The sequence below is a fragment of the Tinamus guttatus genome, unplaced genomic scaffold, assembly GCF_059628265.1.
Source record: "Tinamus guttatus ecotype Peru unplaced genomic scaffold, ASM5962826v1 Tinamus_guttatus_pri_ptg000327l, whole genome shotgun sequence".
Classification (NCBI taxonomy): domain Eukaryota; kingdom Metazoa; phylum Chordata; class Aves; order Tinamiformes; family Tinamidae; genus Tinamus; species Tinamus guttatus.
The window spans coordinates 11147574-11219662 of NW_028288861.1; the positions used below are offsets into that span (position 1 = coordinate 11147574).

General features: G+C 43.2%; 1 protein-coding gene across 2 annotated transcripts; it reads right to left on the minus strand.

Moving 5' to 3' along the window:
• Nucleotides 1–5672: 5672 nt before the first annotated feature.
• Nucleotides 5673–55897, minus strand: STON2 (stonin 2). Of its 2 annotated transcripts, XM_088529332.1 has the most exons (6): nucleotides 55667–55897; nucleotides 54936–55190; nucleotides 50131–50328; nucleotides 12580–14415; nucleotides 7035–7237; nucleotides 5673–5898 (listed from the first exon to the last, which is right to left on the minus strand). In XM_088529332.1, the coding sequence occupies exons 1-6, from the start codon at nucleotides 55752–55754 to the stop codon at nucleotides 5815–5817; spliced, it is 2664 nt and encodes an 887-aa protein (XP_088385458.1). In that variant the 5' UTR covers nucleotides 55755–55897; the 3' UTR covers nucleotides 5673–5814. The 2 variants fall into 2 exon arrangements, with proteins under 2 accessions (XP_088385458.1, XP_088385459.1); XM_088529333.1 differs by lacking the exons at nucleotides 50131–50328; nucleotides 54936–55190; nucleotides 55667–55897 and adding an exon at nucleotides 33654–33911 and having other exon boundaries at nucleotides 5677–5898.
• Nucleotides 55898–72089: the final 16192 nt, after the last annotated feature.

Here is a 72089-nt window from a genome sequence, read left to right on the forward strand (position 1 = left end):
ATTTTCCCCTTTCACTCCTGTTCAATACAAGTGCTCTCTGGGTCAATAAGGTTTCTGAACCGGCTGTGCCCTGACAAGCTTCTCTGCTTCCACACAGAAAAGCAGATGTTTCCTCTGCCGTTCTGCTTCTGGGAAAGCTTTTACAAAGGCATTCTCACCTCAGCAACGTTGAGCTGTGCTCGTGCTGCACTCAGCCTCTGCCTGCAGCAGCTCGCGGAGCGGGGCCGACGCTCCCCGTGTATCCGCAGCCCCCGGGGCAGCTGCAGCCGGGAGCCGAGTGCAGCGGGGCAGGAAGGGCTGCCCCAGCCCCGAGCGCCCGCTCCGCTCCGCTCTGCAGGGGTACCCCCTCCGCCAGGCTTTGCTCTTCCGCTGTTCAGAGCCCAGGAAAGCACTTTTTCTGCAGTTTGTCTTTACAGTATCACTCCAAACACTTTGCTTATACATGGCAGCTGGTGTTAGGCTTGTAACGCTGTGCCTGCAAGGGCAGTATTTTGGGGATCGGTGTGCTTGGCAATTGCACCTGTGGGGCAGCGAGGCTACAGCTGGGCTGCGGCACGCGGCTCCTCCGTCCTGCTGCTCGTCCTCAGCTGACCCTCCAGCAGTTCCTGTCCTGCTTATAAATTTACAGCAGAGCTGAATTAGGTGGCAAAGCAAATGGCAGCCGAGAGCACTGGAAGAAAGCTGTGGTGCTGTTTCACCCCAGACTCCGCTATCTCGCTCTAGTGGCGCCTTTTGTTTGGGTACACGTTGCACTGGCGCTCTGGTGTGTCCCTCTCTTGTAGGGCCCTACTTTGGCTTGTCCTGAAGGACAGTGCTACCGCCAAGGAACTTTCCACTGCTTGGTTTCATTTTTTTTTTCTATAACACACCTTTTATTAAACTTTTTTTATTTTATTTTATTATAAAGCTATCATGGTCAGTTCAATCCTAACCACTTTGATACTCTCAAATATAGTAAATAAACAGATCTTGATAGCAGGCACTGAACCTTCCTTTCTTTCCTATGGCGGTCTAGATTTACTGTTTGAGTAATGAATCAGGAGGATCCTTCTGTACTTTAGCTTTCCTATACTGTGAAACAATTGATTTAATAACTGTAGGTATTGCTGAGGCAAAGTGGGGAGCACACGCCGAGCTCTCAGCACGCCTCTGAGCCGCTCTGCCGGGTATGAGATTTGCTTTGGGTAACGGGATTATCCAGCTCCTCAGGCTGACACAGGGAGGGCTTCTGGAGAGAAAAGGGGACTGCACCGGGCCTCAGCGGCATCAGGAGAGGTGGGAAGGTGCGTGAGATGATCTGTGGCTTCATCGAGTTTGAAAACATACAAATAATCATGCCCCAGGCCTCTGAAAATAGTTTAGACCTCACCCAGAGCCTCAAATACTCTGAGTATCTCCCCTGAGCTTCCGTTCCTGCTTTGCAGAAGAGCAGATGTTCTGATCACAGGAAGACGCTGCCCTCTCTCTCTCTCACGGATTCATGACCTTAGTGGTTAGAAGACAGATGAGGTCCATAGAGTAGGAAATAACAGCTGCTAAACTAGGGAGTAAAATGTCAGTTCTCGAGTACTTTTTTCAGTATGGCTGAGTGTAGGATTCTGTTTGCATTATATCAGCACTGCTCCGTATGACTGTTATCTGGCTCTTCTTCACCTCCTTTGCAGATCATATTTGAGTCTGGATGATGAGATGAAATAATCTTCTGTATAATCCCATTACCTCTAATTTCTGTCCTTCCTTGTACCATTCAAAGCAGTTCCTTTTCCTCCTTTGAATTGCGGGGGGTTAGTACCGAGATGGGGATATACAGCACATACTACACACAGCTTCAATTTCACAGTGAGAACGTGGACATTCTATTCCATCTTAACATTTATTTAAATTTTCCCACAGTTCAAAAGAAAAAAAAGAGACATCCTATTTCAACAGCTGAAATAAAATGAACTAAAAAATAAAGCACTTCCACAAAGTTACCCAGTGTATAGACTTTCTTATTTTACAAAACAAATAAGGAGGAACATGTTACAAAATAATAATCAAACCAATCAATGTCAATAGTGCAAAGAATGAACTGCAAGTAAGGATAATGCAGGTTTGATGTAAGTGGCAGGAGAGGTCAAGTTCTTGCAGTGAGCAGTTCCACAGGTGAGTACAGTTATAAACGAGAGCTAATAAAGTCACAGAAAAGAATTCTGGAACCTTGGAAAAAAAGATGATCAAACCAGCTTGGATGTCTTGCCAAGTAAATGTCAGTCAGCAACACATCAGAAAAAGCAAAATATTTCTGCAATTTCTTATGGAACTTATGTTCATGTACAATGAAGAACCTAAAATCTCTCTCTCCTTCATGGGATGATTATTTTTGATTCTAAATAAGTAACTTTAAAGGACACATATCATCAGTCTGATACAGTACTTCTCAGCTAATTTTGCCCTTTTTTCCTGCTATCAGGGTATCTACAATAAATAAATGTAAGAGGAGTTTGCTCAAATAAGCTCAGCTGCTCAGAGATTATGTTCATTTTTCCCCTTGTAAACATACTGTTTAGTTTTTTTCTATGCAAAATTCCTGGCAAGAGCTCAAGTACAAAAATGAAATAAATCCATAATGCAAAATAAAGGAAGGTTTAAAGTGGGAACAGCTTCAGGGAATAAATGTGTGCTTGCTTTGAAGGCACATTTCCTGCATGGAGCATTTGAATACTACAAAGTTTTCAAATAAACTAAAGAACAGTAATTATATCTTTCCCAAAAGGAGAGTTAAACAACAAGTTAACGAGATGCTTCCCCAAGATGAAATCATCCCTACTACAGGCACATCTTTTTCTTTTATCTAAATCCTTTCTGCTACTCTAAAACTGACAAAAGGCTCATCCCCATCAACAATCTGTCCAAATTATTACCTATGGATGAAGAGTGTGTGGTTCGAGCACATACAGCTCATACAGTGACAGACAACAACTCACGCTGAGAATTTGGCACTGTCTAATCAAACAAGAACATTGGGACCCTCTACAAAGGCACTGAGATGCCAGAGTTCAAATTCTCTGTGCTCAGAATGGGCTGGACAGTCACACCTGGTGGTATCAACAGGAGATTTTCTATAGCATTTGGTGCATAGTGTGAAAAAAATCTAACCACTTTTTCTAGTGCCTCAATGGGAAGTAAGACCTTTTGAAAAATCTGGCCAAGGTGAATCATACTAAATATTGAAAATTCAATGGCAGGAATATTGGACAGATATTCTCCAAAGGCCAAAATGGATTAAAACAACTTTTGCTGTTGTTGCTGTTTATTATAATAAGCCATGGCAGCCTTCCAGTTTCTCCTGCACGGGTCCGGTAACCTTGGAAGAGATACTTCTGTTTTACAACTAGGTAAGAGAGATTGGAGTCACTCCTATTTTACTTTATGTTCATCTTTCAATTTGCTTGTCATAAAGAATTCTGTGGGTGGAGTACGATAGAGACTGGAGAGTTTAGAATTCAACAGAGATGGGAAATGATTTTGAGTTTTCTCCTCACCTTAAGGAGTACAATATATTTTAGCTATTATTTGTGTTTACAAGGGCTGGAGAAAAATGAGCCAACTCCTTTGGGTCTGCAGATCAGAGCTGGAAATCTCCTTAATGGTTTCTTTCACAAAGCTCAAACTTCATCATCAATACCTCAGAACACATTCAAGTCTGTTTTGTTCACTTTCTTGCTGGTCCTTCCCAGAAACTGTACTCTAAAAGCAGAAGAGAAACACAGGAAGAATATCCAGAAGTTTTTTGAATAACTCTGAACTGCAAACAATTAGTGAAAAGAAAGAAGAGTGAGAAAAAAAGTGAATTTTGTACAGAGGAGTTTCCATGAAATTCATCATAGTCAGCCTGTAACAGAGAACATGAATTTAGACCTGTGCTGTTATTTAAACTATCAATTAATAAATAATAATTACTGGCACTTTATCAGTAGTTTGCATCCATTGAATTTAAACTGCTTCATAAAAATCAGTTCCATTCTCCCATTTACAGGGTGACATTGCAAATAACTGGCAAGGCCAGAAAAGCTCTCAGGGCTTCAGTGGGACTATCATCTGCAACACAGCAGCACTGTGGGCTCATGAGGGATGGAGGCTTTCACTAATTTACAGCAGTGAGATTTTGCTGGTGGATGTTTGGGTAGATACATATATATATATATATATATGGGTTGATCTAGGCCTGAAATGTAGGTGCCTATGGAAAGGCATTCAGAATTTCCCTATAATTTGCTTTAAAGTCAACCACTATAGGTGTTTGACTCAGTGTAATTAACCTCATGTTTTATCTGGGACCTTGACTACTACAGTGATTTTCATGGTGAAAAATAAAACAGCAAAAGCAGTGATGAATCAGAAATGAACATCAATTTTCTGTTTTGTGAAATGTAAAATACTTTTATAACTTTTATAAAAAGTTTCAATTTTAATTCATTATGATGCTAAATTACATTTTCAGGGCCTTCCAAATATATGATTTTAAAGCCAGCAGTAACCATTTAAAAGATAGTTGGTTTAATAAATTACTTTTTTATATCTAAAGTTACTTGGAGACAAATATTATGCAAGTCATGAAAACAACTACAAAAAAATTAAGTATTTTGATCACGGTTTTATCTGTGCTATAATATACATCAGTAAGTGACTATTTTGCCTCTTGTGTTTTTTAAGGAATATTTAAGACCTGCTGTTACTTTTGGCTAAGTGGAGATAAAAAATCACCCCAATGGAAGCCTGCAGTTCTAGTGCTGGAAAAAGAGAGAAAAAAAAATTGAGTGCAGGCTAAGTTAGGGTATTTTATAAAGATAGTTGTGCAGAAATTATTTGTATTGTAGGTTCAAAACAGAACATGAAAACAATATTACGTTGCAAGGACAGACTGTACATGTACTGTTATTTTTCATCAGTTGCCAGCCATATTACCCACAACCCAAGAAAACATTAATAAAAAGGTATGTGTTTTCCTTAAGCATCTTTTTACTAATGTCCCTTCTATATATCAAATTATTATAGCAAATCCTCTGTTCCTAGCAGCTATAACCATGTTCAGTCAAGATAACAGACCAGCCCAGACTAAAGAATGAAGATTTTAAGAACTGGAAAAGCTTTCTTGTAGCTTGTCCAGACCCCAAATGAACATGTGCCCTGTGACGTGCTACAGGCCAGAGGACAAGGCGAAGAGCAGATCAGCTGGATGATCAGCTGCTCTGGCGGTTGTTCGTCTGCTTGACGCTGACTGTGCTTAAGATGCAGAGTTCACTGATTCTCTGGAATGATGGTTGGGATTTTCGCTCTGTTGACATCTTCAGCAATGAGACACACTCACTCTTTTACTCAATGCTCGCTGGATTTTATTAGGCAGCTTGGAAGGAAATGAACCTGCTGATGACCAAAGCAGGTTGGCAAATGCTTAACATAGGAGGGCAAGTTGCAGGTGAGATGAAGGCTGCTCCGGTCTGGCTGGGGTGGGAGCCACAGCATGGCTCAGTGCAGAGACTACACGGCGCCGAGGCAGTGAAGGCAAGCTCGACTGCAATACGAGTCACTTTGTCTATAAACCAGCTGCACTTAAATCCCCCCAGCAAAAGCCCATGGGTCCACTTCAAACAAACCACCGGTGAGCTTCTTCGAAGTATGGATCATCATGAGCAAATATACTCAAAACTCTGTGGAGCTTCATTCTGAAAGTAACAATCCATACTTTTTTAAGGACAATACAGAAATTTATTCTTCTGGGGCTGTTAATTCCTCCTCCAGGGCTCTTCTCAGGACTTGCAGGCTGATCTGCTTTCACTGTGTGGCACATTCATTGATATTTTCAGCATCTTCTCCCTTCAGATCCTCATTCAAGTTTTTTTTCTGCTCTATCTCTACCTGTTAGGAGAAAAAAATAAAAATAAAGAGGGAGAACATCTATTATGAGAATGGAGGGAAAAAAGGAATCAGAAGTCTTCCTTAATGCCAGTTTGTGTCCTGCTTAGACAAATAAACTCTCGGTAAACTGAAAACCTTGTAGAGAGAACTCAAGGAAGGAGGGCTGGATTTGGTTTACTGTAAGATTTTTCAGTTCAATCCAAACAGGTTTATGATTCAGCGATGTCATGGAGTCATTTCCAAACAGCATTATGAAGAGAAGAGGGCTCACATGAGTTTATATTCACTGCTGTCCACAGCTGAATCCAACCTAGTCCAAACCCAAATCAGAACCAAACTTACAGAGGATTAGGTGACTTCCTAAAGGGCAACAAATGTCTCAGTTTTAAACTCTGCCAAGACTGGCATGAAGCAAAGAGATTCATTTACTTATCTTATGCTTATCTGCATTTGTGTTCAAAATTTCAACACTTCCAAAAATTCAGAATTAATCTAGTATTTAATTCTTAAAAGGATACTTACAAAGACCAAATACTGTCTCCAGGGAATTTAAGAGCTACTAAAAATGTAATTGCAACTACTATTAAAATAATTTCCATGGGAATCTTTTCAGTAGGTCTTGTCATTGCTCTTAGAGAAGACAGGTAGAAAGCCAGTTTCTCCCCTGAGTGATCAGCTAACAAGCAGATTTTGGCATACTGAGATTCTTGGCAGGTATTACACAAGTGCATTTTCCCATCTGCTCCTCTCCTCAGGACAGGCAGGAAAAAGAAATATTTATGCACAGAAACAGTGCAATCCTTTTGTTTGCTGTAGCCCTCCTATTGCAGCTACTAGCAAGATCAGCAAAACTCTCTGTTGAGCCTCACAGTTTATCAGCTCCTCCCCAGGACCTTTCTGTACCTATGTTCTTCCTCCAAAGTAACTGTGAGCAGGTTTATTCCATCTTCACTAAGGGATGATCCACAGCCTATTTGTCATAAGTCAAGAAGTTGTACATGGGTAGCTACTTGCACAGAGCCTGGCGTGCAGCAAATTCGTACCTCACCTGCTCACGTTATTGTACTTTTCTGCCCACTCTGCAAGAAAATGAAGCATGCAAAGTAAGCGTGGTGATCAGTAGAGGCTCATTTTACCTTGTAACTGTAGTGTGCTGAGTAGTTGACCCACTTCCTCACATCACTCTTGTCCTCAACAGAGATGGACCGAACAGTGGCTTTGGAGGCTGATGTGGTGGGCATGTCAAATTCCACATCCACATGGCGGACAAAACTGGAAGGCACTTCCCGGTCAGAGCCAAGCTCCAGGTGACAGAAGAAGCAGTGAGGATGGCCAGAGGCTGGCAAAGGAGAGCAAGCAGGCATAAAAGTTGTGCTGAAAGGATCAGGAATGACAACATCTAGGAAGCAGCATCTCAAAATCGCCTTTGTGAAATAATTCATAGCAGTTGACAGCAGCTTACCTGCTTCAAGGTCACTGGAGTTTCCAGAGTAATTAACAAAATAACCTGTGACTGTCAGTCAGGCTAATTTGGTTTCAAGGGATGAAAGCACATGATGTAAATAAAGCACCACAGCGCAGAGGAATTTCCACTGTTCTTCTCCCCCCGTTTATGTAACATAAGTATAGTGTGACACATCCTTTTAAAATGTCATGTGTTGATCATAAGTAAAGGTGAGACGAAGCAGATATTTTGCCTTCATTTGAAACTGTCACCACATTTTACTAAAAGAAACTACACTGTGTAAGTTTACATAACTGCTGGATTTGAAGAACAAACCTGTGTGAAGCAAGGAAATAACTGTTAATTCCTTGCTCTAACCCATCATAAGAGGTCTAGTCCTAAGGAGGGCAAGGTGAAAGTCCTCCTGCTTAGTTCCTGCCATCTGCAAGTGATAAGTTTTGGGGCTCTCCCTCCACTTTGCATGCACAGCACTGAGGAGCAGGAGTTAGGGCAGGAACTGCTAGTGAGGCTGAGCTGCTTTAGTTTCTGACAGCTGGCCACTCCCCAAGGCCTGGACATTACGAGTCATTGCAGAACTCGCACGCTGGCACCCAACTCTCCTCTCTTCCTCTCTGTCTCCTCACCCTGTCCCAGTCTCAGCAGTCTCCTCATTGCAATCCATCCTCCTCACCTGCTCTGCTTCAGTTCTTTTCTCTCCTAATTTCTACTGGGTTGCTCCCTCCTTCAGACACCCGGGTCTCAGCAGAGGCCCACGACACTCAAGAGAGGTAACTCCGAGCTCTGGCCCAAGTCACAGCCAGGGCAGCTGATACGGAAAGTTCAGCTCCTACCTCCACGCTCCTGAGCTGGCCTTTGCCTAGTTGCTTTCTGGACAGATCCAAGCGAAGGTAACACACGAAGTGCTTGACTAGGTTTGAGCACACCTAGTGACAGGAGGTTCATTGCTATTAAAGGATTTGAGGTATCAAACTAACTCTTCAAAATTGCAACTAGACACATGCAAAGGGCAATCTTTCAGCTAATGCAGCTAAATACCAGTGGATTTTCACAAGTTCAGATAAAAAAAATAGTACAAGCTCAACAACAAGGACAAATAATATTGCCTGTCTGCTGCAGAACCTGGCAGCCCTTGTTCTGATAACTTTGAATAGGGGCTAAACTGTAGTTTCCCCTAACTTTATTCCCTGACATGACCAAACCATTTGGACCGAAGCTCGGTTAAGGGCATTGCTCGAGGCGGCATTCTGTATGTGACAGCTACACCTGCACAGGTAACGTCCCTCACAGCTGGCAGCGGGACCCTAATGTGCAAAATGTGAGGATCCCTTAGAAAAAGGACATTCATTCTACCTGTCCTCCCTGCATTGCTGGAAAGCCATTCTGGGCAGAAGGTCGTAAGAAAAAGAGGGAGCAACAAAGTTCAGCACCAGGGGCTGGATGCAGAGGTGATTATCCCACAGAACAGATACGGTGGTGCAGGTATTTGATCTAGCAGTTGCTGACTGATTATCCCATGCCATGCATGTAGTCTGACACAGACACAGTCTCTGCTATTAAGATTTTGTTAGCTAATTTTTGTAAACCAACTGTAATTTAAAATTACAAATAACCAGATCTCACAAAATAGTCAGTAATCTTTGCTCTGCTGGTTTAACTTCAATATCAAGGAATGCCTGAATTTATTTTTTCAATTTAAGTACACAATTATTCAGTAACTTAATTTCCTCTAGTAGGTGTACCCACTAACAGAAAGGACCAGACAAAACACTCAAACACATACCAAAGTTGTTTGTCTAAACCAGGTAAGTACAGAAGGCAATCAAGTGAACTGATTCAGAAAGCTGCTCTTGCACCGAATCTGTAACAAAAATACTGGGCGTATCCATGTCTGTTAGCACCACGCATGTGAGGCACACCAAGTACCACTTCCATATACTTCCCGATTATTTATCAGGCTCATTCAGAGGGTTTTCCCTAATGGATAGATATGCTTTTGTAGTAAAAACAAGAGGAAATCAACAGACTGATTTTCCTTTGAGCATCTTTCTGCCTTGAGCTCTAGCATTTCACCCCATCAGTAACGAAGCTGATAATATAATTCACATACATGCTTGGGCTATAATGATTGGAAGCAAACAGTTGCAGGCTACGCTGGTGCCTTAAATACAAATGCTTGTATTTAAGGGTTGAATTTACTCCGCTTCACAAAGTACACTGGGCAGCATGCCTGGGATCCACAGCCAAAGTTCAAACGTCCAGATCCAGCATTCTGCTTAGAGGCTACATCCCCATTTTATTGGAAGAGATTTTTCCCACGACCAAGGCCTGCGCATGGATGTTTTCATAACAAACTGATGGTGGATTAAAAAACACATGTGGAGTCCAGCCAGTTGCAACTGAAGCTCTGCAGACCCTATAAATAAGCCTTCTTTATCAACTGCTGTGATAATATCAATTGTGGATAGGAGAAAAGTAATAAAGTTTACCAAGCTGGTTTGGAAAAGGATTTTAGCAAGGTATTTAGTGAAATCCAGTCCAGAACTGTTTCTTAGGTCAACCCATAGGCAGAGTACACACAGTTCTTTGTTTGTCGTAGGCTTCCGAACTTCTAGTTCATAGCAGGCACCTTGGCTTCAAAATAACACGGACAGCAGTGACAGCAAGTTCCTAACATGAGAGCACCGGGGCCCCATCCGCTTAGAAAGCACCAGGAGAAGACGCCTGCACCAGGCAGGGGGTAACGGAGATGATTCTTAGCAAGCAGGGGCCGGGATGCGCCAGTCTCCACGCCAGCCCTGCCCGGCCCTCGGGGCAGGCAGGGCAGCGGGGCCCAGGCGGGGGGACGTGTTGGCTGCCTTGGGCTATCCCGAGCGCGGCAGCTCGCGGAGCAGGGCCCAGCACAACGGCTGCGCGGGGCTCCCGGGACCCGGGCGCGCGTCTGCGGGACTGCGCGTTGGAGCACAGCCGGGAAGAGCCAAGGCGCCCCGGCACCTGCTCACAGATCTGCTCTTTGCAGATCAGACATCCCCAGAGGGAGCCCAAGAGCTGTCAGAGGGGAGAGGCAGGTGCCGCAGTGAGCGGGCACCAAGTGGGAGCCAGAATAGTAATTCCTGGTCTTAGAGCTTGGGAACAGAGACTTCTGTTAATACGTGGAGATGAGCTACTGTGTAAACGCGGGTAGGGCTGGATCCTGCGAAGCACACACAGAGTTGGGAGCAGCCCACACATCTCTTGCACATGGTCTGTGCGAGGCCAATCTAAGGAGTGGGACTGAACCCCCTAGTAAATCAGTGCATCTGAGTGGCTCCATCCACAGCCTTCTTTGCCTAATTTGTTGTTTGCAATATAGTCAGAGTAAGGAAAACTCCAAGACAGGACAAGCACCATCAAGACACAGAAACAGTCTTTGAAAGACAAGGTCAGATTTAAATTACACTTGGCCTGTCCCCTACTGTGGGATTCCCTCCCCCTCCCATGCCTCCTGTGCCCCCTGGCCAAGTCAGGGCTCGCAAGGCCCTTCCTCCCCCTGAAATTACCCCTGACCTCACTTGAGGGGCGAGCAGAGTCGCTTCCTCTCAGGATGTAAACAGATATTAACTGCCCTGAGCTTTGCATGGTGACACTGATGGCTAGATGCTCTGTGCCAGGGCTCCAACAGCAGCGCCAAGTCTGTCACTCATTTCCTCGCCTATGGGGCAGATAAGGCCTTGACTGGGAGAGGCAAGACCAAGGAAATAGAGGCATGGGCTGACATCTCCCTCCAAGCGGCAGTGCGCAAGGGAACTGCAACTTGTAGCAGGTAACAGAGCCAGGAGCTCTGCTGCTTTTCCTGCTCTGCTACTGGCATGTTCTATAACTGTGTTACAGTCTGTTAAAGTTTTCCCAGCTGTAAAGTCTGTATGTCATACGGAGATCTTTGGAGAGAAGATGCCACAGAAGGCCCAGTTTCACAGCATCTCATATGCTGAACTCGTGCAGATGGCACAGTGAGATTTTCCTCACAAGCAGATTATTGCTCTTATACAGCCTGAGAGTATTTTTTCACTGCAGTACTTCCTCTTCAGTTCCAAAACTCTCATCCTATATCCTGCACCAACAGAAAACATGGAGTCTTCATTTTTGACAGTGATATCCTTTCAAATTTGTATGGTTGTATGGGTTGAAATGTTATCCAAAAGCTTATAAGACTTGGAACAATGATTTGCTGACACAGTAGCTCAACCTCAGGAAAAAATAAATCTTCTTAGAAAATGCCAGATCTGGTACAATGTTGAATTTTCTTTCAGGGAATCCTAACTATGAAAACCCACTCAGTCAGACAGCTGTATTACTACACCATTCATTAGCAAACAAACAAGCAAATAAACTACATTTAGTTTTTAAAAGACTAATCTAGATTAGAGAAATCAGAAAATGGAATTCACTATGAAAAAAATAGACCTGACTATTCTAGCTTTACTGCCCACAGCAAATGAAATGCAGGAAGTGAAAGAAATGGCAAGGATGACCAAAGGGAACAATAGCTTGTTCGTATCATTTGAACATTTAATCATTAACATGACACAAGAAACAAAAAGACTTGTGGGTTTTCTGTTGGTATTTTCTCTTTGGAGCTAAGCTATATTTAGAACCTGCCTGCACTGACTGAAGAAACACTGTCACAAACTGGTGTTGGGAAAATTGTTCGTTCGTTTGCTTGCTTGTTTGTCTGTAATGGTTACACAGTGTCTCGCATCCTCTTGCAGCCCTCATTCCAGGTACCTTATTGGCATCAGCTGCAGCATATGGTTGAAATACACAGCACTGGCCCACTACACTTGGAATAAAAAATTCCTACGTGCTAGAGCTACAGCAATTCATTTGGCCCTGTTAATTCAGACCCATATCTTACATTTATAACTTACCTGAAAAATCTCTGCTTTTCATAACAATGTTAGACATTGTGAGGCATTTGATACAGAAGTCCCATAATGAACTCTTAAAAAGAGACAGGAGGCACAATTTTGTATCTGCTACACCGAAACTGTTTTTCTATCACTAGCACTGTTTAAATGATACATAAAACTACTTCAATGAGGGGTAAGTTAACTGCTTCATGTAACTAATTGAAGTACTTTGGTTTACTACAAATTATGATTTCTTTCTAGCACTCCCCATCTCCCAAAATAAATTCTTACTGTTAGCCTACCCACTCGGAGGTTGTATGTACCACTCACCTGAATTTTTATCAGGCAGTCGGTTTATCCTCCATACGATGGAATTAAAGGCATGCTCATATTTGGCAGTTCCCAAAGTTACTCTCATTACTGGCTCTGAACCAGATACACTGGTTGATCCGAAACTGGCGCCCTTGTTCACCTTGGCTTTCAAAGATTTCTCCCCCAGGACGCTCTCCCTGCGGAAGTTCCTCACCCACTCGTTTGGCACTGGGTAGCGGATCATCACATTTTCACAAGGGACCTGAGTTAGAGGGTCACGGTTGGAGGAGAACCCAGTGGACATCATCAGCCAGCTCTGCAGCTCCACCTCAGCACCGTTGATGCTGGCTGCTGTCCTCAGAGTAAAAGGCAAAGCTTTCTCAGCAAAGACAGTTCTGAATCGCATCAGTTCGAATCGGCAGGCATCCAAGGGGTTGAACAGGATAACACGGGAATTATTAAACATATCCTCATCCACACATGAATGGAACCGACAACTGTATAATTTAATCCACTTAGTGGTAGTAGTGGGCATTATGTCCTGCCTTGCAACTATTTCATTCCCTTTGATCAGGATGTCATTAAGGCCCAGTCTGCATTCTGCCAGGCCAGAAAGGAAGCTGAGAACATAGATATGGGTCAGCACACTGTGCTGGAGAATCACATTGTCTCCTTTGGCCAAGATGCCATGAAACTCGTCCCTGATGTCAACAGTGATTTCTTCTTCTTGGTAGTTCAGTCCTACTGTGCTCAGATCTGTTGATGAGGTGGGTAGATTCATCAGTGCGTCCTGAACAGCACTGATGAAGCTAAGGAAGTCTTCATAGTCTGTAGTCCCCAGCTTGATAACTTGCTCTCTCTCTGCTGTGTGAGCAATAGCTGGTTTAGGCTGATACTTCTTTTTCTCCTTGTAAGTGGTGCGGTCTATCCGCACACTGTGTATTCTTCCATTCTCATCGTAGTTCTGGAGTTTGCGTTCTGAAATCTCATGATTGATTTCCAGTTTGAATTCCCGGAAAGGTTTCTCCAGCCCTTTTTCATAAAAAAGCTGTATGCATCCACTATCAGTCAGCTTGACATATATTGGTCCCCAGTGCCTGGATGACATAATATTCTTCTTTTCTGGGATCCTGAGCATCATTGGCCATCCATCCTTCGGTTGAGCTGGTGCCAGGTTAAATAAAGCAGCATCCAGATCATGCGGCATCATGGGATCATCATCAGGCAAGGTAGGGCTGCTCACACGATCTGGGTCTCCAATCTGGAGTTGCTTGAGCTGCTCTACGGCATCTGTGTGGACTACACTTTTGTTTGACTCAAGGAAGCTGATGGTATCAGGTTCTTGGTGGAGAACAATAAGAGAGTCTCTTTGGCTTTTGCCTGGAGCGCTAGGGACAGAAGAGCTTTGGGAACGCCTGTCTCGCTCCTCAAAGAATGAGCTGAATGGATTGATAGGTGAGGGTTGGACATCTCGCAAAGATTCATCCAAGAAAGGATTAGTAGCGCTCCATGGCGGTGTTTCAACAGAAGGCAACTTGGTTAAGGAGGAAAGATCTAGCTTTTGAATTTTGGAGAGGTCACCCAAGGTGCTTTTAGGCCGTTCTCTTTTCTTAAAGGATGCAGTGAGGTTAAAGTTGACATCTGGAGTCTGTTTTTCCGCAGGTGGGGTGTCTGTTTTCAAGGGAGAAAGGTTCTGTGGTGAAAAACTGACCTCGTTGTCATCAAAAGTCACCCAGCTGGGAAAGCGAGCTGTGGTTGGGGTAGCAGAATGCCCATTCATGGAGGTGTTGTTCAGCTGCCAATTGACAGCCTCCATATCTACCTCTTCATCTTCCTGGAGAGATGAGGAATTGTCTTTAAAAAAAGAGAAAAGAGAAATTTCAGCTAATTATTCTGAAGTTATCTAGTTCTTTTCTCTCAATGAAAAAAACTTGGTACAATACTTTGCATGCTTGAAAAAGATGAGATGCTTTAAGCCTTCACTAAAATGAGAAAAAAAGGAGCAAGTCTTTAGCATTTGCCTGTTTCATGCCCTCTCTTCCTTGTTCTCTTTTATTCCTTTCTGTCTCCATATCGTCTACATCCTCTACTTCCAAGAATAGGCCAGTGGAAAGAAGAAATGAATGCTGAAGAAGGGCACTTCTTCACATGATCTCCATGGAGCTGCCTGCACTTTTGCAGTTATTGCAAAAGTACATAGGGATATGGTAAAAGTCCCCTATAGAAGGTGCCTACATAACATTGATTGCACAAGAGAGGCTCTTTGGCTTAGCCAGTGACAAACACCCACTGCTTGGTAGTCTATGAAAAAAAAGCTAGAAGAAGTTGTGATCTAGGGATGTACATTATGATACAGTAAAAGATATTTCTGACTTGTGTGGTGGAAGCTGCCCTCGCAGTCTGTCAGTACGCATCACCCATGCTAGTCTCAGGCTCTGCCAAGACATTTCCCCAGAAGCCTGCGACATCCTTCGCTATTTTAGGCCCAGCCCTTTCTGGAGAAGATACCTGCAGGCGTTTATGCAGGCATTTTTGTATTTATAATGTAAAATAAGGCATTTCCAAAATGAACATCATTTCTCAGAGTTCAGAGATTACAGAGTTTTCTTCCCATCAGGCTGATAAATCAGAGTGCTTTTCAAAATGGGCAGTCTGCAGGAAATTATAAGCTGAGGCTGCATCACAGGTTTGCTCTGCATAGGATGCAGTGCTAGCTAACTAGCTAGCTAGCATTCAGGCCTTAGGTTCTGATAAACACAGATCACATGTTTTAACAAAGTCAACGATTCTGATAAATATAGATCACATGTTTTAACTAAGTCAACCACTCTTCAGTACAAATAGAAAAGTGACTGCAAAAAGTAGCACTTCGGTATGGCTGTACATGGCTGATTTGAACATATTTTACAGTATTAACAACTATAAAACTATTTAAGTCAGCATTTTAATTGCTACCAGTTCCCAAAAATGATGACCTTGAGTCCCCTTCTGCCTCACACAAACTGTAAGTACCAAGATTTGTCATATTAGTTAGGAATTATGCATGAAGCAGAATGACCTGAATTTGTTTTTCATACCATGACTTTGTGGTGGTGGTGATAATAATAATAATAATAATAAAGCAAGAACAACAGCAGGAACAATGAATGGCTTTTATAAACTATGCAGGCATTTCAGTAGGTTTTCAGAACAAGAGTGGTACCGGTTTTCAGAAAAAAAGTGGAGACCCTGCCCTTTCATTCCAAGGTCGTTACTACCTACCTGTAGTCCCTGCTACCATCTGCACTACTGGGTACAGTGGAGAGTCCCTTATTTATTAAGTTTTGCCACAATCTATAAATAGACCTGTGTAAAAAAAAAAATCCCAATCATTCACAAGGACATCTTGAAGTGAGCTCCAGGAAATGATTAAAGAAAAAGAATCTGGTGCTGTCCTGATCCCCAGATCCCCACCTGCTGCTCTGTTACACACCTTCCCAAGGATCTGCTCAGTTCTTTGAAGCAAAGCAAAAGCAGTGGAAAGATTTGATAGGGAAAATTCTGCTTTTATAGCATTTCTGGGAAAGTATTCCTCATTTCTTTGAAGATTTCTAGTAATCCTGCATTAAGTAAATACTTCAGCATTTCTTATGTCCGTACCTTTTCCCTGTCTGCAATTGTAATTTTCCCTTTTTCCTTACTATTGAATTGCAGAAATGCAATGTGATTCCCAATAGAGCACTGACACTTCTGGAAAGTTTGAGCCAGGCAGAAGAGCAGACATCCTTGGGATTTCAAGTGAAATACACACAGAATTCACCTGTCAACATTTCTCTTCAAATTAAACATTCACAAAGCATTAAAGAACACCTTTCTTTCTCAAGGCAAAAGTAGAAGTACCTTCTGCTGCTTCCAAAGTTTCCATACAGTTGGGTTATATCAAGGCTGTTCTAAAAGATTTTTTTTTTTTTAACTTTGTCTATGAGAATATATGACTAACACCAGGGAAAACAAAATAACAACACGACAATGCAGCTAAGCATCCAAAGAAAGTTCCTAAGAACTAGGTGAAAGAGCCTGTATATTGCAAGAGAAATACTGGAACCTCTGTTACAAAAGCACATATAGCATGATGAGAAATCTTGACACATTACAGGATGGCTCAGATGCTGATCTGAGATTTTTCCCATCTTCACTTTTGAAAAGTTTATGAATACTAATGTTTCAAATTCAAAGGTTTTTCAATCTGGCAACAGTCCTAGGTCCAGGAGAGAGCCGTCAAGTCCCTTAGACAAACAGTTAAACTCATCACTTGACTCCTTTGCCTTCCTCAGTGTTTTAGAAATTCCTTTCTGCAAAATCAAACAAGAAGATGCCTTGCTGACAGACTGCGCCCAGACAGAAAGCGGCTCCTGACCGTGGCAGGTTCATTCTGGAGATATGGTTGAAACAAAGCAGGTAGCACTGCTTTCTTGTCTGTCGCACATTCCTTTACTCAGTACACGACTTTGGTGGGTGCTTCTTGCAAAATTAAAGCGTTTGTGAATGTCTGAACGACCTTGCCAGATTGCAGCCTGGCAGGTAGCTGCAGCCCAGCTGCAAGCCCTGCAGAGGAGGTGATGGGCACGGAGGCTGTGGCTCCTGCCCCGGGGGCACGCGGTGTGCGGCTGTCCACAGAGCCGCGCGGCTCCGCAATCCCTCCCGCTCCGGCCGCTCCTTACCCTATACACACCTGAACATCATTACTTTGCCATTGTATCATTTGGAAACTCAAGTCCCTGGTGAAGAGTGCCAGCTGCATGGCACATTTTTCCTTCCGCAGGTCTCCTAAAGCTTTGCTGTTTTACAAGTGTTCCGTAGAAAAGGGGTTAATTGTTTCAGTAGGACAAACTGAGATATGGTATTACATTTTAATGGACATAGAATATTTCACTGTTATCAGGCTCTTATCACTCACTACAAGGGAGGAAGGCTTTGGAACTCTTTGTTTTTCATCTTTCATTTTTCCATTTAAACGATTCTGACGCAAACCAACATGTTATAATAGCCAGGTAGCTTTGCTTCACTTACGCCCGCCAAAAGGAGGCATCCAACCATTAAAGGGCACTTGCACCTTGCAAACTGTCCAAGCTGCGCCACAGAAGTAGAAAAAACCACAGCATTGGAGCTCTCTCAAAAAGCAAGCCAGATGAGATTATTACTTTGAGAAATGGATCCAAGCAAAAACCTGGATTTCTAAATCTCTAAGTACTTGTCTACTTTGCCGCTTAGCATAATTTAGCTTAGACTTAGCTTCATACCCCGGCTATTTCTGTTACCTGAATAAATACATTTATGTCCAATTCAGAGAGCTCTAATTCACTCCCGTGTGCAGTGGGATCCCTTAACGTTGTCACAGCCCCCAATGGGGCACTTCTTGCCAACAGAGCTGACACAGGACCTCAAACACAGTAGACGCTGCTGATTTCTGTTGGCCTGGCTGAGCCTAGCCTAGGACTTTTGCTGGAAAGCGATCTGCAGAAAGTCTCCGTGACCTCATATACGGACAGGTAGTACTTTAGGCTTGACCTTTGTAGCTCAGCCAGGTCAAGGGAATGCCAGGTTTAAAATTCACACTGTCCCGTATTCCACACTGAAGCAATACGGCCTGACTTGCATTTCCAGCCTTGCCACTGACCTGCTAACACCGGCTGGGAAAGATGCCTCACCATTGCATTCTCCTGGCCCCTGGGTCTCTTCCCACTCGTTGCATTTTTTGACTAATAGGAGTATAAACGTGGAACGGTGATCACTTCTCTACGGCAGTACCTAGCACATGCCTAAGACCTCCCAGTACTCTACAGGGCACGTCATAGTTTGTGATTAGAAGGATGATGGGAAGGAGCCAGAAGGCCTTGAACCCCTGGAGGACCAAAAGCCAGGAGGTTGGAGGGTACCTCTGTGAGCATCCTTGCGCGTTTTGAGCATCTCTGCAAGATCTGACGTGTGAGACAGCGGCTCACGCAGCCCACACGCTCTTCTCCTGCTGCTTAACATACTACATAAAAAATACCGACAATCTTAGCTCTCCTGCTTGTTGAACATGTCTGTATAAAAATTTTGTTTTTAACTTTGTATTTCCCAGCACAGTTAGCAGAGATTTAAAAAACAGCACAGATTAAATAACCGGCAAAAGAGGGTGTGATATGGAAGACTAATGTCATAGCCCTAATCACTAGGGTTCCCTTTCCTATTCCTTCTCCTCCCACCTGACAGGCTTCTCAGATCACGTTGAAAGGTTCCATCCTTAAATAACATTTCAGTTTAACATACTCTGCCATGCTCTGTCACTGCGGCTGTTTGAACTTTAGTATCTAAATTTAGGCCATGTAGATCAGTGGCCTGATTGAACAGGGTGGCGTTTCACCCTGATTCTGCTGGAGGTCTTATCTGAAGCATTAAACAGTCTTTTCCCAGGGGTTAACAATTACTTATAACCATGCTTCCAGCTTTCATAAACTACTGCAAATTCATCACAGTAAGTGCCAGAAGAAGTTAAACCATCATAAGAAGTTAAACTGGCAGAAGTCACAAATAGATTATCACTAGTCAGCTCCTAACTCTATTTAAAACACAATGAACTTCATCCACATTCAATGAATTTAGCCCCATGAATGTGCCTCTAATTTTTATAAGAATTGCTGTATTTCCTTTTTTATTGAAGTCATCAGGCAGATAATGAACTGAAGATGAAATATTAGCAAGTTGACTCAGCCGCCCACAGCTAGACTGTAGCAGCTCTCATATTGCAAAGGAGCTCTTGGAAATTACTGTCTCCCCTGTAACACAAAGAAAATCCCAAAGGACTTTGTGCATTTTAGTTGCTGAGGTCTTGCAATTTTTTCATCATTCTCTATCTACACAAACTTATGGATTTACGGGTAGGTAAGACTACTGCACTTCTTAATGTGCCTTGTTGTCCTGAATTACTTATTTGGCTTGTGTCTCCTGCACTGACACTAATTCTTGGAGAGGCAAGAGAACATCATTCCAAGAGCCTGGCCTAAGCCAGGTGCATAGGAATGACAGTAGATTCAGCTGCACTGCAATCACCTACATACAATGCTACCTAAGTGTCCTTTTCTTGCCTCACCTGTTTTCTTTTTCTCTGTTTATCTTTAATCAACATAAGAAACCAATTAAACAAAGTCAATCACAGCCCCATCATTATTCCTTGAGCAAAGATAATGTTCAAGAAAACAAAAATTAGTTTGCAGCTTAGGACTTTCCTGCATCAGTTAGCGTAATAACCGTTAAATTTTCTTTTTATTGCATCCATTGGTTGGTTAAACTCTGGTGCTTGGAAAAGAAAACATCAGCTTCATATGTGGAATAATTGAAATTATATTTCTGCAGCTCAGAATCAATGTCCAGGTAACTTGCTTTTTGCTTACACAGATCTCTCAATTATGTAGCTTGGTTTTGGCTATAACCACAGGTTTGTAAAAGATTCATAGAGGTTGTTCAGTCAGTTAGGCCATCAGAATAGGCCTGGCTAGTTTTAAACAGAACCAAGCAACTCCTGTAACTACTCCCTCCTAGCATCTAGACTAGTAGTGAAAACAACGTAAATTTGTAAATGATTCATAGCTTGAACATTAGGGATTCATTAGCTGGAGGAAAAAGCCTGAAGTCAGAAGACAAAGATGGCACAACACGTTCAAGAAAATCCTCAGAAACAGCTTACACGGTCACTCCTCCTGGGTGTGTAATTTGAACTGATCACAAGTGAATATCCAACTTCTCTGAAAATGTGTCACTGCTTTCCATTGCTCTTTGCCTCTCTAAGCAAAGTTGCACAGGTAACTGCAGTTACAAAGTAGAGCCTCTCTCCAAAAGATTTAAATTTTTATAACAATCTCATCATATATTAGAAACATTAAATCTTTACGTAGACAGTATCATTATTATTACCACTTATGTTACCAATACATCTGTATCTTTCTTGCATAAAATTCTAAAAACCTGCCTCAACTTCATATCTAAATGTTTTGTTTCCAGATATATACGCAAAATAAACTAAATATTTGAATGAAGACTGTTGAAACTGCTATTGCCACAGCCCCCATACGGTTTATATGTGCCATTGTCAACACTGCAGGACAAACAGAAGGCTAAACATGTAGTGGAAGGGTTTTATTGTATAAGAAAGCTAAATATTTTTGAAAGTTCCTTACACTAAATATTCACTGCGAGATGTGAGCAGTGCAATTAATTTCATTATCATTTAGTTCATCAAGTTTGGTCTAACTATTTGCTATCTCAAAATAGCTAGTGATGATAAGGAATTTAAAAAGGGAACACAATTTTCCTAGTAACAAGTAAAGACATTATGAACTCTGAGCACTTACCACTAAAAAAGCAGTTTTCTTCCATTTTTCGGTAAAGATGCTACTTTGAAGAAAAATTGAATCTAATACCTTTTTATGCTGTAATGCTGTTAAAAAATGTGGTGTTCTCCTCCTTTGTGCAAAATGTAGGGAATCCCAAAAATATCACGGAAAAGAAGGATGCTCAATTAAAACACATTCAAGATTCCTTGATCTACAAAGCACATATTTTCCGTGTTGATCAGTTTGTGTTCTTCCATTAGCTGGCCAGAAGGTGGTACATTAAGACTAATATAATTACACTAAGTCTTCAAGATTTTTGCAAGATTTAGGCGAGACGATGCCTGTCCAAAGAATGTACAATACACATGTGACCTTAAACTCTCATTTTATAATTAGGAATACTTGGAGCCAAGTTATGGACTGAGGTGAAGTGAGTGGTGCAGAGAACATTAAAAACTGCTTGTTTTCCCTTAGAGTTTGTTTTTTTCTCTTTAACACAGCTCATATACACATAAAGTAACTACCTTAAAAAAGGAGTGTAGACATGATTCATAAATTATTACAGAGCAATTTCTTTTCCATTCTTGAGGACGTGTTATAGGATATGCCTGGTATTTTTCACTCGTTCTCAACAAGCAGAGGCTGTCGAGACTGTGACTACCCCTCAGTGCGAGCCGGGGGGCAGCCGAATGGGGCAGCTGAGCTCCCAGCTTGGCTAGGTGAGACAAAGTCTGTATCACAGGGAACAGAGCAGAGCCCAGAAATACAAAGCTGAACCTGTTCCAATAGAGGGATCAACAAAAGACTGAACAAAGAATGAATTTATCTTCTATCCAAAAGGTAAAAAAGGGACAAACATAAACAACAGATGACGCAGGTGTGACATATTTTAAAAGCAGTTCTTTGCAAAGTACATATGTAAAGATAAAGTAAGATGGTTTGTGTCTGAATGTACTTTGGACTTTGCTGCAATCCACAGAGCTCTGCTTCACCCTTGACTTTAATACACAGAGCAGATACTTCAAGAGTGGAGTCGCCACTGAGCTGAAAACATCGGGCTCATGAAGAAACATTCAGAGGATGAACGAGGAAAGAGAAGTGCTACTCCTAGCCCAACAAGTTTCAGGAAGCTCGTGATATTTTGGTAAACACAATAAATCTGTGGCCAATCCTAAGCATGCAAAGACAAGACCACTCTGTCTCGCGGGAGCTCACAGCGAGCACCGAGCAGCTCTTTTCTGCCAGGGCAGGTGGGTACATCTCCTGTGCCCAGACAGTACGGTGCTTCTTTATGCCAGACTTCCGCAAGCAATGTGTGCTGGACGGATAACAACACAGAGAGGCTTGCAGACCTCTCAGGTTTCTTCTTCTGTGCTTGAGACTGCACCACGTGGGGTAAAGCTGACCACTGGAGTGCAAAATACATTATCTCCAAAATATATTATTGCCCAACAATTTTGGCTCCCCACACATTTAAAAATAGCAGCACTGACTTCCTGATTCCTGCACCCAAGGCATTTCCCAGGATCAAGTTTTATATCAAGTCAGCAGCTCTGCTTCAGTTTGCCAGATTTGTCTGCATATTTCGGGTTATCCAAGCAAGAGGCAATCTCATACACTGCCTTTAGTCTGAGAAATCACAACATGATTTACAAATTATGCCACTGCTCAGATACCTCAAAAATCCAGGGACCTGTTTCCCAATTTCTAAAGTAAGACTGCGTAAATTAAACTTCAGGTTCATATTTTAATCAATGAGCTACCTGGTTGACTATAAAGATAGATTTGTTCCATAGACGACACCACTGATACATACTCCACCGCTGCTGTAGTTTATGTCAGTAGTTTTTTTCACCCTGTAACTTATTATGCAAACATTTTTGTTTGTTTGTTTTAAAATGCAGAGAAGCTCATGTAACAATGTAATGGCAGCCAGTTTGGCCAGTCCTTCCTGACCCAATGCAGGACAGAGCATGTGGAGGCTACACTGAAGATGTATCCATTAACACGTGAGGTGCTTTGTGCTAAGGTGAGAGGAGTTGTAGCAAAGCCATGTCTCAGACTTGTTAAATGGATTTTTAGATGCATAACATGAAGGACTGAAGGAGACAAACTGGAAATAGTGCAACAGAAACAAAGACAGTAGCTTGATCTACATGTAATGCTTGAATCCACGTAGGTGGCACTGAAGCTGTGTCTGCCAAAGCAACACCTCCACCCTCAGCAAAAACGATAATCACAGATGCTCGGGAAGCAGCACGATGCAGAGGATATGACATAAGAAAGGACTGAAAAAGGCATAGGTGATCTGAACTGTACTGCTGTCTAACTGACCTTCAGTTAGTAATTCATGTTCTCTGTTCTGCAAGCTTCCTCTCTGTAGCAATGCAAAAGTGCTGATATAATGAAAAGTGTTAATGGTTGCTGTCAAGTGTGTTTGATGGACAGGCAATCATAAAACATATTAAAGCTTGGGGCTTCCCAGGGACCATTCAGGATAAATGGACTAAGCAAGGGAAATCCTTTAGGAAATAAAATGATTCTAGACGGTAGGAGCTAGGCCCTACCTTGCCATCACCTTGTGCACTGCCTGCTTGCAAGGATGTCTGCACAAGAGCAAGCAGAAAGCTAGAGAAACTGCAGCAAGGATAAGGCTTTGCCACCAAACACTGCATGCTCAAGTACAGAGCTGTCTGTGAACTGAAAACATGAGACGTGCCCTACTGTTTGTTCCTCCTCTCTACAGAGAAACTGAGCACTATCCCCACCATTTACAAGCAAGAAGAACTAAACCAAAGTTAAGTTAGAAAGATTTCAAACAACATTTAGAAAAATACTCTCTTCTGAGATCCAGATATGACAAATATTTCAAGAGAGAGAGGCACAGTTCCCTCTGCCAAAAACAGGCTCAGACTGACTTAATATTGTCAGGGGGCAAAAGTGCCCATAGTTGGAAAGAATGACTTCTATCAGCTTTTGGTAGTGACACTTCCAAAACTATAATATGAATGTGTCTGCCTTGCAAAATCTTGGAAGATCAAAAATTACTACCTAGCAGACGTTTTGACAATAAAGAGGTGATTACAGTATCTGTCCTAGTTTGCTAGTATTTCCTGTCTGATTTTGCTTGAAGGAGTCAGCAAGGACTGGGACAAATAAAGGCCTGAGGCACTGAGTGAGATCAAGTGGCAAGGTGAACTGGAAAACATTTACAAAATAGGAAGCAATTGAGTTTTTTTCAGGACGTTCTGATGAACATGGGACTTGCTCCTCACCCTTGGACTATAGGGGCATGGGGTTTCCTTTAAATTGTGCCGCAGAAAGACCTAAATGTCTGTCAGGAAGAAATCGGTTGATAAAACTAAGGCCTATGGGGTTGCTCAGAGATCCCAAATAAGAAAAGTTTTGCATTACATGAAAATACTGAGAAGCCCTAGAGCAAAAAGCTTTACCAGCTCCAAACAGTTACTGAAACCTTGGGAGGCAGACTCTTAATTTAACATATACTGGAATATCCTTGTTATATTCAGATGGGCACCTTTTTTTTCATAAATACTCTTTGTCTTTCAAATCTCTATTGCATCCTTGCTGAAGTGAGGACAGGGTTGAGTCAGCGTTCTGCATGATGATTTTTCACCTATTGAGGACTTTAAAGATGAATTTTATGTCTATCCTGAGTAAGATATTTTATGGACACAGGATATAAGAAGGAATACTTCCACGATCAGTAACCTGACTTTAGCCTTACGTATGGTAACATTTAGGTCTTGTCCTTCCAGGAATATTAAACTCATACTACAAGAGCTGCCTGGGAAAGTATCTTCCATGGCCTAGTTGTATCAGCAGTTACAGTTCCAAAATCTGCCCTGTCAGCCTGGCTAGCACAACCCCACCAAAGACAGTGTCACAACTTCAGCAGCCTCTGCAACTGCTGGAGCTGATCCAGCTCACCTTTCGCTACAGAATGAGAGGGCTCCTGATGGGTGCAGATGGAGAAAGCTTCTGTTCCTCTAAATACACTTTAGTTAACTGCTCCTGCTATTAGGCAGTTTTAGAGTCTTGTCATTCATCTTGTCATTCATCTTAGAGTCTTGTCATTCGTGATACTTTTGGCACCTCATCTCTAATCTCAAGGTAGTTGCCCACAAGTCCAGGAGGCTCTGTCATAAGAGAATTAGTCATTTACGATGTTTTGCTCTGATTGATCTGATTGATCAGGCCGTTCCCCACTTTGCTCCTAGCCTGGGGGTCCCTTCACACGACATTTTCCTTCAGCCCCGGCTCCCATCATGAAAGCCCAGCGGTTGTGCAGCTACTCACAGCTGCAGGAAATCAGCAGAACCAAATGCTGGGCTGTTACCTTATGTCATTTGGAGCTCTGTTTTCCTTTGTGCATGCGTGCATAGCCAGCACAGTGCACAGTTATTCAGGACCACCTCACAGAAGCAGGCAAACAGGAATGCCAGTCATTTCTTCCTCTCTCCCCTGGCCATACCAGGGTGTTTACAAAGAAGAGGCAGGCATGAACCTCCCTGTTAAATAAGAAGGTCTCACCAAAAGAGATTCAAGTACGAAAGCTGGAAAGAAGCAAACCATGACATTTCACAGTGAGAAGTGAAAAGGAAACCCCTGTTTCCTTCCTTTCTGCACAAATTCTAACTTCCTATATTCCCATTTCTAGCAGGCATCTTCTTTCCCAAGATACAGTTCTGCATGGGGGGAAAAACATAGTTTGCAGTGCCCAGATTCTCTCATGCCAGTCCTGTAGAGCTTGTGCTGATTTCTTCTCAAGTCCTCAGCTTCTTCCATCACCACACAGCTGTGTATTCCCTTCTTCCCAAAGGATGCTCTGCATTGTTTGGAGAGGGAGAGCAACCTGCCCAGGCATCTCTTTTTCTTTGCAATATAGAAACAAAGAGCAGAGAACATTAAAATCATCTTGTGCAGAAGTATAGTTCTCAAATATCAGCTATCCCAGTGTGGTGAGAATAAGTGTGAAGTGCAATATTTATATCTAGTCTGAGCATGCATATATATTACAGTATGTGTCTATATATAAATACACATGTATGTATACATATTTCTGTCTGTAAGTATATGAAAGGAATATTGCTGGTTTTAAAGATGATATAGAAAAGGAATCCTGACATTTTCTGTCATGAAATAGCAGTTACCAGGATGGAGGCCGGTACCGAGCCTGGACGGCTGTAATGCAGCCAGGACAATCCCTACACCAAACACACCACAGAAAACGAAGCAGAGAAAAACATTTGCGTTCTCATAATGAGACCTAGCAGGTCTTCAGAGTACAGCACAAGAGGAAAGCCCAGAAATACGGCCAGTGTGACAGCAACCCTTCGTGCCCTTATCAGCTGAAAAGGGAAGCGCTTGGTGGCTGGCAGCGTGAGCTTCCCAAGCTATGGCTAAGAGGGATCCCTATCCGAGGACACGAGGGCCCCGGCAGGAAGCTGCACCCTCTCAGACAATGGGAGGCTCTCTGAAAGCCCTGCCGAGGTTTCGTAGAACCACCGAGAACTGGGGTCTGCCAGAAGGAAATAGCAGTGATTAGAGGAATGAGGACCACAGAATAAGATATTAAGAGAACGGTAACTGCTGAGTTCGAAAAGAAAGGTATACAGGCTACAGAATGAAAAAGATATATCAATGTATTCCTATGGAAACATCAAAAGGACATTCAAGAAAAGACTGGACAACAAACTCTTAACAAGCAATAGAAGTGCCCTAAAGCACTATTTTATTAAGTTTTGCAGCTCACTGTTGCAGGAGGCCTGAGAAGAGTTACCTAAAAGCCCTGCGCTGCTAGGAATGAGAGCGACTGCCTCCCTTCCCAAAGGGAGCCCTGTATCCTCACACTTCAAGAAATAAACACTGCCTGGGAAAGGAGGATTTTTTTCTTCATGAAATAATGTTGCACAATTGTTTTTCTATGTTATGGAAATGGGTTTTGGGGACATTTTTTGCCCACTGGTTTACTGATACCTTAGTTTGGAGAAAGTGTCAGAAATAGATGCCATATGAAGACTCTACCATTAGGATCATCTCTGCTTCATTCTGCTGGGGTAACACTGCTAGAAAAATAAATGTATCCCTTGGGATTTAGGAACGTGATGACAGCTTTGACCTTTTGAACTGCATCTCCCCAGTGACTGCAGCTTGCAGGTTGATACCACTCACCTGGGTCACACTGAGGCCAAATGCTAGAAATGAAAAGGCCAGCCAAGGGGACAAGGAGTTCCTTTTGGAAAGCCTTCCAGGAAAACGGTATTTCTTGTAGGATTTGCTGAGGAGCACGAGTACAAACATTTTTCACTCATGAGGCAGAACTCTGCCCTTGTTCTGGCTTAATGAAGGTGAAGGTTTCTGCTTAGAACAAGAAAAGAGATTATACTGGAAGGGAGTGTGTTTATTTGAACCAGCATTTTAATATTGCAGGATGGCTGACAGTTTGAAAGACTAAATCCTGTATTTCCTAACTCAGCAGTATCCTCCCCCTACTTTTCCGCATCATCTTTGCACCACACTGTAAGGAGGCAGCCTCAAGAAAAGTAACCTACTTGACATGCAGCTAATTCCATGCTGAAACTCTCTCAGCAGGCTGTGAACAAAACTGCTCCTTAGGATCCCTTCAGCTGATGATTCCTGATACGAAAAATGGTTTCCCCATAGAACAGACTGAAACCCAACCCTTATCACAGGATCTGAGCAGCTATCAGACGGCAGCAGCTTGACTACGCGGGGGGTGAAAGACTGTGCCCATCTTGTGGGCTCGCCAGTCTCCTTGTAAATAGTTTCACAAGGAATCAGGAAGTAATCAGCAAATCCCACCAAAATCTAATTATGCCTCCTTGCCTTCTTCATGAAGTGACATTTCAGAAAGCCAGAATTCTGTTTATCATCTTTCTCTACAGTTAAAATGTAAATTAGGGGAGCTTTTCCTTGAAACTTTTAGTCCTGTTCGGTCCCTTCTTTGTGCCGGGCCTTTTGTCTTCGGGAAGAAGCTGCCTCGCTGGAAGCTCGTGGAAAGACAAGCGGCCTGTGGACAATGAAGCTGTCTGCAAACCAGACGTTTCTGAAAGAGGCAACTATGGCTCAGGCGGATTTTCAACCTGTTGCTATAGCAGCGGGTGAATGCAATTCAGGGCAGCCCACGGCCATGGCGGGGTGGCCTACCCGGAGCTCCCTCCCGGCCTAGCCACAGGCTACACAGCCACCATGAGTAGGAAGGAAAGTTAACCCTTCCTTCTCCTGCTCCTAGCAGAAGGGAAGAAGCAGTATCTCCATACTGGAGATGACTGGGGTGACCTCCTGATGGGAAAGGTAGACAAAAATGAGGCAAGGCGTATATTTAAAGTCCACTGTTAGTGCTGAATTAGTGCAGGCTAGCTTTTACAAAAGGCACCCTGGGCTCATTTGCTTGTTCACCCTTCAAGCTAAACACAGAATTTGAAATAATTAGATCAAAAAAGTCATCATGGTTAAAAACACAGCATGTTTGTAACTGATACCTGCCTGGTTCATCAGAAATAATAACAGAGTGGAGAAATTCACAAAGTTCTTGGCTGTGCTCATTTTCCAGGGAGCCCAGGTTGAGTAGTGGTTCTGCAACTTTTAACGGGCAGCAACAACTAGGCCTGCATGTTTTAGCGCTTTCTCCTGCACAGCATGCTACAGTGTGAACAATTAGCAAGTCATTTAATGAAGGTGGCAGCATTTCCTGAACACAACAAATAAATGTAGCCCGCACTGGTACTACTCTCTGCTGCAAATTCTGGGTAGACTTTAGTAGGAGGAGAGTTAGTGGAATTCTACATGCTTAAGCTCTACATGTCCATGCAGATCTAGGGCATGCAGATTTGCAGATTCTACACCAAAGACTCTCTGTCCAAAGTGAAAACTCTGTCTCCTTTTGCTCCTTTTGTAATGCAGAAGTTTTTAGCTGATCTTTGATAAAAAAAAAAAAAAAGATTTTTTTTTTATCCTCCCATTCCCATTATTATTCATTGTAATGCCTGGGGAAACTGAGGGAACAACCTCCAGCAAGTAATTCCCTTTTCAGCCAAGAGAATTTTGATTCATCTGGAGAAACAAGAATTCCAGTTGTAGCAGTTGTTTACAGTTTAATGGTTTGTAAACTAAATTCATATAAATAAGCTGCCTGGGTGCTTGTACCTCCACTTTTCAGGTAACAATGCAGAATAAAAATGTCTTGAGAAGAGGAGCTTATACAAAATCTCTGCACTTCAGGTTGGGACAGAAAGGCTCCTGGATCAGCATTCCTGACAGCATTTCAGTGCTTCTCAGATGGTCCCAGCTGACACCTGTACATGCTGAGGCAACCACAAAACAGACATGAAACTGAGCGCAACGGAACCCTTTCCAGCTTCTGAACAGCTCCGCAGTTCAGCTTCGGTTTGGGAAGCAGAAAGCTCAGGTTCATTCTTCTGTCTACGTTACTTAATTCACTTCCAAGCACGGGACCACCTGGGAAGTGGACTGCCGTGTTTGCCAGTGCTGGCGAGACGCCAGGCAGGCTGCACCGCTCCGCAGCCGCCTGAGCTCCGTGCGCGCGTCTTGCAGCAGGTGAGACATAAACCAGAGCTCTCCTCTTGGCGAGCAGCAATTCTGCTAGAGACTCAAAGGGGAGCCTTTCGTAGAGGGCAATTTTGCAAATCTCACTTACCATGGTCTAGAAACATATCCTACCATGAACATTATGTATTTATGTTACTGGGGATAAGGGTGCGTGGACTTCACTCAGCTAAGGCAGCTCAGAGACAAGCAGGGCAACATTATGGGACAGATGACACCTATAGAAGTAGTGATTCTGGAAAAGATTTGGGTGATTATCAGCTGAATAATCACCCTTTGGTGCAACAGGAGGCTAAAAGAAAGCATATAATATTAGGAAGAGAAAAACATGGAGTAGAAGGGTCCCATGAAACTGGGGAGGGTTCACAGGATGCACAAGAATATTAAAGGAATAAAAACCCTCCCATAAGACAAAAGCTCAATCTATTCAATCTACTCAGGAACATGCAATCTCCAAGCACCTACACAAAAAATTATAAAAGAAAAGAAAAAAGCCCTTTGATCTAATAAGCAAAATGTGAGAGGTGGAAGGAAGGCAACAGTGGAGAAACTGTGGTTAGAAATAGGATGCAGATTTTCTAACAGCAAGAGCAACTAACTGCTGAACCAATTTACCAAAACATTACTGGAGTGTTTCAAGTAGATTAGGAGTTGTTCTAAAAGATTAATCCAGTTCGCATAGGAATTAAGAAGTTAGGAACATGCTATGGTTTGTGACATGAAGATACCCTGTCTGCATGATCACTTGAAAGCTTTTTGACCTTTTAATCTATGAATTGGCTTGTAAATCTTAAAACAACTCTTTATGTAACTACGTACAGGAAAAACAGAGTAACAGTTATTTAAGTAAAACCAGTTCCACCTCACTCCTTTCTTGCCTGAGAGTTTAAAAATAGCTAAATGAATTTAGTGCTGCCTCTTCCCAGAAAATCACTAATGTAACAAGATTAAGTATGAAGACTTGATGCTGAATTGAACATTTTGGAATTGGTGGTAAGGAACTGAAAGCAGAAGTTATAAATAAAGCCAGGACAGTACTCAGGAGGTCTGATCTGTCCGTATCTGTGGCCATGTCTTCACACATCCTGATCTCCAAGTGCTCAGACGCGCAGATCGTACATGCTCTTACACATAATGAGCCTGCAGTACAAACTACAGTTTAAAAGTAACATAGGAATTAAAAAAGGAGTTCTATCAAATTATTCTTTCTCATAGACCACAGCATCCAGATTTAATCAACCTTGGCTTTTCTTGTTTCAGAATTCAGTTCTAAATGTATGCGTATTTGTAAATCCAGCTGCTTATTCCTGTATTCATGAGGGTAATGGATTTCTTGTGTTTTCAACAAATACTGAAACACTGAAGCCTTCTAACAATGCAGCACTTGACTAATGCGAATTGCTCACTCACCCACTGAAATTCTATACAGAACAGCTCAGCGCTGCTAATCTTGCTGCAAAACCTGCTCCCAAACCTTCCCTTTCTCGAACACTTCAGCAGGCACAGACACAGATTTACATTAGCCCTGCAGCAGTATTTGGAGAAAATTAATATAGTTCATTTTGTACGTCTCGGGCTGTCTCTTTGCACCACAGAGAAGCTTTATCAGCAAGGAAACAGCCTGCTTGTCCTCTGTCTGATCAGAAAAGAAATAACCTCCCACAAAAGTTCATGAACCAAACTGCCCTCCTCCCCCACATCCTCCTAGATTTTTGAGCTGAGTGTATTCATACCAGCCCTACCAACACGGCACAGGAGGACGTTGCACGCTGGTTTAATTGTAGAGGTATTATTTACAATGATCACCCTACTAAAAGTTTTCCAACTTCCCAAAGCTTTTCCTTGCCAGAGGACCACGAGTCAGCCCTGTCTGCCTCCTACTAGTCTCACAGCTCCCAACTCTTCTGGTAAACATAAGTTTCCCAAGGCAGGAGCATCGTGTTACAGGTTCCCACAGGCTTCACCAGCTGGACGCTTCTCCCAGTCCTCCCTCTCCTCCGTTCATCCACCAGGTCTACCCGGCCGCCCTCCTTCCCATTGCTTCCCGGTCAGGCCGCTGCCGCACCTTTCTCCCAGAAGGATTCTCGTCCTCCCGCCGTGAGCGCGAGCCCGGCCGCTCCGAGGAAGGGGCTCTGCTGGCTGCAGGTGGCTCCGCGAGTCCCCGTGCGCGCTCGCGCCACGGCAGGGCCCGCTCGCCGCCCGCCAGGCCGCCCCGCCGCCTCGGTGGGCAGGGCAGATATGAAAAATGTGCAGGTTACGCTCGGCTCCGGCACACCCAGAAAAGAGGGCGGCAGGAGGCAGGCAGCGAGCCACCGGCGGCATGGGTGGGAAACTGCACGTTGGACTCTGCCCGGTGAGAAGCTAAGCTTGGGCTTCCTTGGAAAAGCTACCTTGTCTGGCAAAGGAAGCGCCCCAAGGCCCCAGAGCCCAAACTTTTCAGCCTGCCACCTTGCAAGAAGGCAGCAGCCTGCTTCGCGGCAGCAACTGAATCCCTGCGCGGTTAACCCTTCCCTGCCCGCTGCCTTGAGGAACAGAGCTTTTTTCTTTCCCTTCCTCTTAGCTGAACTGGCTGGGTTTATTCCAGATTGGGTAAACATAGAGATAACTTTGAAGTGCAAAGTACTTACCACATTTTAAAGAACTTAGTTAATTAAATTAACTTGATTTCTTAACTTATACTTCTGTACCCCATAAGAAGTATTTTCCTATAACTCTTTCAAACTAAAGGACAGAAAGGAGAAGGAGGTTCCTGATTATCTAAATTTAAGGAAAATCTAATGCAGAAGGAATAGTAAGGGTATAAAACCCCTGCTTTTTAAGGCAAAACATGACAAATTTTTGACAGGCATAACAGGATATATCCATTTGTAAGAGCACAAACCAGGAAGTTCACCCCAGCTATTCCCACAAGAGGCAAATGAAGGAAGGAAATAATAATCCATACAGCCAACAGCCAGATTCATCAAAACAGACTATATGCAGCCTAGGTCTTCTCAAATCTCCCAGTTTAGTTGGTCCCCTTGCCTGTACTTTGCCCCCCAACCCTTCGGCTCCAGGACTCAAAACCACAGGGACGAGCCATGGGCCTGGGGAACAGCCAGTATCCTTCCTCTCTGAGGTGACATTTTTAAGGTTACTCAGGTTTTTCTCATTTCTCCTTGATGGTTACTATGGAGAAGCAGAATGTATTTGGGATTTTGACAGGAAAACAAGCAGATTTGAAGGCAAGGTTATCTGGATAATTTGGAAATCATGCCAGAAAATATTTGGCTCACATATAGCTCACCGATTTGACATTTAATCATTAAAATAATCAGTACAGGAGTTACTTGAAGTACACTTAATTACCTGCAGAAGGTAAATGTCTTTATGGGATGAAAGGCAGAGCTTGGCAGTGCACAGAATCAACAGGGAAAGACCCGGCTACACTGCTTGGGACTTAGTCTAACTAAGAAGTGAATTAAGTGATGAAGGGGGATTAGATAAAGGAATGGAGAGGTGAGCAGGTGCCCTGGGGACAAGTGTGTTATACGAGTCCTTCAGGTGATGCAGAACAGCGTGCAGCAAAGCTGATGCCGACAGCCCCTCGAGAGGGCTGCCGGCCTCCTTGCCGGTGCGGGCAGGTGGAATCGGCGTGTGGAGCCTCTCCCCAGGGAGAAACACCTGCTACACAAACAGTGAGCAGCTACCACCGCCAGCCTCCGCGAGCCCCTTCAGCTAGGCTGGGGAAAATGTGGGTCTACGCTCCTCCTCCTAAAGCAGTGAAGGAAAGAGCTGGGAGGCTGGTTTTCTAATATGCCCAAGCCTGCTTGCCAATCGTGACACCACCCCTTATGCAAGACTCTCGCTGCTCCCTTCCCTCCTGTACCCTGTTGCAATAGCTTTGGACAGCAGACAGGATTTTCTCTATCAGCGTTAAGGCACCTTCTGTTTCACAAAGGCTGAAAATTCCCTGGCTTGTAGCAAGTTCAGGCTAAGGCAAAACAAGATAGAGAATTAGCCCAAGGACAAACTGCTTAAACAGATACTTTTAAAGGTGTATGGCTTAAAAAAACACCCTGCCTGGAAAAAAAAATGAATATTGCAACCTGCTCTTGTGACTTTCCAAGTGAACAATAATCCATTACTCACTTTTATCCTTTCTCTCTTCAGCTGGGGAGAGCACCTTTATGTAGACAGTTTTGTCTGCAGCCTGTGTCTTTCTGTGAGAAACTGTGAAGTAAGACAACCAGGGGATGAAGTCATATTCCCTCAGACTCCCCTCTTTTGTTTCTTGTTCCCAATTAAAGTCCATAATTAATCTGGCCACCAAGCCAGAGCACGGCATGGGGCACTGGGATGTCATGGACATACCACAGAAAACTTGTTTCTTGGGAAACAGGCCTTTTTTTTTTTTTTTTTTTTCCCACACAGCGTTAGTCCCTTAATCTCTAGTCTGTTACAAAATTTTAAAATGTGCACAGATTTCACTATAATTAAAACAGGAATTGAATCAGATTTGTAGAAAGAAAATTCTGCTTCACAAAAAACAAAGATGCAATAAGAGACTGTTATCTCTAAACTGAAAAATGCTAGAACTCTCACCAGCCTTTCTGGAAAATAAGGATAAGACCACTCCAAAATGCCTGATAGGTTGGTGGCTTTTGCTTTGGATGGGGGAAGCCTCTGTTCAACTCTGCATTCTTGTTTACCCAGGGATTCTTGTTTGACTCGAGCAGAAACTTGCACTCCATGTCCTTCATCCTAGAGAAGGGCCCTAGCCCATTACTCTCCCTTCTGGAACTGTTTTCCAGAAGTCCACCTTGGACCTCTACGGAAGTGCTGCCAAACCCAGGACAGCTGTGAAACTTTCTGGGAACAGATATTTTCCAACAAACCGCAGCAGGAAAACTAAAAATAATGATAAGTATTGGGCATCTTCCAAGACTCATTCCAAGACAACATGAGATTAGCTTTCTGATATCTGTCATTTCTATTTTGGATATTTTTGTAAATAACTAATCAGTGGAATTTTTATTTCTACAGCCATAGACCTATCTGACTAATGGATCTCTTTGTAGGAACAAATTGCTGAAGAGGTCGTAAGATTCCCAGGCTACCCATGATCTGTTCTATTTTTCATCATAGTTCATTGGGTGTATTCATATTCATCCTTAGAAAAGGTGAAACCTGGATCAAAGCCTGTTTCATGTGTTTCCCGAGGCACTTAAGAGTATAGATAACAGATAAGGATTTCCTCTGAAGCACTTGTCACTGCTGGTCTGTGTGTGTTCATCTTGCAACAGTTGAGAGAGGAGAGGAGACAATGAACCAAATTCAGCCCATAGATTTCAGTGGAATACAATCCCGTGCCAGCCTTGTTCATTTTCAGTGTTTCCAATTTATTTTGCAACCAATGACGTCTGTACAGGAGCCATCTCGGGATCATTTTCTTGGGAGGAAAAGATCACAAGATTAAAGCTCTGTGGTCTAGAATGCTTTACCCACATACTACCCTGTCAGTACAAGAAGATGGTTTTGGCCAGGATATATTCAAAGCAAAAACCACATGAGGAACAAAGCCTGAAAGGAATTAAAATCATCAAGATACGATGGGAGGGAAGAGTAACGTGAAGCCAGAATGTCCACAGCTATATAACACATAGTTAAATCCAGGCACTAGTTTGAGCAAAATATGACTTTTCATGTCTGAAAATATGAATAGCCAAACCCACTAATATCAGGGAGCTCTTTCAGACATGGTCTGAGATGAGTTTCTGCTTGTAACATGTTGCCATATGCTTCAGACACTGCTTTACCAACAAGCATTTAAAGTCTGTGGGAAGAGCGGAGTATAGAAAGAAGGCCACAACTCTTAGATCAATGCCCAGGATGCCCAGCTCTTCTGCTGGGACACCACCTTCGTTCCCAAGAATGTCCTTTCTAACTGAGGCTGGCATTCACATCCCTGTCACGTTTCCTCTGCTTAGCATGGTTCTCTTCAGACATGTCTCTCCTGTAACATGCAACCAAGCCCTTCTCCGACTCGCGGCAGCAGACTGAAGCTTTCTCCCTCTTAAAGACAAGGCGGGCTGCAGAGAGTCTGAAAACATTCTTTTCCTTGCAGACTGGTTGGATGACACCTAACAGAAAGCTGTGAGCCTGCTGCTGCTGCAATCTGTGCTTTAGACTACGAGACTGAGATCTGCGTGGAGACACAGAGGTGAACAGAGAGTGCACCAGAATGGCAGGCACCGGCTCCAAGTCCTGGTCAGGGCTGGTTGCTTCCATAACCATTCTGGTGGGTTGGGCTGATGTGTGCCCTCTCCTTCCCACGGCAAACGCTGCTTAGATTTTGCATCACACAAGAATCTAAAATTAAATGTGTGTGTAGCCAAATACATATGCACATACACAGACATGTATGCATGCCTACACGCACACACAGAGCCCGGGCTTGGCTGCTGCTGAATCCCACAGCCTTGTGACTCTGAGGCACAGAAAAGGCAAAGGCCTCAGTGCTCCACAAGGCAGTGCCTGGGGGAAGAAACCTGAAATCCTAACTCCTGACTCTAATAAGTAGAAATCATACCACTCCCTCCAGTGCAATAATATTGAAGGGATCAGAGACTTAATTTAAGGAGCAGTGAAACTAGTGCCAAAGTAAATGCATCATCCTCAAGATTTATGCATCATCCTCAAGATTTATGACGAAGAAATACAATTAAAACTCTTTTCATTCTTCTGGAGCAAACTCCAACATGCTCAAGGAGTTACATATTTGTGAAAAAACTCATATGGCCCTTAATGACTATTCTAAAAGGCTATCTATTTTGTTTGGTATTATTTGTGATAACTTCAACTTCAAGTGGAAGATATTTAATCAGGTTTGTGTGTAGCCTGCAAAAACGCATAGAAATTGCACCTCTTGTAATTTATTCCTGATTGAAAAAGAGGTAGCGTGACCTGGTCCACAGTGAACTCAAGTGGGGACAAGCTCAGGCATCCCAGTGAAGGATAGAGTGCACAACTACATTTCTTTACACCAGCAGAAGGAGATTCTGGCCTGTTCTATCTCCTCGTCTCCTAGCAGGTCAAAGGCAGGGAGAGCACAGAGCGATTGTGACAATCGGATGTGCCTGGCTCGCTCCTTGTCTGCCACTCATTTTCAGCTAAATTCACATGCTACTGAATGAGCTGAGGGATCCCCCAAGCGAGTTCCTTTAAGAGCAGTAGTTACACCAGAAGACCTTGCGGCCCTACCTTGCCCAAGCAGAGGAGCTGCAGTGCTACTAATGGTGTTAGGAATGCGGGAAGCTGAACAAAAGCCTTTCCAATCTGCGGCATTACGGTCCATTTGTCCAGGTCACGGTCTGAATGGAGGATGCAGCCAAATAAATTCTCCAGCCTTGCAACAGGGAGTTTAATGAAGGCTTGTTCAGTCTGCCTGATTAGCAAAGAACTCAGTGTCTGAGGAGGAGGGGCTGGGTGGCTTTCAAGGGGACACAAAGGCTGCTAATTTCTAATCTCTGCTCCACTTGAATTCACAGCCAAATTATCAAATCTATCAACAGGCTGAGAAAAATCAGCATGTAATTGTTCAAGGCAATCTTTGTATTCAAACCTCTGCTGCAGAAACTATAGAGAACATTGTGTTAGAGGGTCTCACTGTTCCCACCATCACAGAAATTAAAAATGACTTTATCCTTATATTGCTTGTAATAAAGAAAATTATCACCAGTTCTCCCAATCACCATTGAGGACAGTGAGACAGTAAGGAACATAATGTGCCATCTGCGCCCCCTCTAATTACCTTAACGATGAGAGCAGTTATTTTTTCCTCCTTCATCAGAACTGGCATGTAAATATTAGCCTCCAGGTTCACCATTTTGTACAGATGTTAACTTGAAAATAAACTATACTGGTAGATTTGACATATAGTTTAGAGACGTTCCTAAACATTTTGGTATATCCACCAACATATTTTTCCTTAAATGCTTTCTTTTTGGTTCCACATAGACCATATGGAAACTGACTCCGCTGAACACATCACAAAACCAGCTCTGCTTATATGGAGATAACTTATAAATAAGATATAACTTATTTTACATTATAATTTTGTTCTTTTTTTTGACAAATGCAATCCAGGAAGCTTGCCTGTACTATGCAGCTCTTAAGGGCTTCATGGAGCAGTCTAGGTGATCACACTTTAAAGTGTGTTTTTTCTCCCCGTTCCCTCCAACACAAGTCCCACTAGCTTTAAGTGGGAGTGGAACACCACGAATACAGAAAATACAAATTTATTTTAGTGAAATTGAGTTTTTAATGAGCTTTTAAAAATGAAACTTCAAAAAAATTGAATCTGAAAGATAACACACTTTTCTTATGGAGTAGGAGAAAACCTGGATGAAAGAGTCAGAGTCCCAGCACCTATTGCAGTTTCAGATTTCCTTAAGTGACAAAAAACATCACAGATGAAGTATAGATGACACTGGACGGCGTTTCAGTATAACACGAGCAACTACAAGTGGCATGTATTTTCTCCAAGAGCACCATTACGTCGATGCTTTGCAACAGTTCCATTGTAGTTATCAAATCCATGAATGGAAGTTTTTAAAGTTCTTAAGCAGAATATAAGGGAAGTCTTCTGCATGTTAAGGGATCTTCTGCAAGGGCAGAAGCAGGACCTTTACCCATTCCCCCTATGCTGACAGAGGGGAAGGTGCAGCAGGTGGGAATTCGGGAACCTGGCAGGGAACTTCCCAGCTGGGAGAAGGCTGAGTGCCCTTCTTGAGCACTCCAGTTATTCTAACCTGGAAAGGAATAGAAGCAGAGGAGTACCCAGAAGAAGAAAAACAGAAAGGAAGAAAGAAAAACCTGAGGGGAAGGAAAAGAAACTGTGTGGCCAGAATAACACTCCTTAGGGCTAAGTTGTGGTCATAAAAGGCTTCAGTTAAAGGCTAAGTTTTGATCTCCGCCCAGAATATTTCTGCATGATAAGGGTATAAAAATCATGTAACGTCAAAAGAAAATCTCCTGGACAACACTAAAACTCCAGGCAAAGTTCACAGCTAAAAGTTTTACCCAACTTTGGTGCCATGGTGTTTCAGTGCAGCTCATACAGAGAAGCTCTTGGGCTGTTTGGAAAATGCATTAGAGTGCTTTAAGAAAATCTAGTAGCTCTGTAAAGCTGGCAATTCTGGAGGAAAAGAATGACCTCACTTATGATCTTATCTATATGCAATAAGGCAGCTTCCAACCGAAAGGACCCCAAGGCATTGTGCAGACCTGAACTGAAGTATACACTGCATCCTGACAAGGAGTCGCCTCTGAGATAAAATACAAGATCTTAAAAGTATACAACGATAAGCAAGCAAGCAAAAAAAAGCTTTTTCTCCTTAAAACTGCAAGCACACAGAAGGAGAGAGTATCATTTACAGTTATTGTACCTGAAACAGAGCTGTCTTTGAGTTCCCTCTTCTCTTTGGACAGTACTGGGAGCCTGGAGAGTCACTCTGGAACTTTTCTGTGAGGGACGGGACGGGACGGAAGGTTCAGTACAACATGGCAGGGCTGCTGGGTCAGGTCACAGGCTGCTTTGCTGGGGATCTCTGCTGCCAGGAACCCCCAGGCAGTGAAGGGTTAAGCTCCAGTGCCTTCCCTCTCCCTGCCACTTGATGAGGGATGTGTTGATTCCTCCTGACCTGATCTCTCTTTTATCCAACAGAGGAGGAGCGACTGGCAAAACCCCTCTGCCCTCCCCATCATCCCTTCACACCTGTTTGCTCCATTAGTTCAGCCCTGGGGTTGTTCAGACACGCGAGACAAACTGGTTTTGTTCTGTGGATGCAGCTGCACCGTCAATCTCAGCCCAGCACCGCTAACCCTTTCGCCCCAGCACACCCCGACGCCGGGCGGCGCAGGAGCAGCGTGGCAGGGGCTGGGGGCTGAGCTGGGGCACCAGCCCACATGTGAGGCAGCCCCGACCGCTGGCTTGGGGCTCCCTGCCCGGCGGGAAGCACCGCAGTCAGCGCGTCCGCGGCTCTGTGGCCACAGGGCCTGCAGCGGGATACACCGAAGCAAACGCATGTCTCTTGCTGTCTGGACTGCTTGTTCAAACAAGAATGCACTTAAGTGATGCTGCCCTCGCCCCCCCTCCCTCCCAATAGCCCTCTGCTATCACAGCAGCATTTTAATGGGTAACACTAGCAAGCCTGGCGCTGTTATGGAGATGCCATCTGGTGTTGATGCCTTAATTATTAGAGCACTGACCTGTCTTTGCTAACTTACCTTGTACTCCTTTAGGAGTTCAGGCCCTGTGACATTGCCTGTCTCTGGACATGTGTGTGATTCTAATCAGGAAATAAAAACACTTTTTGCAATGTTTGTGTGTGCTGTGACAATAGGCTGGTGCCTGCAAGTCAGGGACATAAAATAGCTGAAGCAGATGAAGTAAGCAAATTTCTGAGGAAAACCATTCCAAGTCCTGTAACCTCAAATGGAGCAGACAGAGAAAGGGTACCTACAGGGCACGACCACAGCATTGGGTGGTTCACATAATCCTTATTCACATAATTTGGGTAACCTGTATCAGGAAGGTGCAGTGCCGCTGGCTCTGGCAGACTTTGTTCTGATCTCAGCGCAGCCCTGGCTGTGCACCCACAGTGCAAATCCACACCACTGCATCTGTCATTGCTGCTGCGGCCACGCTAAGCCAAGCAGCAAGTTGTTCCTGACTGACAGAAGCCGTATTTACCTGAAGGCCAGACACACTCAGAAAGCCTAAAGTCTGTCATCAGCAGGGACTGTCCTGCATGTGCAGAAGCAGCAAATGCACTGCTGAAATCTTCTCAGCAAACCATAGCAGACCATCTGGTTGCACATACACCTTTGAATTCAGTGCAGCTTGGTGGCTTTAACAAGTGGCATTAGCCCCTCCTCAAAAAAGGTTATACCACTGGTTAGGATGAGGAAGCAAGATGAAGACAACCGTGGATGGAGTTACAGCATCTGCTGAGGAGATAAACCCGCATTCAAAATACAAAAACAACATACATGGCAACTGCATCAACAGAGTGAAATGCCCTTCTGTCCCACCCTGCTTGGATACGAAGAATTCCAAAGGTTTATGGGGAACCCTGCAGGTCTCCCAGGATACACCATAGCTCACAAAAATAGTGTGTTGCTGGAGGCAACGAAGCCTGAACAAACCAACCTACCCAGGGGAAAGAGGAGTGACAGGCTCAGGAAAGCGGAGCCCGCAGTAAAGCACCCCTACTTCTTTTGCAGCAGCTTTCCCACCCAGATGCTAATTCTGCCTGAGCAGCCGCTGAGGACGTTCAGTGAAGCCTCCCGCGGGAGCCCCACGGCCCACTCAGAGCCCTCTGGCTGTGTGGGCCACAGTGCTCTGCCCCGCAGCGCGGCGAGGGAGCTGGTCCCGCCAAGGGGATTAGCGGCCTCCCGGTGTCTGCTCAGCCGCCCGGCCAGCAAACGCGCGGCAGCCTCTGCGCCCCACGTCGCGGCCCGGCCTGCGCGCCGCGAGCCTCAGCACCCTCTGCGCCCTGTGCACCGCGAGCCTCAGCACCCTCTGCGCCCTGCGCCACAGCCTGGCCTGTGCGCCGCAAGCCTCCGCACCCTCTGTGCCCTGTGCTCACCCACAGCCCTCCTGAGGGGTCGCACCTACCACACAGTACACAGATACGGGGTGATTAGGTGGCGGCAAAGTATAACACGCACAACCAGGACGAAATCCCTGGGCTTTTTGCACTGAACAGAAATGACTGTTGGGCTCTTCAGCCCCGCTGAATGTTTTTGGAAGGGCTAAACATTTTCAGAAGAGAAGAATATGCTTATGCAAGATCATGAACTTATTTCACCTCATTCAAAACTGAGGCTCTTTCTTCATATCATATACATATTTATCTACTAAGACCACGTATATCTCAACCACTATTATGCAAGCAAATAAAAAGTTTCCAACCCCAAAAGACGGTTTATTTCTGATTAGGTATATAGTTTAAAAAAAGAAAAGAAAAAATGATATGAGAAATGGACTAAGATCTATCAGATCAGTGAGAACCCAGATTTGGTGCTATCCTGCTCCCTCTAGCCCTGTCGAACCTGCTGTGAACAGCCATCCTCTTCATGTAGTGAGACAGAAGACCAAGATTTTAAATGCTCGTTTCATCATAACTCGGAAGCTGAGAAAGAGGCAAGTTTAAGCTTAAATATCATTTGTATTTCAGATAACAATCAAAACATTTACTGGTGTAGAACATCTACCTCCAAATGTCTGTTTTATGAGTTACCTTTTGGTAGTAACGATTGACCTTCCTCTCATCTTACACTCTATTCCACATTTGATATGGAGCATCAAAGACACCTAGGTTTATCTGCTTTTCGCTTGCTCGTATATTAAATTATTCCATTGGCCAATATCTGCCTTGGGGTGTTTCAGGAAATAGTGCACTTTGCCACTCCTTTACTGTGTGAAAATGATAAAGAAATCTTGACTGGAGCCAATGGGTGCCTAAACAGGCACCTAGTTACTCTAGTGTTATCCATACGGAGATTTCAGTCAGCCAGGGAATTCCTGCAGGCAACTGCCCTGCAGGGGCCACTAACTCACTGTCTTAGCAGGGAGTTGTGCCTCCTCCCTGTGCCAGCATGCATATTTGTGGGTGCCACCTAAAAGCAGAAGTAAATGGCAGCCCAAGGGACTGACCAGATGCATGGCAGATTTCTGGCTACCCTGTGCCAGGAGACAGGAGACTTGGTCTGACTCAAACAGCTCATTCCCACCTCAACAACCCTCTGCTGCTGGTGCACATCCTACGAAGGGTGCTGGCAACTTCCTCTAGTGGCAGCTCCCAAACACCCCCTCCTGCTTCTCTTCTTGTCCTTCACTCCTCAACGCTGGTGCCCTCAGGCAAGGAGGGAAGACATGTGGAGGAAGAGTGAAGAACAAGAGTCCTGAACACATCCACGGCTCCCTGCAGCATGAAATCCTTCATCCTCACTCAATCCTTCCTCCTCACCATCAACATCCCAACCTCACTGTCCTGCTCCTCTCTGTGTTTCACACCCACCACCAACTCCACTCTGTGAAGCCACATTTACGTCTAGAGGCAGCTCTTTGGGTGTATCAGTTAAGAGTAAAAGCAGGTAGAAAGAATCCCAACCACAGTTCACAGAACACTGAAACACAGTTGAGATAATGCACTGATACAGATGGTCAAAATAGACCTGCATTAATACAAATGGTGGAAATACATTTCTCTGTCTCCCATATCTGTTTAGTCGAGCATGTACTAATCGGCCTATAAACCTAGCAGAGAGGGTTTCTTCTAATTCTTCTAATACTCTGCTTCTCAAAGCAAGTTTAACCAATTCACATATCTTTCACGCATCCATATATACCTATGAATAAAATTCTTCTATGGTCTAATGTCATTTAAGTCACTGAAACTAGAAAATTTTTTGTTTGAGTTACAGAGCTGGCTTGTTTCGTCAGCCTCTCCATTTAACTCTCCTCTACAGCTAGAGCTCTTGTTGAAGATAAAAGCTCAGTAAAGCCAGTTCTGGACCAGACTACCTTGAAAGCTGAGTTCTGAGGGGCATTGCCGTTCTTAGAAATCATTCTTGCTGACAATATTACACATTGATCCAAAGGAAGCCATATGAATGTCTATATGAAGAACAAGGAAGTGATAATAATTAGAGATTAAATGCACCTAGACATTGCCCCAAAGCTAATGAATGTTTTGCCACTACTCTTTAATGATGATACAGAATGTAGTGATAAGGACAACAGGAGGCAGGATAGATGATCAAAGGCAGGGAGTGGAAATGGATATTAGCATTACTGAAGTAAGAAAACATTTTTTAGAGGTTACTGTACACAGATCAGGAGGTCTGATAAGTTGCAGCTCTAATTCTGAAAAAAGTGACACACACAATTACACTCCAGTCACATGGATTTTAAAGGAAACAGTAGAGAAAAGGATAAATATGTAGTACCTAAATTTAAAAGGGGTAAAAAGTACTTTAGAAAATAATAAGGCTGGCAGCCTGATTGCAACAGTATGCAAGACTCCTAAGCCCTGTACGAAGGCAAAAGTGAAAAGCAGTAAATAGAAAAAATGGGATGCAACCTATGATTGCTAGTGTTCCTGCTGGATCTAACAGACTTTGATTTTCTGGCAAAAGATAGGTCTGTCTGCATTAGAAAGCGCATTAGAAAGTGTGGTATCACTTGGGAAGCCGTTTTAACATGGAGGCTGATACCAGTATTGCAAAAAGAAAAAAGATCAGGCTAAAAGGAAGGCTGCAGTTTTGCTTTAAGGGAAATATTAAGTTGGATCAGTTACAAGTAGAATTTCGTAAAGACTGTAAGACAAATTTTATCTAATATGTTAATTAATGAGCATGGCACAGAAAGGAACACACTAATAGCATTTACTGAATGCCATTGAAATCCATTAGGAGGCATTGAGTATATAAGGGGAGCTCAGAATGTCACACAGAAAGTGGTTGATCTTGAAGACTGTAGTAACAGAAACAGAATTAAGTGAATAAACACTGCACAGTTTACAATCATGTTTTTAAAGTCTTTTAAGGATATTTGGATAGAAGATCTTTTTAAGAATGCTTTGCTACAATGAAGGAAATTAGAAATTATTTAGGATAGAGAAATTCAAGCTGAATGCAGTGAATGTATACTGATACTTTGGCACAAAAGGAATAACATCTTAGGATGTTACAAGGAAAATTCTCAAAGATGGGGAAATAATAGTATCTTGGTGTGAAGCTGTGGTGACACCTCAGTCTGAGTACAGTTTTGGCCACCTCATCCAAGACAGATTAATTCAAAGTGGAGCAAAACCAAAGAAGGGCTTGCTAGGCTGAAGAGGAGAATGGAGAACCTGCCTTACAAGCGACTACGAAAGAGCCTGTCTTGTTCAGTTTAGTAAAATGAAAGCTGAGAGGGAAACATAATTACATTGTATAAATACATTAAAGTGTTTATACAAGGCAGGGCAAAAAGTTGTTTAAAAGACGATCCTGGCACACGAACAAGTGGATAAGAAATGGTCATGAATAAATTTACTCTGATATCCTGGGAAAAGTGTTCTATCTAATGTCTATGATCATACGTGAGTCATGCTTAAAGCCCTCTTAAATATTTGCAAGTGGAGATAGACCAGCTTCAATAAACTGGTGACTTAAGTTTGCACTTAAATGGTGCAACATTTACTTAAGAAGCCTGTAATGTATGTGAAAACACAAAGCTACAGCCCAGATTAAGAAAATTTGCCATGCCATAGTAACGGCCAGGACCCGAGCATTTTGGAAGCAGTTTCAGGTACTAAACTCCAAGCTGGAATCCTTCACTTTAGGTGTTCACCATTTGGAAACATGGCCTTAAGACTTTAAAAATCATAACCTAATTGTATCCTAAGTGATTAGTTCAAATCCATCTTCAAGAGATTTAATGTAATACTATTAAGTAGTTGATATCAAGTAAACTGAGGTATCTCATTGCAGTGGACAGATATCCTGTCAAGAAATCCAGGACAATAATTCTCACTCTTAGTTAGCAAGCTTACAGTGAACACAGTAGCCTGAAATCTCCTGTTATTCTGGCATAACAAGCACAGGCAAAACACAAATCCCAGTTCATATCTGTTCTGAGATTAAGTAGAGGATTTCAGTCCCATAGCTATCAAATGTTAGTATAATTAAAACCAAACTGCTTCTAACAACAAATGAACAAACTCATTTTACAGGGTTCATGTCACATCTGCTCTCCAACACTATTGGTTAAAATTTCTCATTCTTATTATATAGAAATAGAAATTTCTCATTCTATCTGTACACCTCTGCCAGCTTTTTTACCTGCCACTCGATACTGCCAGCTCTTTGCAGCCCCAATTATTCCAACAAGAAACTCCACACAGGAGTGGGATGGTACATCTCTATAGTGCTGCAATACTACTGTATTGCGATAGCACCATTTTTGCCTTCTGGTTCAAAAGCATCTGTGCGGGGCTGTTCCCCTGCGATAGGGTCTACGTAAAGGGGATCTGCAGTTCAGGCCCATCACCGGGGCTGCAGTTCTGTTCACTTGCCTTTCAGCTGCTCTAGCTACATAAAAGCATCGGTGGGGAGGTGTGGAAAAAGTGAAATTCATGAAGAGCATCACGTAGACTCAGCACTTAGCTGCTTTGTAACATATATAATCCTGCTACAAATCTGCAGTCAGATCTGCATCTACTGTGGTCTGTACTTCAGAGCAGCAATGGAGAAAAAACTCTTGACTCCAAGCATCTAAATGAAGAGATGAAGAAAATTTTAACATTCCTACACAGCAGTGAAAAGGAGACCCAGCTTTTCCACTTTATCTTTTTGCACGTTGCCTCTTCCCTGTCCTAGACCTGGCACTTGCAGGGATGTAGAGAAACAAAGGAGGCTAGACTAATTCACAGGAATAAGCAGGATCAAACCCAGCCTCATAGGAATTCACAGGAGCAGAATCGAGCTCTTTCTTCTACCTCTCCTCCTCTTATAAAAGCCAGGAGGTAACCTTGTTTCCTGTATCCTGACATCCCTCATCATTTCTGTGGAGAAGGCAAGCATCCTTTCATCATATTCCTGCAGTTTCTTTAGCTGCTCTTCCTTGGGAGGCAGGGACATTGAGAAGATAAATATTCAGAGTTATTTTCTAGGGTATAAATGAGGCGGATATTGAACCTCTTGGCATTAGGAAATTAGCTCTAGCCCCAGCTGAGGTCACAAGAATTGGCAGGGCTGAACTGGAATCACTGAGATCTCAACTCTGCTTTAATTATTATCAGTAACATGAGGACAGTATTTAAAAATAAACCATTGAGTTAATCCTAGCATACTGAGGAGCTGGAGACAACTGATGAGGGGCAATTTTTGCTGCAGTTGACATGAATCAAAAATATTATGGAGATATTCACTCGGGATATGCTGTATCTCAAACTGAAGTTATAGGTTTGGTGCAGAAATGACTGGGTGAGGTTCTTTAGCCCGAGATATGCAGGAGGCCAGCCTAGATGACGATCATGATATCGTAAGTCCTCCCTTCTGACTCTAAAGTCTATGAATCAGTCGTCCACAGACCAAGCCTTTTCAGCAATTCTATTGAAGAAATCAAAATAAACTTTTGCTTTTTGCTGTGCCTTTTCTTTCCTCATTCTAACATTTTCCACATTCCCTTGACATCCCCTTATGTCTTTACCTCCTGCCATAAGGAAGAATGAAGACAGCAAAGACAGTTTCTCCTGTTTATTCACTACTTATATCTATAGTCCTGCTTCAGATAGCAAGTCTGCCGTCGGACTGCAAGGCAAACACTAGTCCTATCTCACACACGGCCAGTCTGTGAGCTGCAGTCTCCCGCAGGGCAAAAAGGGATAAGGATTCAAAATTGCTGTGCAGGATATTGGAATACTTTAGCTTTTATTAAAGCACCCATAAGAGTACTAAGGTGGAGGTTAGAATTGATTTCCAGATCCACAGTTCTGATTGGAATCAGAACTTCCCAACTCTTACGAACTATCTAGACCAGGCTTGCCAGTTCTACTCTACATGGGCATTACTCTTCAAGAAGCTAGAAATGTCTTGTCTTGAAAAAAAACATCGGACTAAAACTATTCAAGTAAAAGCCTTTTAAGCAAATAAAGTGATATGAAGCAGAACTGTGAAAAGAAAAATACCCTGGATCCTTCAAGGGTATAAAACACGTAAATTGCTGGTCTGTGGCAGGCATCGGATGGCAGGGAGAATGGCCTCTAGCAGATTTTGACCTGTACAGATTGGAGATGCGTAAGAGCACATTTTGGATACTCTTTGCTCATCATATTGTGGAAATCCTCTCCCCCTTGAACACAGCATAAGCTCCTCCTGTGCGCAGTTCCTCCCGCTGGAAGATGCAGAACTTTTCCTGTGACGGGGAGTCAGACACCTGAACAAGGTGGCCAATAGTCACACAGGTGTAACTGGGGTACAGCCTGAGGCAGCCCAACAGCACACACTATTCTTCCCTATACTCTGATAATTACTGTTTTACTAATATTTTTTCTACTACTACTACTACTAACAATAATAATTACTACAGCCTTCAGAGCTTGTTACAATGCCTGTAGCCTGGTTTTGACATTCAGTGCAAACATATTGCATAGCTGTATAAATTGTTCTTGATTAAAGTTTCTTGATTAAAACCTACAGAACATTATTTTTGCAGTCATCATACCAGGATGTTGTAGCTAGCTGGCTTAACTCAAACAGTATTTGCAACAGAGTTATTGCAGAATAGAAGGAGGGAAAAGGTTTCAAGCTAGTACTTGCTCCACTGCCTTCAAGGAACAGCTGGAACTGAGTTTGTCAGTGTTGTCAACTCCAAGTTTTAAAAACAAAGCAGCAGAACCTCCTCAAACCATGCAATCTATTTCAAAAATAACAAATCTCTGAAAGTTAATTCTGAAAGTTATTTACTTGCTTCCTGGGTTTTGAGCAGTTAGGGGTCACATATGCAACCTTCTATGTCCAAGCATGCAGATGTTTTTAGAAAATAATAACACAGTGATTCCCTCATAATCCCAATAGTCCCAAAGCATTAGGAGAATGCCAAACAGTGCAACTCGTCAGTGAACTATCAACACCAGATATTGTGCAGCAGCAGCTCTCCTAAGATACAAATCAGAACAGAAACAACAGAGCTGACTACTATGCACCAAAAATACATCAGAGAAATTATGTCTGCAAGGCTAACCGGCAGTTTATTTTTCAGTATATGTACATATATCATTATTTGATTTAGCATATTATATAATCTCTATATTTTTATCTATAAATATAAATTATTTTCAAGTTGAACACTGAAATGCAGAAATCTAAGTCAAACCTTGTAAGAGATCACTGTGTTAATGTGCATTTAGCTCTAAGTATGTGTGTGAGACCTCAGGACAGAACTCAGTACTTCCAGATCTGGAATCTTGTTTCTCCCTTGCTCCCCTAACATGTAGATATTCAGCCTTTTTTGATAATGAAAACAGAATTTACTCCAGAATAAATAAATACTTCTGTTGTAACAATGAGATATCCTGCATTATTTATCTTGCAGAGTGCAGCTCGAATGCAAAAAGCTGCTGCTTTTTTTGCGTGCTCACTGGCACAAGTTGAGCAGGAAGCTCTGAGGCAATGGGCCCCTTACTACCACCCAATACAGCTTCAAAAGCACCGTGAGGCCACAACTGTGTGGGGCTGTAAAGTACTTGCTGCTGTAACCATATAAACATACCCGTGTCACATGGGCATTCTGCTATCCCTTGATCCAAACGTAGCAGCCTGAAGCAGACCTTCCTATGACAGAGAGGAGGATAATGTAAGGGGGCTCTTGGAGCTAGAGTTCTGACTAGCCTGGGCAATAAAGTGGCAGCCTGAGCACTCTGGCAGGATTCACCTTCTCTGCTGGGAGCTCCTGTGCCTGCAGGTGAAACCCCCGAGCCCATCCCGACTTCGTCATGAGAGGCTTTCTGCAACAGTGGGGGTAAACGCTGGGCTGGGACTGCTCTGGTCTTCACTACTTATCTCAGATATCTTCCAACGTCGTATCTTAGGCAAACATGCTCTAGGGAAAGATGAAGCCTATGATACTGTTTTGCGCTTAAACCTTGTAAGTTATAGAATTAGTTGAGAATCAGCTTTCCTATCTGCTTTACAGTGAAACACCATTGGACATTCAGATGTGGATTTTCATTGCTCAACTCTCTGTTTAGCTACTGATCAGCATTTTTCACTCTCTTTTTGACAATAGTTTCTTCTCACATGAAACAATATTAAACCTAAGTTAGTCTTATTATTCTCTACTATCACCAAACAGATCAAAATTCAACTTCTCATTTTGTTGACTTTTAGCAGTAAATTGAATCTGTTTTTTGTTCATTTTTTAAAAATCAAGCTTGACTCAGCATCAACATATTGGCTAACAAGAGCTTGTAAATAGGCCAGTGTATACAGATGAAATTAAAGCTTTTTTTATATTTTACTTTTTATTAGTTATAGGTAAGTGGAATGATTTTTTGACTAATGGCTATGAAATATATTGCCATGTGACTCATTGGGAAGGAGGAGTAAGGTTCTGCACAAAACTTCTAATAAAGTATCAATGTCTCTTTTAGCCAGTTATAGCAAATGGTCCCTCAAGTATGCCACTAATCTACAGCATGACATTTGCCTTTCATTTCCTCAAATGATGCAAAGATATAAATACACAGGGCATCCTTAATTTCCCTTGCCCATCTACTCAGATTTTGAATGACAATTTTGATTGACAAATATATTACATCAGTGAAACAGCATTCCTGAGATGAAAACTCAACCTTTATCCTAATGGACATCAGCTCATCATAACAGAATTGATGCTCACACTGGCATCCAAACCCCTGGCAGACAACGCCATCTTGTCTGTGCTGCTTGTGGCTTCACAAATCTGAGGTACAGAGGAGAAGCAAGAAAATCTACAATAAGAACGGGCAGACAGACAAACGGCAACTGAATAACTCAAGGAAGACGGAGAGAATTTCGAAGCCTTCCCTCTTACCAGCTGAATCTGCTGCAGATGTTCCACCACTTGTCAAGTCCTCGGTGTTGATGGACTGCAGGTCTACGTAGGAAGGAGCAATGCTTGGGCTGCTGGTGTCCTCCGAGTTGGTTGTCCAGCTGCTCTCTGAGGCATGAGCTGGTCTCTCAGAAGAGTCAGAGGAGGGGGAAGTCCAGCTGGGTGCTTTTGATGGGGACACTGGACACAGGAAAGAAACAGGCATCAGTGATGGACTCACCAGAGCCATCTGGCAGAGGTGGAAGATCACAGCTACGTGTGCAGGGGCAGGTCGCAACTATTTACGGTAATGGCAGATATGCTCTGTCACAGCACTGAGACCCTGTAAACATAGATTCCACATCCACACAAACATAGTTATTCTAGAAAAAAACCACAGTAATTTAACTACCCTCCGCTGCGTGGAATCAAAACAACCCAGCTGTCTGTCTTGGATCCCACACTGCTGACAGCTCCAAGTTTTCCTGTTATTCAAGTATTTTAGAAGCTGCGGCTTTTCAGAGCAGGAAAATTCCATGCTTCTGCCACTACTAACGAGATCTGAATATCTGTATTGTGCAGCACAGTTGGATTCTTATACCATCATAATTTTTATAAAGTGGCTTTATTATATTTAATTAAGCATTCCCCATCTGTACCACCCACACAAATGCAGTAGTCATTTTAAGACAACTTACCAGCAGTAATAGTATAAGATGAAAGTGACCTACTGATGTGAACTAAAAATGGCTTTTATTTCTGAACTGGTGCAGATGCAGGATAGAGTACCCCTATGAATAAGTTGCATGAAATTTCTGTTCGCTTTAGGTCAAAAAACTTGTTCTACTCACTGGTCAGTGTCGAGTGCCAAAACCCAACTCCTGCCCCAGTCCCACCGTCCAGAGCGATGAAACAATCCTACCCACCCACCCCGCTGAGTTTCTATAGTAGACTCTTTGACCACATCATCGCTTAAATGTCAGGAGCAATGAGTGATTCTAGTAAAGAAGTTAAATAAATGATGTAGGGAGGCTGTGTTGGTAGAGACCAATTCTAATTTGATCTCAGCGTAACAACTCTCTTTTTCAAATGATTACAACCTGCGTTTAGCTTCTAAATCCACCGAGATCTCAGTGCATCTCTTACATTTATGGAATAAACTGTGCTACCGAGGTTCTTTACTCAGCACATAAAACCTAACCAATTCTTATTAGATCAACTGATACTTTGGAAGACAATAGCAGATTAGTGTTAAGGAGGATTTATCTCTATCTACTCATAGTTTAATCGAAACAGTGAGATCGGCCTTCATGTAATTATGGCAACATACCTAGCTTGCTGTTTGCATAGCGGGGCTACACAAACAGTGCTCCCTGCCTTGCCAGTTCAGAAATGTAAATTTATTTTATTTAGCCGTGCTGTTACCCTCAGGTAAGCAGACACTGATTTATTTATATTTGCACAGCTGTGACCACTGTACTGACCTGTTTTTAAGTAGAATCATACCTAAGGATGAGGAAGTTAGGTTAGTTCTCTCCTTAGGTTGACAATTGTTGAGTTAGAGTGATATGACCAAAAACCCACCTATCTCCCCAGTAATTTTGCACTGCATTATGCTTAAGACAGAGTGCCTAAAAAGAAATGATGACAAGTGTGTGATTGTAATCTGCCCAGTTCCTCCCTCAGCACTTTTGTTAAACATACATAAGGCATCTGAAAATCAGCCTTAAACCTTCACCTGAAATTATTTTGACAGCTGAAATGCTTTAACTGGACATAGAAGACAAGCTTAAAAACTGAGCTCCTCATAGGAACCAGTGGCAAGTAAATTTTCCTAAGTGTACTTTGTACTGGTCCCCTAAAGTAAGTCAATATTCTAGGTTCATCAACACTGAAACTCACAATTAGTGAAACTATTTTTACTCCTCCTGTGTTGAATAACTACCACCAATCTCAAAAAAAAAGAAGAAAAAAGAAAAAAAGGCAAGAAAAAAAAGAAAAAAAAGGCAGGAAAAAAAGAAAAAAGGCAAGAAAAAAAGAAAAAGGCAAGAAAAAAAGAAAAAGGCAAGAAAAAAAGAAAAAGGCAAGAAAAAAAGAAAAAGGCAAGAAAAAAGAAAAAAAGAAGAGAAAAAGAAAAAAAAGATGAAAAAAGGAAAAAAGGTGAAGTAAACATCTACACATTTCAAACTCTCCTCAGATATTTCTTGCCACTCTCCAGTCTCTCAAAATTGAAGCAACAGAATTCCTAAATGAAGTAGTTTTTTTCCTTAGGATTTTAGAACTTAATCTCTAATGTTTCTACATGCAAAGTCAAGGCCTTTCAGTTGCAGGAATTCTCAGAAATCTGTGTTGAAAGACCACTGACAAAATCTACTCCAAAATGCAAACCCTGTACTGTACAGGGTATATACAAACCCTGTACATGCTGCAAATCAACTTGCTTCCCAAACTGAAATATACGTTTCTCTCCACTTGCACTTTACTTTGTTTTCTTGGTGTATTTGTTCATGGTACATTGGAGTGTTTTTTAATATGCAGAGTTATCTTTAAGCATTCATTCTTTTGCTGTTTTGGGGACCTCTTCCTTGATCCCTAGTGAATTACAGTCGCCCTTGTTAGCATCAGCATCGTCCTTTCTTGTCACCTAGCACTTCAGATTGCTCCACTTTTAGGACAGCACCACCATTTGCCTAGTTTTCATCTACTGAATTTTTGTGTGGCTTTACCTCCTGTTTTCAGCCAGAACCCCACCGAGCAGTTAAACAGAGATCTGCCTTGCTGTGGGAGAGCCTCCCAAGGGACGTGGTAGGAGTCCAAGTTACTTGAGCCATTTAAAACGAGACAAAGCTCTCGGGAAGGAGGGGGGTGGAACAGATGATGTAATAGATCTTGCCTGGCTCTAATGTTGGTGCTTTGCTGAATACCTCATTGAATTCAAGACCGCAGCTAACAACAGTAGAATGTGAGATCGCTCGCTGAAAGACCATTGTATAACAAATGCAAATGTTATGTCACCTCTTGGTTGCAGTTCTTTAGAGCTTGTGTAACATTTCTGATAGGAACGTTTGGGCAATTCTATTTTTTTTTTTCATTTTTGTAGTATCAATTTAGGCGAGCCTGATAAGAACTATGAAAAAAATACCGATTTTCTTATTTCTCCACCAAAAGGAGAATCAACAAAAGGATATCAGAATGCATAATTTCTGTGACTAAATATATCTGAGGCCTTACTTAAGAGTTATTGATTCCCAGGGAGAAATCCTCATCAGTTAGCAGCTGTCAGTTATCTGCTGATGATCCTGAAAAGGATAAGTATTTGGAAGGAAAGATTTTTGCTAGCATTTATGCTGGCTGGATTTGGTAGAATTAAGGGTTTACAAGTATTTTCTGAACAAAGGTAATTTCTATGAAGCTCAAAATGTGCATCATCTTCCATTTCTACGCCTCATGCTTTAACCTCATTCTCTCCTTCTGAATTCTTTGTTTACACTCTGAGTCCTATCTCTGGCTACCAGTCCCATTGATTTCTGCTTTTTCAATAAGGTCTCCACTTTCCTCAGTGAAACAAAGGCCCAGCATTAGACTTGCTTTTCTTGTAAAAGTATTTCCTATAAGGAAAAAAAATGCATTGGTGCATGGGATTCATTTTTTTAAAGTGCTTATTTTTTAGATTGTAATCATTTGGGGAGAGAGACACTCCTTCCAGTGAATCTGTGCAAAAAGATATGGGTCTGAACAAGACAACGTTTCTCTCTCTCGCGGCCTCTCCAATTTGTCCTTAAGATATTCTGGAAATGCCATTCTGTGAGCCATTTTCAAAATGTGTTTTCAAGCAGCCTGGCCATCACTCTGGGTAACTGTCTAGCCAGCTCTGCAGCTGCTTCAGCGTGGAAGGACACGCAGACGATTTCCCAACAGTGCTGGAGCCCTGACAGGAACCTGGCTGAGGCGCTGAGTCCTCAGGACATTGCTCCTTGCAGCTGCTTGCCCAGAAAAGACCTTTCTCTGCTTCTCACTCCAGTGTGTCTGCTGATACTCAGTATTTTTACCCTGCCCCCATAACTGTCTTCTTGCTATTGTTCTTCTGTGGGCTGTTTGCTACTGGAAATGAATGATGCTGTCACCATAGGCTCTCCACAGAGCGTGTCAGTGATGGTGGCGGTAATAGAAAAGCTCTGGCTTTGTGGCTGCCCACAGAGGAAAGATGTGACCTGCAAATTAATTGAAAACAACAAGGCTGAAGTTTATCCTACTTCTTGCTGTCAAAAGCCCCCCAGGGCAGACGGGCAGACAAAGCCCTGCCATTCACTGTGCTCTGTGACCTGCCCTTTACAGGTTGTCAGCTGCACTTTTTCTAGCAATTTAGAAGATGGGCTCCAGAATAGGCATGAGGTTAGCTCACAAATAAGTCTTTTAAGGAAAATGATATTCACATCGCTTCATTTCAGAAGTCTCCTTAGCTCTACTGCTAACAGAGGGGAAACAGGCTCCTATGCAAGGGTTATAAAGCATAATAAAAGCAAGGCTCCTGGAAAGGAAAGAGACATGCCTTTCTGAAAAGAAAAGACACTGCGTCTCTACTGCTGTTCAATCCACCAACTAGTGTTAGTTCAACTCAGAAATAAGTTATGAACCTGTTCCGAAACTCTCATAAGATTCTGAAACTCCATAAGATTAACTGTGCTAAAATACAACACAAACTAGCCAAATTCGACCTTTGAAAAACAAAGAGCAAGGAAAAAAAAATCCAGGCCCTCACTGTATTCTGTGACATTATCAGAATGGACCTTCTCATGCATGCGCCTCACCTGCTCGTGGTTGTCTTGCTGGAGCACTGGTCCATGGCGCATCTTCAAACTGCACCCAAGCACTGATGGACGATGAGAGATCCGCTCTGGGAGACACATGGTTCCCAAGCACAGTAGAATCCATCTTGGGCTTTTCCACTCCATCATTCAGATTATTGTGGGAGAGATCCTGGAATTCTCCATCCACTTTATGGTACTCTTCTGAGGAGGTGTCTGAGGAAGAAAAACATTTTTCCAGAGGCTCCTCAGTGCTACCTAAAAATAAGGACAGAATAGAGAGATGGGTAGCAATTACCATTACTTAACTTCGTTTTTTACTGAAGTCTCTAAAATTTGCAGTTTAATGTTGGTGCCAAGTTTTCAATCACCTCATGTAGATTTTAATTTTTACAGTGGGCTTAGTTCGCACTTAATAAGTGAGACTTTCTCTATGGTCCTTTAGACATTACCCTTTATAAGCAAGTACAGAGTCAAAGCCTATGCCTATAACGGACCTTTAAAAACAACAACAAAAAAACTTCGCATAAGGATAGCGTTTTACATTTTTCCCCAAATTCTCCCATTACATAGGAGTAGCAGGAGATAATTCAAGCTCTGTTCATATTGCTTCCTCTAATAAATCAGGGTCTGTGATGCTAAATACATGACAGTATTTGGGCTAATTTACATAAAATAAGTTTTAAAAGCTTCAGAAAAAAAACAAACAAAAAAAAACCAAACGAGTGTCTTACCTCGTGGTTTAACAGGGAGGAGCAGGTCATCATTGAAAGACACCCACTCAGATTGGTGGGAAGCAATGACACCAGTCAGAGACGTCATATTCGCAAAAGGCTCCTCATCTTCCCTCAGTGCTTAGGAGGAACGGTCAGCACAGGAGAGGCTTTGGCGAAGACGAGACAGGAGAGGGGAACACCTCCCTTGTGCTATCCTTTCTTCATTGTTCAAATGCTGTTAAGATTAAAAAAAAAAATCAGAAAATTAAACGGAAAAAACGAATGCTGCCATTCCAGGACTACGGACTATTAAAACACTTTCATTACAACAGGCACAGGACTGCCAAAATGCTACTACCTTTGAGACAGGAAGGTTACCTGGTACAGAAGAGGGCTACATCAGAGCAACTCTGAAGATTAGGATGTTTACAGAGCCTTAGATGCTTTCATCAATCACAGAAAACAATGTTTCATTACTAACTCCAAGATCCACATCTCACACAACTCTGGGAGACAGACTCTGAAGGGATTCTCCCAAAACTAGCAAATTTTGATAATGATGTAATTTATTCCAATTCCCAAAATGTCATCATGTCCTCATCCCTCTTGCTATTTAAAATGTCTGATATCTCTTGAGAACCAGCAATAATCTCTGTTCCTCAAAATCAATAAAATGTATGTAGCCAGACCTGAAATTACAAGCAACGTGGTTAGCAGAACCAATACTTTCATCGTACAAATTTACTACCGAAAGCTTTGAATCTCCCCAGCAAAGATGTGCATTTAAAAGGTATTCCTGTCTAACAAAAAAAAATGAAAATAAAAAAATAAAAAAAATCAGAGTATAACCAGAAAATTTACAAGTTAATAACCTGATTAAATTGATTAGCAAGATTAGTGTAACCATGTGAGGAAGGTAAACACAGGAAAGAGCCTTATGCCAAGTAGAGGATCATAATCTAGAAAACAATACCTGAAGGATAGGCTTGTCTAGGACTCCGATTGCAGTCCAAGTATTAAAAGATGCCCTGTCAGCTAGCTGCACTTTGATGCTTGAATAGCATTTCACATTTTAATTTTAAAAATCAGTGCCTTCTTTATATCTTCCATGTAACTGAGTGCGATTTTGCTATTACACAGCAAACATTTTCAAAGAAGTAGCAAGTTTAATTAGGGTGTACTCCAAGAGGATGAACCTCACATAGGCCTGATAATCTGCTGGAATTAGCAAAAGGGTCTGATTGCTGGCCGAGAGCTTGGAAGGCCAGGCCTGGGGAGAGGATGTGTCCTTGGACCAGCATTCAAGACATGTTTGCAGCTCGCTGGAAACTCGCACAAGACGACAGCCTCCTCCCAGGCAAGTGTGTGAATTCTCTCCCTAATTATCTGCAATACTGAAGCTCTTGTTGCCATGGTATCTAAGTACTTGAAAATACTAACAAGCTCAGACTTGGCTATTTTAATGATGTATAAGTGGCATCTCTTGGCCGACTACATCTCACCTAATTTAATGTTTGTCTGGTAAAATTTCATGGTGGTTTAAAGGAACAGATATTTTATTGAGGTATCTCTTTACCCTAAATTGGTAACATCAAGCCCCACAGAGCAGAACAACATTTAAATGTGTTTATCCTTTAATTATTTTCTGCAAGAAACAGAAGACCATTAACTAACGCCAAAACGATTATCCTCTTTGGGCCCACAAAGTTATTAGCCTGCTAAAGGTAGGTCAGCAAACAAAAGCTGTGTGAAAGAGCTGAACATCTCTTCAGCCTGGATGTGACACTTGGCAGAGAGGATTCACAGATCCAAGTTAATTGCCTGCAAGCTGACAGCTGGACCTCTTCAACCAGAACGTAATGTAAAATATACAATTTCCTGCAAAGGGGAAAATGATTTTGCCAGGACAGCTCGGACTGCTAGGTGCAGTTTGCCAGGAGAAGGTTGATCCCGTCTCGGCTCCGTTGCCGCAGGCCGCCGGCCCCTTCCCTGCTCCCTCGCCGAGGCTGGAGGCCTGGCCGCAGGCCCGGGCACACGCGGGGGCTCGCGCTGTGCGCGGGGACCTCTGCCCGCTCGCACAGGAGCCTTCGGCCTCTAGCAACAGCAACTACCCCTACTAACAAAGCTCAACAGGGACGAGCGCGCACAAAAGGAACAATCAGATGTTCAAAGTCACAGGGACACTATATGAGGGGGGAAGAGGCCAGCCTTGATAGTTTGCTTTCCCCATGTGACCAATTAAGCTGCTTGTTTTTGTCTTGTTTAAATATCTGTAACTTCAGTCTTTTTTTCCTAGACATCTGAATGGTGACCTCTCCCCATTCTGCCGGAAAAGTCCTCACAGAAGCATGAAAGGACAGGAAATGAAAAAACAAAACAGTTTATCTAGTGCTTGGCGCACAAGGACTCCAGTAGAGTGGGGTTTTGTTTTGTTTTCCTTTTAATGTCCAAGGTAAAAGCCTTAAAAAAAAAAGTCTGTTCCAGATGTGCTATTAGGTGGGAGATTTTTACCATTATTTTAATTTCTGTTTTCACTCTGACATAAGCACATTTTCTAAAACCAATCAAGTACTAAGCAACCAAATGTCGTTGTTTAGAATAGCTGATTAGAGTTTTATTTGTTCTGTTTCATTTGATTTGCTCCCAAGTTTGAATGCTGATGCCACCATATGAGGAATGACTACTCCTAGGTGGATTTCCAGATCCAGCTTGCTAGATGCAGTCTTGGGTCATGGTGTACCCATTTGTATAGCATATACAGAGACCACCTGCCTTAATATGCAGTGAGCAGTATGAGCCCAGGAAAGCATCAGAGAGCAGCACAAAGGGCACCATTAAGTGCATATTTTAAGTATATGACCTTACCACTGCTAGAATTTTCTACAGACTTCCCAGTTTGGTATATGATGGAGAGTGTGATGGTTTATTACCAGGGTTATCATGACTTTTCAAAGAGTAACCTGAAAGAAAGTAAAGTCAGCCTGAGCAGACCGCACTGCCAAAGACTTTCAAAGCAGAGGCAATCTGAGGATGCACTTGTTAGGATGAAAAATAAATAAATAAATAAAAGGACAGAATTTCTCTCAGGTTTTCGCAGTGCCTAATCTAACTCAACAACCTGATGTAGATACTTTTACAGAACAGTGAATCATGTATAGTTAATTCCTTTGAAGACTGTGCAGAAAGAGCTACACAGCTTCAACTTGAATTACTTTTACCACTTTTCACATTCCGGATCCTCCACAGAAACCAAACCACTCAGTTGTCAGCCAAGGAGGCCTAGTGAACAGGATACCAATGTCACTGTGCTGTCAGTTAACAAAATGATGCTGCAATTCGCTGAGTTAGTACAGAAGTGCACATCTCTAGGGAATCCATTTGACTCTGGGGAAAAACTCCAATCTTTAAGCAAAGCAACCAGCACCCACTGTTGAAATGGAAGTGCCCTCTCATTTCAGAGCTACATGAACTCACAGCCAGTTCACTGTCATTGCTTTTGTGACAAAGTTTTCTCTCTCCTCTCCTTTTTTACTCCTGTTCTATTAACAGATACAAACAAATAGCACCATCCTTCCGATCACGGATTTTGCTGTAACAATCCCAAGTTTGACTAATACCAGGAAGGTGTCAAGGTAAAACATGTAATTTTTATCTTGACCATGTCTGTTTTGCAAACCTGTAGAGACAAAACAATTCTAATAGCGTAAACTACAGAATAATTGCTGCCTTGGGCAGATTTCCAAGTGAGTGAGAGCTCATGGTTCTTTCTTTCAACTTGGCCCACAACAAGCACTGACCATCAGCACATTATGACCTGAATAATAAACAAAGTCCAATTTGGAAACCTGCTCTGAAGCATGAAAAGAAAATCCTAACTACCTCAGGGTACAACAGGAAAAACAAACACCACCATGTTAAAATAACTCGAAAGAAACCCAATGAAATAAAGGAACTGGATTTGAATTTCGTTATTACTGAAAAATCATTGCACTAGTCTCTACCTAAATGCCTGAGATGAGATTATCTCTAAGTTTATGAAAGACAGAGATGAGGAAAGAAATCATATTCAATTATTTTACATTGTGTTTTTGATATTGAAGACCATATTTTCGCCATGTGTACAGGCTCCCCGCTCATAAACTGCCCCTCAGAGAAAATTTCTGTTTACAGCAGATTTTAGAACTTACTTTTGTTCACTCTGATTTACATGTGTTATTATTTCAAGTTCCTTGATTTCGGCATTGCCCTAGTAGGATCAGTCACTGTTTAGTGCATGTACTACTCATCTCTGTGAAAGGTATTGATACACAGGGAAGAATCAGGGCTCCAAGGGACCTAAACTGATCCACTCACAAGGGATCCTCTGGCCTCTCTGGAAGATTTGCCTGTTACAGCTGGCTCCTAAGTGAACAGCAATGACAGCCTCAGCAGCACTCTGCACACACACCCCTAGAGTATATTATTATCCCCTGGCATTGAGGATAGTAATGGCAATTTTAGACAGAGATGAAGCAGGCAGAGTAGGGCCATCTGGCATATTGGATGACAGAAAAGTGCTTGGGGGTGTCCCTGAGGACAGGACCCAGTCACAGTGGCTAATGGCCATGCCCAGTTATTCCTACAGATAGGAAACCATCTATCTAAACCTACACTGCAAATCAGTGACGGGAGCAGCTAACACTAGAGCTGACGTGTTTAGGGATGCCTGTGTTTTCTCGGGATCACAAAACCTCCAGCAGCCAAACACAAAAACCTGCCTCACAGATATGAGAAGTGCACGTTTAGCGACAGTAAGAAAAGAGCCCATGGGTGATGTGTGGATAAAACAGTGATAAGCGTCTCCGCCAGAAAGATCTGTGTCAAGGCTAATATCCGAAAGGTCAGCAGCTGCTGTTTTCTTTACATCATGATTTGTCTGTCACAGGAGCTCCTCTGTTTTCCAGACAAGAGACAGGACACCTATATCCTCTCTTGCAGACAGCACTGGGATGTTTAGGGAGGTCAGAAGGCAATGCTCTCTCTTCTGCTGAGGACACGCTTTAGAAACACTCCCCGAGTTCAGAAGGCCTCGTTAACGAGAAGCTATCAGATAAGATACTATTTAGAGTGATGAAAAAGCTGATACTGGAAGAAAATTGCACCATCTCTTCCTCTACCCCCAAGAACTTGAGTAATATAGAAAGGCACTGTAGAAGATCAGCAATACAGAAAAAGAGTAGGAATTAAATTATTTTGGGCAAGTACAGGTAATATCTAACAGGGAGAAATTTAGGGAGGATACCAGACAAAATGTTTGGCAGAGATACTTGGCATCCCCAGTCACATCAGGGAAGTAGAAGCAGCTTTGCATTTCAGGGTACTTTAAATACAGCTCACTGTGGGCCCATGATGAGTTTAAAGCATAACTGCATTAAAACTATAAGAATTTCCCAAACTGCCAGCCTTGCAACTCAAGCTGGAGTCTAAGGCAAAGACACACTGCTCTTTGTCAAAGACAGACTACTCTTGCTTTACAAACTCACTGTACTTTAAAACTAGACTGAAAAAAAAATCAGAAGAAACAGTAGGAAATACACCAAGTTACTCAGCAGGTCATTTGTATTTCTAAAAACTGTATCTAATCTAAAATTTCCAGTCACTGTAGCATCAATAGGAGTGGAAAGGAAAAAACAAAACAAAACAAAACGGGCAAAACATGTAAGGTTTTAACTTCCCAATTTCTAGGCTAAATCAGAAGTTCTTTACAGCTAAATCAGGCTTTCCTTGTTCTTTGAAATCCTGCAGATCCTAAGAAAGGCAACAAAAAAAAATCTAAATGAAATAAGAGTGGGGCAAGGTAGTAAAATCACCTTACGAGAGGACCCAAGAACAGCCCCCTTCAACTTTTCCTTGTTTTCTTGAGGCTACCAAGAGGCTGAAGTCCAAATCTCTGCTCAGATCCTGAACTTGGACATCCCATTACTAAACCTGTCACAAATTTTCTCTGCCATACTTGCTTTATCTTGTGAAAACTTAAGTTATCTTGGTTCAGGACTGTGAATTTGCTACAAGTGCCACCTATTGCACAGCATAAAGCCACAAGACACTCCAATCCATAACACGGGGAGGAAACTGGGTTAAAAAAAAAAAAAAAAAAAAGGAAAGAAAGAAAAAAAAAAGGTTCTTCTATTTTTTTCTATCAAATCTGGTAAAGTTTGATCATGTTAGGGACACCTTTTCAAAAGAAAGCTCCCACGGAGCACTTCGGTTTGCACACCTGCCCTGGAAGCTTTTATCTGTGTGTTCTTGTCTAAATGATGCACAGACAGATGTGCTCCATTCACTAAATCCTGCCAAATTTATTTTACTTTTCTTGCTGTTGCGAAACTTATGAAGCTGCATCTCTTTTGCCCTCTGTCATCTCCCCTTTCCTGCTACAGTCACTAAGGTAGGAAGCATGGTCTTCTACAATTAATCACCATGGTACCAACTACAGCACCACAGCCCCGTACCACTAAATAAACGTGGCAGGAGGTGAACACAGGTCGCAAAGCTCTGCCTGCGCATTCGTCTTCTCAGCTGGGATTAATGACAGCAAAAGCAGGGAAATGAGCAATCGTAAAAGTTTATTGGAATATTGTGCTGGAGGATAAGCATTCTTCTAGTAAAGGCACGTCCTGGTTTGCATGAAACGCTGCCCTGTTCTGACAGACACTACCATTCTAGCATTGCCCAGATGTCTTGCAACATGTCACAGCTGTAGACAGTGCTCACTATACAACTGGCAACGTCTCCATCAGTGAAAGGAGACAGTGGATTTATTCCTACACCTCAAGGCTGGTTTCAGTCACACAGATGAAATCAGGGCTTTTTTCTTCTGAATTACAGCTGAATTCATGCTATCATCCATGGTAGCAAGTTCAAAAATACCACTGAAAACAGTGAGTATAATTAGTGGCATCATTCAATACCAGTTAAATTCATTTTGGACTAAGATAGTTAAGAGAAAAAAGTAAAGCACTGCAGACATTAGCCACATTCAAGACAATCTGTAGACAGAGATGCTTCATTTGGGGCTGTACACCTACCTAGAGGAAGGACGTTCATCCCATCTGTGCCGCGCAAAATGGGAAAACACATTCAGAGGAAGGAAAAAACACAGAAGCCAAGTGCGAAATCAGCAGAAAAACAGCTTTAAGGAGGTGATACAGGCCTGAAAGAAAGTTTTTCTGAGTAGAAAATTGAATAGAAAGGGAGATTAGGAACAGTGAGCAAGAAAGCTGTGTTCTGTTTGAGTCTTTACCATACTTTAAAGTTGCAATTTCCAAGCTGTATCAGCAGCTTTCAAAGGAACAGACTTCAAAAAGGGATTCCTGCTAGAAGGGAGACACTGTTTGAGGGCTATGTATAAATGGAACTGTAAAACGTGTGGCTGTCTCCCAGCTTGAGGAAGTCCTGATTGACTATTTGAAGCCAGACAAAACAGAACAGACTGAAAGAGGTATCAAAGGAAATAAGCCTGCCCTGGCAGGAAAATTCCTTGGAGGATCCAACTGGTCTTTCCTCATTTCCCGTGTTTGGATAGCCGCTTGAGATTATGCAACTTTGCATGATGCCAGGGCACTGCAATCCTTCAGGGCAATCTACAAATACCTTGTTGCTGTCACTATTTTAGATGCTCTAAATATAGGGCCATTAAACTCAGTGATTCTGTGTGCTAATAGCATGACAACCCCTGTTTCAAGAGTGAAAAGCAACTGTGGAAAAAGGCAGGCTTGAGCATTGCTGGTATTTAAAGGGACCTAATATCTGATATACTGATATAAAAAAAATTAACTGGCATAAACAGATTTCTCAACAAGTTAATATACAATACAAATAAATGTTTGCATCACAGTATTGTCTAACGTATTGCTTTAATTGCATTTTTCTACAATCATCAAAACATGAAATACAGTGTGTGGTATACCAAACTGATCTGGAACACAGTGCATGAGAAAACACAGTGGTTTTAGTAAGGATAAAATATGCTTTAGGGAGAGAAAAAAAAAAAAAAACACTGTTATGGAATATTTCCATTAGCAAGACCATACCTAGAAAGGATGGACAGAAAGAGGACAGCCCCACCGTTCTGCATTCACTGTTAATTTGAACAGAACACAACAGCTTTATTACCTCGGATGCAAAAGACCCCTTTGCTGAAAATTAAATTCAAAACACTCTGCTAATTAGCAGCACTTTTGCAGTGGCTGTTCTCAGCAAGCGCCTGCTGCTGCTCTCTTGTATGGCGCTGTGGCATCCCTCGATAGAAGCAGCTGCCCAGCGAGACAGCAGGTACCTTGGTGTGTTCCAGGAAAAGCATCCAAGACACATTGCCTTGTACCCACATGAGATCATGCAAATAGAGCAGTGGAGCCAGGCCAGGGAAACCCCAGCTGGGGACAGCAAATCACTTGCCTTTTATTACATTTGGGATTTTGCTGAGAAAGGAACCAAAGGAGCAATTTCAGGCCTGAATATCAGCCATTGGAATTCAGGGCAGCTGTACTCAAGAGCATCAAATCCTGCAGAAGGAGTTAATGCAAACATGACTGTGAGGCTTCCATGAAGTGCTCATCTTTTTATCTGATACTAATGCCAAGTTATAAAGAATTTAGGATATTGGCAAATATGCAGTATTACATGTTGAAGTTCATGTACATCACTGCCAAAAAGAGCATAGAAAGTTTGACACTAGTCCCTGGTTTCAGGGTGCTTGGAATGCCCCAAAGGCTATAGCCATCCGGCCCTGCACTAACACGCATCTACAGAGCTATCAGCCAGCAGGCAGTAAAACAAAGCGACTGAGAATAAAAAAGAGGAATAGACATTGGTCAATGGACATTGGTCAGTCACGGAATGCTTAGGGTCCTACTGCAGACTGCCAAGCAACGCAATAGCAGGAGCCCTGTGTTACAGGAACACGGAGAGCTGTGTGGAGACCTTGGCGAGAAGCTTCACTGCAGGCTGACCTGGGTACTGTTCCTAAGGGAGGCTTCTCTGATGGGGCCCCTCTTATCCTGGCTTGAGCCAGCCGCATATAAGCTCTCTGGGTATATGCCCTTCCATATAAAATCTGTCCTGTCATATATAAAATCTAAAATTAAACAGCCATGTACAGGTGCAGGGAGAGAACATATATAAGTAGGACTGTTATTTGATCTTTTCAAGTTTACATTTTAAGGATACAGATATGGAATAAGCTAGCTGGCTATATCAAACTCAAGTTCTCTGGGGGGGGGGGGGGGGGAAGGGGGGGACCAAAAACCTACAGTGAGGCATTTCATTGTGCTTTCCTATTCAGATAATTGCTTCAGTTTAGTCCTTCAAAGAAAAAAATATATATAGCCTCCTGTTTCAAGCAGCAGACATTTGATTTAACATTCGATCATGTAAGGTTTAAATGCACTAGGCCATCAAGCATTCTGTATACCTAACAAAAAATGTTCTACTTACCTATACATTAAATTACGCATGAGGAAACTAAGACACCAAGATGAATGTTGTGAGGTAAGACAATTAGTCATGAACATATTCAGCTATCAGCTGGATTTGGCTGATGGAATATTTTGCCTCCCAAATTTTTAGACAAGAATTTCAAAGAACTTAATGAAGACCTAATTTATCTCACTGAGAACTCAATATAATGTATTGTGTACACTGAGAGGGGATGCTAGGGACTCAGACAATAAAAGTATGCTTTAAAATCTGGATATTCTGCTTTTTGAAATTCCTGGTAGGTAATTTTACCAAAAGTGCTGTGTGTCTGACAGCATGGCTGCTTATTGAACCTGTTCTGGATATGGAAGAACAAGAATTTTAAGGATTTGCAGATAAATTCTGTTTCTTGGTACAGGAGTTTACGCTATTTACTTGTTTTTCGAACACACACACACACACACAAAACCAAAGACGCCTCAGGTGACTGAGCACTGGAAGGAGTTGCCCAGAGAGGTTGTGGAGCCTCTATCCTTGGAGATGCTCAAAATCTCACTGGACCTGGTCCTGGACAACGTGCTCTAGGTGACCCTGCTAGAGCAGAGGGTTGAACTAGATGATCTCGAGAGGTCTCTCCCAACCCCAACCATTGTGTTACTCTATGAATATCAGGTTACCCTGGTGCCACCACAGAGCTTGTGTAGCTATAAGCTGCCACAGTTACTCTGCTCCTCAGCCCGGGGCATTTCAGACCTGTACAGCATGACGACATGTGGAAATACCGCTTCAGAGCAAATGCTATGCTACTGACCATTAGCAATTTACAAGAATTTAAGTTTTGTTTCAAGGCTGACAAAGTTCCTTACGAGCAGAGATTAAAACTTGAACCTTAAAGTTCTTCTGTGATGATAAAACAGGCTCTATCTGGCTGCCTGAAGCTGCAACTCCCAAAAGTCTGTGGCCACCCTCAATCCATTTGAGCTCGAAGCATTTTCATAGCAATCACTTGGATTGAATACAGGGAACATGTGCAATCTCTTCTGGAAAAGAGTCAATATAGATATATTGGTGCCAAGTTCTCAGCACACATGTACTGTGGTAAACCAACACAACCAGTTCAGAGAGATTCAGACAATTAAATTGCAGAGGTCACAGCGATGAGTTATTAAGATGCAGAGAAAAAGTTCGCATCTCTCCAGATTCTGCTTTGCTCCTTTAGTGACACTTGAGTTCCTGGCAGCGAACATTTAAAAAGCCTGGCCACTCAGTTGCCCTCTGAGCACCTACTGCTCATGCTGAATTCAGGCACTTCATAACTTGGAATGAGATGTAGGAACGTACACCTGATGTTTCCGTTATGAATGAGATACGAGGGGATATAGTTTTCAGCCAAGTAGTTCAACTTCAGCAAACTGGAAACATTAGTCAAGAATCAGAGTAGGGACAAATTACGGGTGGCCAGTTTCAGTCCTCAGGAGCAGCTACTCATTAAACAGCAACTAATCATTAAACTTCATAGACCAAAATCTTCCCTACAGCTGTTCTGTTGAAACTATTTTATTGCAAAGTAAAATGCTCTTTTGCTATGGAGCTCGACTAGCTCAAGTTTCAGAAATGTGGCTAGTAATACTTATTCTCTTCAAAAATGCTTAGCAGTGCTTTTTCCATGAGCCCCGATCTCCCACACAACCACAAAATCACCATGCAGTTCTGCAAAATGGCACTTTCTGTTCACAGGAGGCCCCTGGATTAGATAGCGGGAGAACAAAATTGTTACATAATATACCCACCCCCTTTTTCAGAAGTAAATTAAAGATAGTTCTTTCATCTCAGCTCACAGCAGGCAAACCCAAGAGCCCGCAGACAAACTCAGTTGCCATAAATACTCACTGACTTCTATCAATGCCAATTAGAGCTTGGCCCAGAAGGAGGCAGGGAGGCGAGAAGCAGAGCTCAGCCACAGAGCCCCTCTGCGGCTCCCAGGGCCGCCGGAGCCCTGCTCTGAACCCCGCAGCTCCGGGACACCAGGGTGCTCTGCACTACTGCAGCACCTCCGGTTCCAGCCTGGCTTTGAGCCTCGGGAATTACACGGAGACGCTGGTGCAGTTACCTGAATAAAGGGAGATGAATCATCTAACTTTAGACTCCCGGAGTCAGATATCTAAGCTAGTCACCTGATACTCTGTTTACAGTCAATAGAAAGAAGACGACACCCCCAGAGCACCCTTCATCCAAGCTATTCTAACAGGAGGTGAATCACCCTCCGGAAAGCCTATGGCAAATAACTGAGGCTCACATGTTGCACTGAAGTTATGGCAGTTGAACCTCAGCCAAAAATAATGTTGTCTGCCTCAGTTTCCCCTTTCATTGAACGTTGTTAGCTTACATCCTGCCTAGCCCAGCTAACCTTCTCTTCTTCCAGGCAATCCAGCGAATTCCCCAAACCCTGAGCTATGTCCTCCTCATCCTTCAGGGTTTCTATGCAGGCATTTATTATCATTGCTACCAAGTAACATCCTCCATTCTTTCCAGGGTATTTTTGATGTTGCATTTTAGCTTCCTCCTCCTGCTCCTTGTTTTTTTCAGAACTCTTTCCCAAGAACTTCACTGAGTTCTGTCTTCTCAGAGAGAAAACGCCTGCTACAAAGCTCACGAGCCATATTTAATACTCACAATACTCCTGACTTTACACAATGAATAATATAAGTAAGATCACAATCTGTGCACCCCATCTTTTTTGTCTGTCCCAAATACACAATTCTGCAAAGAATGAACAAGAGAAACCAGCACTGGCTTCTCAGCATTCAAAGGCTTATTTCATGTTGCACACGAATGCCTCTGAGTAGTATAAGATGAAAACAGCAAGTGCTGATTTCAAGTAACCGCTCAACAAATCAAGATGTTCATACAGCATAACCTCTTCCAGTAAATAAAAATGTAAATTTCCAAAAATATATGTATTTCTAGAAAAGTCTTTGCAGCAGACTGATGAATCTGAACAAATTATTGTAGAAAAAATATTTGCAATATTCAATATTTTAGGAAATATTTACCATGCAAAAAGTACCTACTGAAAGTAGTTTTGAAAGGGGTAAGAGGAAAGACTTTTCTTTTATTGCTCCCTTTCTTCAGCTATATCTCTACAAAACTGATATTTAAGAAATCTATATACTTCAATATATTGAGTAGTCTATAGCTACTCAAAAGCTACATTAATGTCTTCACTTACTGTAACTTCTTTTTGAACAGTATGCAATGGTATTCATATATTCTTCATACTTTTCTGCAAATATGTATATGGTACTATGCTATATTTGAAAAATTTGAAACAAATAGGTCAAGAGGATGTGTGCTAAATGCACACTAGGGAACAGTGCAAGCCTTACCAATAGAAGCAGATCACTTGGCATTAAGTTTATAGCTTAAAAACTATTATTTTACTCCTTTTAGAAGGTTTTATTTCAGATCATCTCTGAACTGGTCCTGGAATCACTTCCACAGTGAACAGCTACACAGATCCATGCAAATGGCTCTGTTGAATTTGGCTGATGAGAGATTCTTTGCGTCTCAATTTGGTGGGATGGATTCCGTGGGACTCAGGCTTGCTCATTTAAGCCAATTTGAAGCCAGGTATTCTCAATTAGCCTTTAAGGCTCTAGCTACAGTTAGCTGAAGAGGAAGGACAGCTCCAGACGAGAATTCAGCTCTTCTGCACCCCTGACAGGTGAGACTTGCCTTCTGAAGGCTCTCCTGTCTGAGCTGACCACAGAACAAGCTAAAATGATTAGATTCCATATCAGCAACTTTAAATAACTGTGATTATACCACAAAATCCCACCACGTGTATCCTCACAGCTCTGTAATTTATTGCCTGACGTTTTTCAGTTTTCCTCCTTTCAAAGAGAAAGTTAACATTGCTGAAAAAGCTTCCAACTTAGCCTAGACTTTTACTTTCATCCTGACTATAAGCAGAGAACTGTTCACCGATATAAATTATTCTGTTAGTTTATTAGGATGGCTGCTTTGTATGAAGCCTCGGTGCAGTATTTGGTACCACTTTCTAGAGGAGGTTTCTAGCCCAGCAGGAGGAGTGTCAAAGCGGGGGAATCTAAAAGCTTGCAGCTAGTCCCACCTTGGCACGTGCCTTCTGGCTGAAGACTTGCACAACAGGGGCAACTGAAGCCTGGCCCAGCAGAACATCTTTGTGAGCGACTCCTAGTACACACATTGCATAGAAGCTGCTTCTCATCTTCATTTACTGATGCCAGACTTGATGCAGCTGAAAAGGAAGGGCTCTAAACACGGGGAACTCAGCCCCCTCACAGTATGGTTTCAGCCCCCGCACAGCCTGGGTTCTCAAGCACAAACCCGCACCAGCTGCTAGTGCGCAGGGAGACGGTGCAGACAGCGGTCCTGATCCGGAACCGGCCACGTAGGGACGTATTTGCTGTTCTTCACCTGGGTTTCTATCCAAATCACTCTAGGGCTTAATAGTAATTCTGCCACTGAGGGAGCCAAGGAATAAAGGAGTAAAGAAAAGACCTACATTAAAGAGCAAGGTGAACCGGCACAACCCTAATGAGAACTAAAGGCCTGAATCGCAGGAGAGCCCAGTAGCCAGGACTGAGGGGCAGAGCACCATACAAGAGAAAAAACCTGACCATTTCTGCTCTTGCAAAGTTTCATTGTCATGCTCTTGATGGTTTTGATAAATTATTTAAGAATAATATAGAAGGCTCATCCATAAAAAAAGCATGGATCACTAAAGCTGCCAGCTGCATTCCTGTATCTAGGCAATACCGTATGTTAGACGCTCCTGAGAAACCGCAGAATCTTACTACTATTGCTACTTGCTTTCTGCTCGAGATCTCCGTAAGAATATCATGAAATAAAAATTAATTACTAACACTAATAATTAATATTATGCAGAACCCCAAAATACAATCTGGCCAAAGCATGATATCATAGATTAAAGCAAATACTGAATAAAGCAAATTGTAGCAATTACCACCTTACATTATAAACAGCTAAACCTATAAAAATTCCTTGAAGAGGAACCTTTGCAAACCTAGGCATTTAGAAACTCTGGATATTTAGGGAAATTGCATGCACCCCATAATCCCAAGCAGTACACCTCACTGTAGATGGGGGAAGCAGATCCTCAAACTTATTTGTGAATAAACAACACATTTCATTTGCCAGTGCATAACAGAATCTGAAAAATATCCACACAGATTCCACTGCTCATTTGCAGGTATAACACAAAGTTAGATTAGTTATTTAGGCAGAGAGAGGGAAAAAAAGGAGACGCAAAGAGCCACGTGCCAAAGTAACGACCGTGAGCATTTTGCAAGCAGCCCTTACCTGGAAATTCACCTGCTGGAACTAGCGAGCCCGCCGGACGCGCGCTCCGCGGGCGGCAGCGCCCACGCCGGGCTGCCTCGCGCGGGAGCTCCGCGCCGCTCCGCCCCGCGGGCCCGGCCGTCCGAGCTGCGCGGCAGCCCCGGCGGGCGGGCACGCACCGAAACAACACGCGCTACGGGGGCAGGCGCACAAACCCCAGCGCACGAGCCGACAGCTCGGCACAGGGATTCGGGAAACACGGCAGCGAGAAGCGGGGCTCGGGGGCTGCCAGCCCCGCGGCAACAAGGCGTTCGCGATGCGAGCGAACAGGTAACGAGAAGGGGATAATCTGGAATTGACGGCGCGTTTCCAAAGCAGGAGGATACCCGGCAGCTTGCGCTGGCTCCGCGGAACCTCAGCCACAGAAAAGCACCCAGAAAGCGGCCCGTTTCGGCAGCACCGCGGGCAGCACCGCATCCCCACCGAGCGCGGGGATGGCCGGCGGCGCCAGGGCCCGCCGCCCACGGCCCCCGCCGCGCCCCGGCTACCGGGGGTGCGAGAGTCGCGGAGGCAGAGACAGCGGCGCCGCCACCCGGGCTGTCCTCCCCTCGGCTCCGCTCCCAGGCGCCCTAACCCGCCTCGAGCCCGCGCGGGAAGCGGTGCGCGCCCCCCGCCGCCGCCTGCCCCGCTCCCCGACCTGGCTGCTCCCGCCGCCGCCTGCCCCGCTCCCCGACCTGGCTGTTACCGCCACCGCCGCCGCCGCCTGCCCCGCTCCCCGACCTGGCTCCCGCCGCCGCCTGCCCCGCTCCCCGACCTGGCTCCCGCCGCCGCCGCCGCCTGCCCCGCTCCCCGGCCTGGCTGCTCCCGCCGCCGCTCCCCGGGCGCAGCCAACGGCTCCTACCGGCCGCGGCAGCAACCATCGAGGCGCCCCGCCCCGCCCCGCCGGGGCGCCGCTATTGGGCGCGCTCGGAGGCTGGGGGCGCCCATTGGCCAGGGCGCGCCGCCCGCCCCGCCCCCTGCCGCGGGGTCCCCCCGTCCCGTCCCGCCCCGCTCAGGCCGTCGCCGCGGGAGCCGCAAGGAGCGCTCGGGGCGGCACCGACGGCCCCTCAGCACCAACAACCTGCAGCGTGTTTGTGTTATAGACCCAGAAAACACACATGCCTGTAACATGCATACCGGTAAGCCTATAAATGCCGTTCCACGTGGGGGCATTCACATGGAATTCTTAAAAATGCTGAAATGCATCATGAACGCTGCACAACCACAACTCTCGTTCGTACCCTGCTCTAATTCGAGCGGCTCAGTACTTATGTTGTTAGAGCCTGATGGATTTCACAAAAGGTCAAATACTCTCAGATTATGGAGATTTCGGGATTAATGTCATTATTTGCAATGCCTTTAAAACATACACTGCAAGCATCGGACTGCAGTGCTACAGAGCTAATCCTATTAATCTAAATACAAATTTAATTCCTGTGTTTAACGTCAAAGATTTTTAGATCCTTATTTGCATATTCAAAAGACCAGAACCTTTAAATTCTAACCCTACTGCAACTTCAAGATGTCTAATGACAGGTGTGTGATGGAAAACGAAGGAGCACCCCGCGTCCGGACGCGAGCACAGGGCACATACCCACACACA

Coding starts and splice junctions, on each gene's coding strand:
- STON2 (XM_088529332.1), bottom strand. CDS start 55,754: ATGACGTCTCTGACTGGTGTCATTGCTTCCCACCAATCTGAGTGGGTG. Junction 55,191..55,666: donor CCTCCCTGTTAAACCACGAG/GTAAGACACTCG, acceptor CCTTATTTTTAG/GTAGCACTGAGGAGCCTCTG. Junction 50,329..54,935: donor AGCAAGACAACCACGAGCAG/GTGAGGCGCATG, acceptor TCCTGTGTCCAG/TGTCCCCATCAAAAGCACCC.